The sequence below is a fragment of the Odontesthes bonariensis genome, chromosome 2 (assembly GCF_027942865.1).
Source record: "Odontesthes bonariensis isolate fOdoBon6 chromosome 2, fOdoBon6.hap1, whole genome shotgun sequence".
NCBI classification, from domain to species: Eukaryota; Metazoa; Chordata; class Actinopteri; order Atheriniformes; family Atherinopsidae; genus Odontesthes; species Odontesthes bonariensis.
In genome coordinates, this window is record NC_134507.1 from 5753839 (window position 1) to 5812421 (window position 58583).

At 43.0% G+C, this 58583-nt stretch overlaps 2 protein-coding genes across 2 annotated transcripts; both read right to left on the minus strand.

The window, feature by feature from the left end:
- Positions 1-3342: 3342 nt before the first annotated feature.
- Positions 3343-17267, minus strand: socs5b (suppressor of cytokine signaling 5b). The gene is made up of 2 exons (XM_075474645.1): positions 16943-17267; positions 3343-9740 (listed from the first exon to the last, which is right to left on the minus strand). Exon 2 carries the CDS (start codon positions 9719-9721, stop codon positions 8036-8038), a length of 1686 nt encoding a protein of 561 aa, XP_075330760.1. The 5' UTR covers positions 9722-9740; positions 16943-17267; the 3' UTR covers positions 3343-8035.
- Positions 17268-33862: 16595 nt separating this feature from the next.
- Positions 33863-57850, minus strand: rhoq (ras homolog family member Q). The gene is made up of 5 exons (XM_075474647.1): positions 57248-57850; positions 56852-56910; positions 41529-41693; positions 38904-38999; positions 33863-36467 (listed from the first exon to the last, which is right to left on the minus strand). Exons 1-5 carry the CDS (start codon positions 57387-57389, stop codon positions 36306-36308), a joined length of 624 nt encoding a protein of 207 aa, XP_075330762.1. The 5' UTR covers positions 57390-57850; the 3' UTR covers positions 33863-36305.
- Positions 57851-58583: the final 733 nt, after the last annotated feature.

Below are 58583 nucleotides of genomic sequence, written 5' to 3' on the forward strand. Positions count from 1 at the left end.
TCCACAGGTGCACTGCAGCCCGTAGGTTCTCCGGACATTCTTTGTTTGTCAGTTTTACGCAGCAAGAAGCGTTTGTGTGCTGATAACCGCTTCACATTTATGGGTTGCTTGTATATATGCTCTGCACTGTTTCAAAGCGTGTTGGTTTCAGCGCAAGAACATAATTGGCCTTCAGTTCACTCAATGCGGAATATTTCCAATGGTAGCGATCATCTCACACGGCCAGTTTCCTGGTTTGTAGTACATAAATGTATGGTCAGTCTCCCAACATTGTCTAGAGTTCACATTAGAAAATAGGAACACGCAAGCTTCTCAGTTTCATACGAGCTCTACACAAGTTTTTGTAGCTTTATTTTTTCTTTTTCAAAACAAAAATAAAGCGGGTTTAGAGGAAATCAATACAGCAACATATACGTATTGTATTTGTGAACTTCAGAGGTGCACATGGGCAGATTTTTTTTCATTTTACTTCTCAGCAAAGCAGAGCAGCTCTCTTTCTAGTCTTTGTGCTAAGCTAACAGACTGCTGGTTTTGGCTTTGCACAGATTTGAAGGCGGGCTCAGTCCTTCCCTCCGAAACCTTTTGACGTGAAAGCGAGCAAATGTATTTCCCTAAAATGTCAAGACTATTGCCACGCCGAAACATTTTCCAGTTTCTTGCAATAAATAGAGTGTAAATAAATGAAATAAATGTGGAGAGCACGGTACATGTGAAGCCAAGCCGTTTAAAGGAGAATTCCGGCCATTTTACAAACATATCCCATCTGTTGGAGACCCAGGGAAGTTGGCCAAAGGGAAAACCGCGAGAAATTTTCATGCCCGCTGCGCAAAGTTGTCCAATTGCGCTGATTTCCATGAAAGCGGGCTCTATCGGGCAAGCGTTTAACCTTTCCTGAGGCTCTTAACGTGTATCAAAATACTTTTGACCGAATTGGCCGTGGTGTCAGTAGCAATACAATTCAACCCAGGGGCTAACCATACCGTTATCTAGCACAGACATGATACATTTTGAGATTTCAAAAACAGCGTACCTAATTCTCTCAGCTTCTGTGTTCCACAGCCGTGCGCACAAATTGATCGCCGAAGTCATACACTATAGTATTCCAAAATTGTCTTTTATGGTTAGCCCCTGGGTTGAATTGTATTGCTACTGACACCACGGCCAATTCGGTCAAAAGTATTTTGATACACGTTAAGAGCCTCAGGAAAGGTCAAACGCTTGCCCGATAGAGCCCGCTTTCATGGAAATCAGCGCAATTGGACAACTTTGCGCAGCGGGCATGAAAATTTCTCGCGGTTTTCCCTTTGGCCAACTTCCCAGGGTCTCCAACAGATGGGATATGTTTGTAAAATGGCCGGAATTCTCCTTTAAGTGGGACTGCGTCTCACCGCAGAGGCACAGTTTTTAATGTGTGAACTGTTATTATTTTTGCAAATGACATCAAAACACTGAAGAATGTTCCGGGCAAAGAACAACAACAAAGAATTCTAGATCTTGATAGCGCGATGGTTCTCACCCTTGACGCGTCTCTTGATGTCACTGCCAGCCACAGCTGTGCACTGCAGCTCAATGTGCCAACCGCAGATAGAGCAACGAGTACAGCGGAGGCCGATAAGGAGGCGTCTGACTGGGCCACACCGAGATACAATCTGCGAGGTTGGGCCTCCTGATAAACTGGCTAGACCTTCATCATCAGCACTTTCATCCTTCATCTCATCAGTGACCCACATCCAACTCCAGATTCTGTAACTTATTGCTTGGTTTCTATTTTGGATGTGCCAGAGGGTTCAACGGGGGACTTGAGGGTGTGCTTTGAGAGCATGGCCTGCATGCACTTTAGTACATTCGCACGAGTTTGTTTCGTGTCCTCGCTTTGCCTTTGTAGAAAGTTTCCTGCCCTGTATGGTAGCTCGCCCTCACCATCTCTCTCCTCTTGGGTGAGCATCAATTATTCATAAGCCTTGGGTAGCTAACTTGAAACCGATAACCCACATGCTATTTATACTTCATTTCAAATGAACAAATACTTAACTGTGAAGTTCCAGGCAGCTCGGTCGCGTCTGTCTGGATAGCTGATGCTGGGAACAGCCAGGCAGGGAGTTAGGACCGTGGGCACGGCAGAGCGAGTGGTGGGAGGGGGGGCGCTGCGGGCGTCTATTCAGAAAACGCTTGAACAAAAAGCTAAATCATTTTGATCCCATTTAGCCCGACAGCCCGTCAGCTACTGCGGCAGACATTAAATCAAAATAAGATTTGGTGGCTTGACCAATTTGTAAAGGATTCTGATATCTAACCAATAGATAGAAAACTGTTCTTTCCACCGTGGGAGGGGATTCCATTCTTCAGTTTTTGCACACGCGTCCTTATTTCGCCAGCTTGCTTTAGGCAATCTCACGCCTTTTTGTCCTTTTGGGGTTTGCAACAAAAAGGGAGCAGGTCGTAGATTTTGAGATTCATAAGATAATGTCTAAATTAGTTCCATTACATTAGAACAATATTACATCCTTTTTATTTACAGATTCCTGCCATCCATGTCAGATGATATGCTGCTTTGTGGCAGCTTATTTAGTTTTGGATCCTTTAGCTAAATGTTTGAACTGTCCATTTTTTGGGAGACAACCTGACATAGGTGGAAATAGGCTACTTAAAGGGATAGTTCGCCTCTTTTGACATGAAGCTGTATGACATCCCATATCAGCAACATCATTTCTGAACATCTTCTTACCCCCTGCTGCGTCCTGTGAGCCGAGTTCCAGCCGAGTTTTGGCTTTGACCAAAGTAGTCCCGCTAGTTGGCTGAGGTTTAAAAAATAAAGCGTTTTGCTTCTCAAAACAATATGCTTTCAACAGAACATTTAACATTTAGAGAGAAATAGCGCCAAGCGATTCTGAGGTCTGACTTTTTCTGGACGGACGATTTTGTGATGCAAATGTATTACTCTTTTGAACGCATATTGTTTTGAGAAGCAAAATGCTTTATTTTTTAAACCCCAGCCAACTAGCCGGACTACCTTCATCAACGCCAAAACGAGGCTGGAACTCTGCTCACAGGACGCAGCAGGGGGTAAGAAGATGTTCAGAAATGATGTTGCTGATATGGGATGTCATACAGCTTCATGTCAAAAGAGACAAAAGTTATAACTTAGAGTTAAACATTTGAAAACGAGGGGCAGCAGTGAATCCAATTGTGATGATTATGATTTCCCTGTAAATATATCTGATATTATTATTTTCTTCTTGGTGTACATGGCAGCCTAAAATCCCACCCTGGTTTCATGACTGCATAATAAAGGGGAGAAAAAAAAAAAAACACACTCAATATCATCTCATGGACCAGTGTGGATTACACTTAACAGTTTTATTTGGAATATTAAGACAATGAAGCATAAGCCAAGCACCAAGAGTGACAGCTACAAGTGTCGCATCATACGGCTCTTAAAAATGAACAGGTTATACTGGAAAACTTCTTTTTTTTCTTCTCTTTGAATGGTTAAGCAGATACACAGAACAGACAGTGAAATGTGAACATGATAATGCCATTTACACGCTCAAAATCCTATCTGACGGCAGAAAAAAAAACAAAAGGAAAGGAAAAACAAAAAAAGAAGCGGAGCAAATAAAGGGAGGAAAAAGCAGAAGAAAACGGCGATATTCGTCTGACGACAGCTCGATCGGCCTGTGGCGGTGGCTGCGGCCCCGGGTTTAAAGGGCCTTTGTGATCGGCCAGAACGAATAAGGCGGTCTGCCTGGGAACACGGCGGCGCTGCAGAGTGACAGCCATTAGTTCCCATCATTGTCAAGTCCCGTTGCCTCGGCACCCACATCCACACAGCAACCAATGTGCACATACAGCATTAAAGTGACAGAGGATTGCAACCATTGTTAAACTACACTCCATTGCATATTCGGGAGAAGTAATAATGAAAATAATTCTTTCATAAATCTTTTTCTGTTTGCATATCGCACTTAACCCAGCTTTTCTTTTTTTTTGTTTTTCTTTTTTTACAATATATGTGGGAAGAGGAAGGAAAAAAAGTAACCTTTTCTCTTTTTGTTCTCCTCCACGATCTGAAACCACGAGTCGTACCGGGGGTGGGGGGGGTGAGTAGGATTCCAACATCCAGGGGTAATGCTGTTGCTTAAAATGGGACACAAGCAGCCCGTCTCTCATCCGGGCCGGACCCAGTGGTTTCTCGCCACAAGTGAGGCGCTAATAGTGCAGCTAAATAATGTCATCCTGATGACAATGTAAAAGGTAAAAATACTTAAATTTGTGGCGTTTGCTTTGTTTGGATTTAAGAACATAAAATATACACAAACACCCATCTTTGCCTTCCCTCTTTTTTTTTTAGGGCGAGTCGAACAGAAAGTTGGTGCTGGTCAAATGTGGTCCATGTTTGTCCCTGGCTTAGGGTTGCGAGAGGGTGTGGGTGTCAACACCTGGGGTAGTGCAGAAGAAGCGCCGACAGTAAAGAGTGTGCAAATGCATGTGTGTTCCAGACAATTTATGCACCACAGAAGAATAAAAGTCTTTTCATCAAGCTATTACATGAGCCCATCATTCATCATTCATACATTTATTCTTCTTTTTTACCCCCCCTCCTAAATCTACGAGCTATATGGCAAACATGTGCTACTGTTAATATCAGATACTTCCCATGGGGAAAACCGGGTTGAGAGGGTCCGGGGACTCTCCTTGCAATGGGCCTGCCTGAGAATGGGGGGGTGGGGGGGGCAGAGGCGTTGTTCATAGGAGTCACTGTCATCACCCCTCACACCGAACTCTGCTCCCCTTCCACAGGATCCCCGTGTGGCGCTTCCTGTACGCCAACATCACGACTCTGCAACCAAACCGAGAACACAGCTCCGTCCACGCAGCACGTGACATCCCGACAAGAGTTAAATACTGTCACCGCCACGTGCCGACACGCGCTCAAGTGCTGTGCACAAGTATTTGGACACCGTGGACATTTTCATTTGTTTCAGTTTGCTCTGTGGGGCAGCATTATTGATCAAACAATGACCGGCTCTTTGATGGCGTTTAAGGGCGTTCAATGCATGCGTGCGCAGGGAAAATCTTCCCGTTTAACATCCAAGCAAGGCCCAAAGTGAACTTTCCTGACTGGCCAAGTCATTCACCTGATCTCAGGTGTTGGATTCAGGGCACCGTAGCAGACGGCGTGTCAACTTCTGCGAGAATGAAGTGCAATAAAAGAAAAGTATGACAATGTGAATCGTTTCCAGAAGTGGGTGCCTTTGTACAAAAACCACGAGTCCTGCTATGCAAACCTTCCATTGTCGTTCTGAATCCAATATGCTGGAGTAAAGTGCAAACAAACAAAAAAGCACGTCACTGTCCTAATACTTCCAGACTGCACTATGGAACACAAGTACACGATTAAAGTGCCATTTACTTCTACAAACCTGGGAGCACGCCGCTGTCCCGACCGAAGCCAGAGCTCCCAGCTCCATCTCTCTGGAGGGCAGGACCAACGGGGGCCTCAAGTTTTCCTCCACACCACCGTCACCACAGGGGTGCCGCGCGAGGAGAGAGCCGTTTGATATCATAAAAAAGGGGGCCTCCCTCTATCACACAACAGTAGCTCTTCAGTACCAAATACATTTACATGCCAACGTGGCAAAATTAGCCCGTGAGCGGTGTTTCTACGTGGGACGGCGCACTGCAAGGAGCAGCCTGACAGATGGTAGAGAGAGACAGATGTGTGGGTTTTCAGATAATTACAGAGTGGATGCCAAAAAAAAGTCTGAAAACATAAAGAGTCACTGCCACTTTTAACACCAATAGGTGTGTAACATGCAGAATGCAAGGTTTCTCACAACAAAGTGCAGTGCAGTGCAGTGGGAGATCTTTCCGTCTCATGTGAGGAAATAACCACGTAGATCAATTCACTATGCCGTTTAAAAAAAAAAAAAAAGCAGGTATTTGTTGGCAGAATGAGATTTTAATCTCCTTACCAGCACCAAATATCCTTCATTAGCTGCATAAAAAATGTCTGCCTGATAAGTAGATGAAAACTGGACCACAGATGCAGATATTGTTGGGAAACGAGAGCGATTCCCTTCCCGATGTGAAGCAAAATATCCTCAAACTGGCGTGTGGGCTGACAAATAGTTTGTACGTTTGCACTGGCGGGGTTTCTCGTCTTCAAAGGAATTCCTTTTAATGTCGATTGCATTTTCTCGAAAAACGCTTAAGGGAACCGCTCTGCTTGTCCCCATCCATCTTATTATGCTACAGTCATGGGAAGAGATTTATTGTGATTTATTACAACTGCCACTTTAAAAAAAAAAAAAAAAAAAAAAAAAAAAAAAAAAAATCAATTCATCCGGGTTTGTCACAAACTAAAAGAACAAACGCCGTTACTATTGTCATTAAAAGTTGAGTTAACCTTCCTGCCTTCTCATTAGAGCACTGTGGCAAGTTGCAGACTAGCACCAACACACGGGAGAGCTGGACATTGCCAACAGCAACATGGCTACCCACTAATAAACTAATACTATGCAGCAGAGACAGATGCATGCATTCGTGGGTGAGAACGGACGACTAACGTACAGCCTATATCAGCAATGAGATCTTAATTTGACATAGCACCACTAAACTGCAACCTGCAACATAAGTTGGTGAGCTTAGAGCTCATGCACCTCTTGGTTATTTGTCTTTTCAGTCTCATCTGAGAGGACAGTGCTGCAGCACCTCCTGCCCCTGGTTTGGACTAAAAAAAAGCAAACCGACTATGGAACAAGAAAGAAAAAAAAAGGTTACTAAAAGGCACAAAGGTTACTCTTATTTTTGTTTTTTTTCCTCTCTTGAAGCTGAAAAGATGGTTTTGTCCCCAAGCCACAACTAAAATTATTCACATCTTAAGCTCTGACGGATATGCCGAGATCTCAGAGGTGATTAGTTCCCACACTCTATGCACCGGTCAGCCATAAAATTAAAACCAGCAACAGGTGGAGTGAAGAACACCGATCATCTCGTAGTAATTTATTGTTTTGGAGGAGACCTTGGATGGTGGCCTTCGTGTGGATCCATACCACCTCCATAAAACCTTACAGCAGACTGCGCACTCTGCAAAATGTGCCCCGAAATGGGTCCGAATATGCGTCACTGGCTTGTGAAGAACTGACTGGCTGCGTTTGTCAGCTTTAATAAATGGCAAAAATGACAGAATTCCCTTACAATCTGTCCCTCATGTTAAGAAAGCACTGCCTCACAGTAGGAAAAAAAGCTGACAAGCTTAGCTTGCTCACTATATAGGACACAGTGGACTGATTTATTATTCAAAACTCATCATTACTGCTTAAGGAGGAGCTGGTGTTAGACTAGTCTATAGTCCTTTATTTCCCTGATGTGTTGTCCTGAACCCTACAGACCTAAGAATCCATCTTTTTCTCAGGTTTAACTGATGCTCATACTTGTAACGAGATGGCAAAGAATGTGTTTCATGCTGCTCTATCCGTGGAATCAGCACCGACTGCATATGACAATAGCACCTCCAGATGCCCTCTCAACCCACGCCTTTGTCTCAGTAAGGTGCTTCACTAGCTGCTTTGACAATGGGGAAAACAAAAAGAAGAAGAAAAAGCACTAAGTGAGCTGTACAACGTAGCCTTGCTGGCTGTAATAGCCATTTGGTATGAATGGGGGAGGCATGCAGGCAGGTCTACGAGTAGGGTGCTGTTGTGGGATCAGGCAGACATTTAGCACAAAAGAGGAGAGAAGAGATGCAAAGCGTTGATACTTGTGCCTTCCTTCCCTGTCAAAACAACCTGTTCAACTCAAAAACATGTGCTTGCTAGACAGCGTTACACTGAATATAATCATATGTATTTTCTGTGATGTAAGTAATAACGAAAACAAAGATTAGAATGAACTCTGTATAGCTTTTTATATTTAATTCCATCTCTCACCAGAAAGAGAGCCATGTCAGTATAGCCTCCAGCTGGCAACAGAGGAACTTCTAAAGTTCTGTAATTCTCCTGCAGTGTGTGTACAGGCGATGGAGAAGCCCGCCTTATTTAACCTTGAGTGGCAGTTCCCTCTCTAGCCAGCGAACTCGTACTTTCTGTTTATAGTGATACTCCTTGAGAAAGTCCTGCAGGGCAGGGGGCAACGGCAGAGAGCCTATGCCATCATAAGTGGTCCAACGGCAGATAGCGGCCCGGGCCAGGTGCTGCAGGCCAAAGGGAAAGGTCCGATGGAGAGGCGCCGTGAGCAGCGGCTCGAAAAACATGCAAGCGCTGGGGTCTTTGTAGTGCTCCAGCAGTCCTGTGACAGTGGAAGAATGGAAAACACAAGGGTCATGAGCATCGAAGCTGAAGTTGTGGTTCCACTGCTCGATGCGTGCGTGCAGGGACCTATTGTAGCGGCGGAAGCTAACAGAAAAGAGGTAGTCCTCCTGGGCTGAGTCACGCAGCAGGAAGGTGCCTTCTGGCCGTCCATCCAATAGTGCCTCAGCCTCATAGCGGTCCATTACGCCCCAGTAACAGGGCAGAGCTGTAATCTCCAACAGGTCCGGGACCAGGCAGTGGATGTAGTCTATCTGGGTGTGAACCTTCCACGGCCCGGGCTGCTGCCGGCTCAGGTGGCCGTCCCCAGAGGCGTGCCTCTGCTTGGGCCTCCTGGCTTGCAGACATAGGGTGGTTGAATCCTCCTCAGAATCACAGTCTTGGGCTGATGCTGTAGCCCCCAGCACCGGCCCACAAGCTCCCGATGATCCGGCACCCCCAGAGCTGCCAGCCCCACAGGCCCGTCCTTCCCCAGAGGACTCTCCTATGCCAGGAGCCATCTTTGGTCCCAGTTTGTAAAGAGAGGTGCTCGGCACTGAGGCCTCCAGGGTGTGGATCTGTGCGTTGGGCGGTGGGTCTACGCCTTCCTCGATACTGAGTCTGCGGCGCTCGCGCAGACGTTCCTCCTCATCCTCTGGCGAGGGGTGGGCCGGGTCAAATGCATCCAGGAGGGCGGTGGAGGAATGCGGACTGACTGGTGCGGTGTGCTGTTTGATCAAGTGCCACTTGTGAGCGAGGTCCGAGCCCGGCGGGAAGGGGCAGGTCTCCAGCATGAGCTCTGTCAGGTGGATCTTCCGTTTGGAGGCGACGGGGTTCTTAGAGGTGCGGGAGCGTCTGCGTGCAGGCAGGGGTAAGCACAACCCAACTGTATCACTTAGCCGCTGGCGCAATGAGCGAGCATTTAGACTGCGCCCTCCAGATACAGAGTCATTGATCTCCTGGATGGAGCTGATTCCATAACGCCTGTCTCGACGATTCCCGCTCCCCCTTAAGCGCCCAGAACGCCTTTCTGCCTCCAATGAGCTCTGGGTTTTAGTGGAACACGAGTGCTTTTTCTTGCCCCCCCATGGAGCATGACGGGAATAGGAGTCCCTCCTTGCCAGGGGAACACCCCCCGAACCTCCCCGCACATCCTCAGTGTCTTTGTCAATAGTAATCTCTAGAATCTGTGGGATGTCTGACACACAGTTATGATGGCGGCGTCCTGTTGTTACCACTGGCACAGGTAGGAAGCTCCACGATGGGCTGGAGGCTCTTGTGCTTTGGGCCTCGCCTGAGCTGCCTCCTTCGCCGTGATCCACCACGCAGTGGACAGCATCTGCCTCAACTTTGCTTTCACTGGGTCCCGAGCTGTGAAAGAACGTCTGGCATCTGCTCTTCAGGTTGCTCCACATGTTGCCCACTTTCTTCATCAACTGGAGCCCCTTGGACCTGACGATGAGAGGAGACAAAACGGATTAACATTTCACAACTTCAAATGGCGCTTCGATCCAACACCGAGGAACAAAATCACATAAAGAATGTCTTACATTTTTAATTCCACAGACTATTGTGTATCTAGAAATTAGACATGGTGAGAGTGTAACAGGGCCAAAGTGTCTGAGACGTGGGTGAGCTTGAGTAGTTGGAACAGCAGAGATAGGAGTTGCCAGGCAGACGTGCAGGGACACAAGGCCACAGCTATAAATGAACCTGGGATCTGCTCACAGCTGATCTGCTGGTATGTACTGTATTACAGAGCCAGTCTAGACCTGACCAAAAACTTTCCCTGTACCAGCAGCAGACAGGGTACATGTGCACGCATGTGCACGCACACACACATTTGCTGTAGATTTATCACACTACTAGATTTTGACAGGGATTTGGAAGGAGCAGCACCAGACTGCATTTGAATGACACAAATTTATCAGCGAACAAAGTCACCGCAGATAGCTAACCGCCTGCCACAACAAAGCGTTTCCAATCCAGCTTCAAAACGAGTTTCTGATGGGACTCGACCAGGATTTTAGCTAATCAGTCAATCCAAATAACTGTAGAAAATGACTACTTGAAAAAAAACCTGCAAATATCTTCAACTAAACAGCTTTGCAAATCTTCACACACGTTTTAAGGCTATTTGTTCTTAAAAAAGTATATCCAACACTGTGGTAATTTTTCGGTTTTATCCCATTCTTAATGCAGAAAGATCCTTCTAATTGCTACAATATAAAACTAAGGTCAACCAAGGGCAAGATACAAGCAACCCAATATATCGTACTTATGAGACATGTCAATTATTGGAGTTATCATTGACCATCATGATTCTCAACCCTGCCAACACTGATTTCATGTGCCGCACTCTAACCACAGGAAGGAGTCCCTCTGTGGTTAGTTAACAAATCTCTTTGCCCCTCTTCTCTGAATAATAAACCGGTATTCACTGGCCGCTACTGCCCAACATTTTGGCATTACGTCGATCAGCACAAAGAATGACGTTTGCCAGTAAATGCAGATGATAGATTTCTGTAATTTCAATGTCTCTCTCTTTGTCAGTCATTACTTTTTGTGACAGATAATACCAGACACAGTAATATGTCACTGTTATTGATGCAACCGAGGTAGAGTTCATCACCAAATGTGACATGATGACCAATTTGCTGCAGCAAATGCTTCACGCATGTCCGGACATGTTTAGTTCAGGCATATTTCTTTAATTCTAAGAAATATTCCGCACTCCCTCATCTCGCCATCACTGGCTTTAGATGGCTCTCCAGAATTCCGACTGACACAAGTTGAAAGCGGTGTGTTTATGTTCATGTTAGCCTTTTAGTTCCTGTCAGGACTGCTGTTTCAAAATGTTACAGACAACCAGCTGAGGTGCTCATTCAGACCTGGCATTCAGTTGCCATCCGATTGATGGAATGCAGCGCAAAGCTGAAAGAGACTCGAGTTAACAGACATCCGAGAAACAACGGTTCGCGTTCGTGTGCACAGCAACATAAGACCAGGAGGACAAAATCTAATCATTATGGAAGTTCTTCAGCATTTGTTTCGATGTTCGGGAACAAACACAGACCGCTAGTACAACTCAGCAGCCCGTCTCCTAAAAGCCTGTTGTTCCCATTTCACAGATTCTCATAAATTAAACATGGCAAAGCCCAATGGACGCCCGTTTCCAACCTTAGAACAGTAGGAAGCCTCATCTTAATCAAAATATTTGTCCTCTAAGATGAACATGCTGTGTTGCCTGCCTTGAAACACCCATGCAGACAGTTTAAAGCTTAACCTGATTGGTTACCTTTTACCGGTCCGGTCTGCAATTTTGTAAACAAACCTGCTGGCTTTGGAGGGACCTAGCGGGACATATAGGGGACCTAGAGAACTCATTTTTTTTTGTATTGGGGTATTTAATGTAGTACTTTCAGAATCCCCGGACAGTTCCAGGCATTATGCTTGAAAAAGAGTTGCAGACTGCAGCTTTAATAACCGGCTTAAGAGCAGCAGCTTATCTTGTTGGATAAACTGCAACTTATTGCGATTCATTTTCAGGTTTTTTATTTGTACAAAAAGATCTTGACCTGTAACCTGGTGCTCTTTTGGAGGGTTATTTAAAAGTGAATGTTTTACAGTGAATAAGCAGTTAAATTTTCAGAGAAGTTCCAAAAATGGAACAATAGAAGAAAAAAAAAAAAAAGGAAAAAAAAAACGCAAGCTCTCCATTTACACTATTCAGAGGTGCTTATCTTTATATTGAACGGTTGTTAGCTAATCAATTCTGCACTTAAGGGACTTTAATAAGGATCTAAAGCAAAACACAATGCCCCCACCTCCCAGAGAATATCCAAAGCCTGTGATCTGTCATTTCTGCAAAGCAAAAATAAGCCGTGAATAAACAACCGCTAATGAGTTAGTGAGAACAAACTTAATTCTGACACTTAAAAATAGCATCACACCAATGAACATTCCCAATTTCACTAAGCTAACAAAGGAAATGCAGCTAAATGCAAAGCTAACGTGAACACGCAGCCAGCCACAGCAAAGTTCTGCTCCAACAATGAAAAATTAAAGCAATTACACTGACAATCATGGTATTTCTGCCATTGGATGAGCAGCCATTCTCCATACTCAGCTTTCAGAGTCAGTACTTTAATTAATATGGAGCAGCAAGAAATCCAGTCCAGCCACCGGGGAAGGCAAGGGTTGGAGCACACTTTGTATTCTATAAGGTTCTAGTGAAGGAGAAGCTGAATGTGGCTCATTTAACATTAAAAAAAAAAAAATCCACCAAGGCTCCAAAGCATCATTCCTATTATCAAACAAGTAAAAAAAAAATCCAGCTGCTCACAAATACACATTGCACCACTTTACCAAACTCCCAATACATTTTTGATAGGTAGAAAGACAAAAAAAAATAAAAATAGAAAAACATCCATCTCAGCTTTAATCTAAAAAGACCCTCCACCAGGTTTAGCAAAAAGTGAAAAAATGATTTTGTTTTGTTGTCAATTGCAGTTTTTGGGAAGAAAATCTGAGTCGGCTGGTCAGTCAATACAAATGTTAATCAGAATAGTCCAAGAAAACTGAAACTTGTTATCTGTAGGCACAGAACAGGCTCCGAAAATACTTCCTTATGTTACAACGAGTATCCACACTGTATGGATTCTCAGCTGTCCAAAGGATCCAAATAATGTGTCAATTGAATACATCCTGATGAAGATGTTTTTTAACAGGACCTGAACATTAAGCAGATCTGTCTCCCTCGATACCGAATATATTCATCTTATCCTGCAACTTCTAAGCTGTCATAAGTAAATTACAGAATATATATATATATACACAATGGCTTTTAATAGACCAAACTGTCAATAACTAGAAGATTAAAGCTATAATGTGTAATATTTCACGTTGTCTATTAACAAATTTGAGTCTTATCATTCACAAGTATTACCTCAATCGTTATTAATTACCTCCATCACAAAAGTGCAGTGTTCTTATATTCTTTATATTCAGCATGCGAATGTACATAACAGTGTTACACCCCAATGAATGTCTCCATGTCGCTCCGCCGTTTTTAAACTACGGGATTTGTAGAAGGACATGTCATCAGCTTCGCCCTTTCCGTATCGAAATGTGGAAACGGAAAGGGCGAAGCTGATGACATGTCCTAGTTTTAAAACGGCGGAGCGACATGGAGACATTCATTGGGGTGTAACACTGTTATGTACATTCGCATGCTGAATATAAAGAATATAAGAACACTGCACTTTTGTGATGGAGGTAATTAATAACGATTGAGGTAATACTTGTGAATGATAAGACTCAAATTTGTTAATAGACAACGTGAAATATTACACATTATAGCTTTAAGAGTTAGTGAAATCAACCGTTAGCATCCGCCGTAAACTCCATCAAGCTTGTAAATGATTGTAGTGGTTCAGGACAGACGTAAAAGCCATAAGACAATCAGAATTAATTACATTTATTAAAAAAATGACTCTTATATTTAGTAATGCCCCAATCCATTACACCCGACTGGCCTTCATAATGACACCAAGTTCGCCAATAAAATCTGGCATGAGAGAGTGAGAAAGTTCAGTCAATTTTTTATACAATAAATATGCAATGACAGATACATGCATACATAAATATATATTTGATTCATTTAAAAACTTATAATACATTCCGTGACTCATTTCTAGTTACTTAAGACATACAGTATTATATATTTACAGATTCACCAGTAAAAGGGTTACATTATAAATGCTAAGAGGGTCATTTTCAGATTTTTCCACTGACAGTGTAAGATTCCCAGCCCTCACTTGCAAGTGGAAATTTGGAGTTTGCAAGTTTTTTTCCCTCTAAATACAAAATCAGCATTTGCCATCATATCAGACGCATCTCGCGTCCAATTTTAAACCTGTGAAATTCTTATTCTTGTCAATGAGGGAGGAAGCAAATAAGTCATTCTAACCAAGGAGCTTTGCATATTTTTTTTTTCGATAGAAAATAATATCAAAAACAAAATAGCACTTTCAAACATGCCACAGATGTATCTTTTGAGTCACAAGAAAGCTTTTAGTTGTGACACTGAAAAGCATGCTAACAAGCTCTCCTGAGAAAGTGCACGAGTCTCAGACTGCCAGACTTAGAAAGGGACTCAAAAGTTTCATCAAAGGGGCAGCGTGGTTCAAAGTGAACCCACTTGTGTTGCCAAGTCTCATTCTGAGAAGGCAAAATATGCAAATAATCTCTCTTTTGTTAGTGTTTTTTTTGGGGCACAAAGTCCTGTCTGTCCCAAAGTAAGTTTTCTGTAATTGTGCGGTCGACTTGAAAGCACAAATCTACCAACTGAAGCAGCAGCTTTTTACTAACTAAAATTTTAAGGCTAACATTCTGTCAGTTACATCTCACAAAGCTTAGATTTTCCATCGTGGCTGGTGTGTTTTATCCCCTTAAAAAAAAAACAAATACTGAAAGTTTAAGCTATTGAAAACTTCATTATCTATTACAATTCAATATTATTCTACTATTCTGTCTCTCTTTGAAATATATTGCTTAAACTGTGCTACTACCAATTGTGCCAAAGTAATACTGTATCTGAACTCTCCTCTACAATCCACATTACCTCACTTTTGAGAAACACTTTTAAACATTTCCATGTCTTAAGAGTCAAATCATAACAAATTAAAATAACTCAAATTCTAAAAAGAGGCTGAATGCTGGGAACAGGACCTCTGAATTACTGTGCATGGGAGGAAACAGGGCCAGTTAGCAGGTTAGCCCTTTGGTCTGGTAAGATTGGACACGAGACAACCCCTGGATCTAACAAAAACCTCAATCGGATTAACTTAATTAACTATGTGCATTTAATTCATGCGATGATGGTGGTGCAAACCGTTTTATGCCCTAATATCCTGAAAATTAGGCGACACATTTTCTTGAAGGACTTTAAACAATGACCGCACACATCAACTACAGGGGACACACAACGCAGCATCACGCATTTCTGTCTTCAATTATCTTGGCTCAGCCAACTCAAGAGCGAGAAAGCCATCCTGAACAAGTCTGACTGAAGTCACGGACAACAGCAACCACACCAATCCAGTCCACATCCATTTTGAGCCACCCTGAAACTGAACTAGGCTACTTCTGTTCTCCGGCAGTCCAACACACCCATTCTCCTGGGATCACACTGATCTAAGAGAGGGCTGGAGAGAAGACGAGATTCAGGGGAGGACGCTTTCTCTACTCCACTCAGCCCAGACCAGAGTTAATGAGAGATTTGCAGGGACTCGTGTTCTTAAAGATAGGTGGGATGGCAGAGAGCCATACTGGGTCAGTGATCAACTTATAAACAGGCTGATTTTAATTCATATCACTTAAATCCTAACCGCCGTTAAATGTTTTGACATAAATGTTGATCTGGCAGACATGCATGACTGTAAATTGCACTGCAAGTAAGCCTTTGCAAACTGAGGCAAAACATTTAACCATGTCATAATTCAAGAGTACAATGTTCTTCAAAAGTGCATCAACATTGTGTTTGTAAGATAACTATTGTACTGTATCCTGCTACAGCTTTGCTGGTAATTAATGAAAAAAACCATTCAGACTTTATAGCCATTTCCAAATAAAACATATTTTACGTTATTCAAAATTAGATTGGTTAAGAAACAGTGCTAACAACACTCAATTATCCCTGAAACCCCCCAAACTGTCTTCGTTTCTGTGTGATCTTATCATACTTATTAACGTGGACACTACTGTTCCGTTATAGTGGAGATTAAACTTTCACCAAATGGAGACATTTTTAAATCCAGGTTAAAGACATTTCTGTTCTCATGTGTCTATGCATGAAATATCTTTTAACTTATCTAGACTGTTGCTTGTTTTTAAATTATTTTATTTGTTTCTCTTTATGTATTTTTAATGCTTCTTACACTCCCTGCTGCAATGCTTTTTTTTATGTAAAGCACTTTGAATTGTTTGTACATGAAATGTGCTATATAAATAAATTTGATTTGATTTTGATTATACCCACATTAGCTTAAATTTTTTAATTTTTTTTAAATAGAGAGAAATTACTGCTTTAATTACCTCGAAACTCAACAGAATAAACATCTATGGAGCTATTAAGCCATCATAGCGGCTCTATAGAAATGGTTGGAAGGCCTTTAGGTTTCTGGAGGCCCCATTTTTCCCTGGTCCCTGCCAAAGTTAGCGGACTTGCTAACCCGTTAACGATCCACAGTCAGTCCCACTACACCACTAAATTTATCTACACACCAAAAGATAACGTTATACAGGCTCACATTTGCAAAAACTAGCTCGGTGACCTCAGTCAAATGCATGCACAGAAACACGTCAGACAAAAAAAAAGAAAAAACCTTAAGTAGGGATAGATGTGAAGTCACCGTTCAGGCTTTACAAAGCTGTCAAAAAAAGCTAACTGTTAGCATGTTAGCAACCCCCACAGAATAGGAATTTCTAACATTTCGGCTAGCAGGGCTAGCATGTTAGCCTGGGGAAAAAAAATCGGCACAAAATTACAAAAATAAACCCAGTCGGTGCCGTGTTGTTGTAAAGGTTGCCGAGTACACAAATATGACATGGTTGGCAAATAATGTTTTTGCTTGGGAGTATTCGTGTCTTACCCTTCTGAAAGCCCTACTCAACAGCTCTCTTTGTCTGCAAAAAATGGCTATTAAGAGAAGTCAGGCATATATCCCCCTTGCGGACCACGGTGTCGGGTGAAAGCGTTAAACGTACGCGAATACTTGACGGTATCATCCCTAATTCTTTAAAAAATATATATATATTTATGTATATATATATATATATTTAAGTCAAAATTGTTTAAAAGCTAAACTATCTTCCAAATGCCGCAACAGCCCCGTTTCTTCATCATGGTGGGGGTCTTCTTTTCAGCCGTGGTCGCCGCAGCTCGTAGCAACCAATATGACGGCTGCCTCGGCTAGACACAGAAGCCGGAGAGAGGCGGACAAGTGCTTCAACGTGAGGGGAACACCAACTGACAACGTCCGGGTCCAATGGAGCTCAAGGAAAGGACGACCACTTCCGGTCCGTTGTGACCAATGAACGGGGTGGGAGGATGACGCGCTCCGCTGGCAGCTACATGGAAACGTGGAGACGTGAAGTGATGCTGGTGGTATCCCGGCCAGGCCGGACCACTGACTCATGGTGTCAGTAGTCATCTGCCCTGTGAAGTTAAATATAAGACAGGAAAACGAAGAGAGGTGAAGTTTTTACACATTTCTTTCTTTTCTTTTTTTTCAATGAGACTCACGAGTAAAGAATGTGTTAAAATGATTACAGCTGGGCAAGGAGGCAGTGGCTCCAGCAGAAATCAATCCTAAGCGACCAAAAAAAACAAAAAAAACCCACCTATTTATTGATTTACTGAATTTACAGTATATTCATATATTAAAACACTGATTTCTTATTATTGCTGTCACACTTTAATAATATTAACTCAATATATTTAGGTTATTCAACATGACAGAATACAAAATGACTGACACAAATTTGACAAGACTGTAATTGCTCTAATATTGCTTGTAATTTGCCCTCATATTCAAAGCCCTGTAGGCCTACTATGGATTCTATTTACATGTCTGTTTGAAGTATCACAAATAAAACAATCAATGACCTCCTTGAAGGAGGCCAACTCAATCCCAAACCTCCAAACTTCTGGGCCGTGGAAAATTCAAGCCTTAAATATGGAGAATTAGACTGAAATCAAACTATTTTTGAGATTAAGTATCACCAAAACTCAATATTAACTGTCAGGGGCGATTTTAGGATCTGGTCTTTAGGGGTGCCCAGCCCCCAGTGCTCACAGAGGCACATTATTTCTCACTAATTGAGGTGAACTAATACATTTATAAATTTTGGCGCCGTATTAGTTTTGCTTTGAGTAGTGTTTTCCCCTACAACATTCAATTTTGACCTCTTCATTTCCAAAGACTGTGGCTTGGACAGGGATAACAGAGAGCCTGAGACAAATATTGAAGAGAACTCAACATTTATTTTGGGAGTAAAGAGTTAAAACAAAAACAAATGCTAGAAAATAAATAAAATGGTCACTAAAATAATGCATCCTTGAGCAAAAAAAACGTGTTTTTGCATAATATAATATTTTAAAATTGTGCTGCGCCAGGGGGTGCTGAGCTATCTCACGGCGGGGCCTTGGCATCACTAAAAATACCCTAGCCTCGCCCCTGTTAACTGTACTGTTAAAAGGTCTTAAGATGTACTCCATTGTTTTCTGACGTTCGTGGCCTGTTCTGAGAAAAATCCTCGCTTTACAATCTGGTTTAAAAAATCTTTATCTTTTCAGTTCTGTACTTCCCTGTTATAAACCCAAGAGGCGATTCGTCCCAGGGTTTCAGTACAATGATAATCTGATCACGACTGAAGCTGCACACATTCTTGGCCATGTTGACTGGACTTAAAAACATGGAGTAACGTCATTTGTCACTGCATATAGAAAATAAAGGCGTTCATTTGTGGTATTTGTGTGGGCTAAATGAAGTCAAACCCACCATAGACAACCTTTCAAGACCTAAAGTGCTTCAGACCAGTAAATATGTGTCATATCCTGCTGCAACGAACAATTAGAATTTCTCACACAATCCCTCATAGTCACTTGCACCCACACATGAAGTCATCTTGTGGACTCAGATCCTTCATGAACACATGACACTGGGCGGAAGGAGAGGTGGAAGTGGGATGAGTAATGTAGTAGTTAGTTGGATCTGAGATGGAGTTCAGGGGGAAACCACCAGAGGAACACATTAGCTTTTACATCTCTGTGATGCTGATCTAATTTGTGCTTATGAAAGGAAATGAAAGGAAATTGCATTAGCACTGATTCTTCTATCAGGAGTGATTCACACTATTTTAGTCAACACTGACCTCTCCTACCAGGTCGCTGCTGCATCATCTCCAAACAATCCACAAGAAGGATGCGATAACTCACCCAGAACGATTCAGCTGGCTCTGAAGAAGAAAGCTCTGACAGTATTACAGGCTCGCACGAGCTCTTGGATAAAGAAGAGATGCGTCTTAAACAGTGCTAGCTTAAAGCAGTTTCCTCCACTTGGCCGCCCAGTTTGACTGATACTGTTGGAGGTAGAGTCTAACAGGATCAGTCTAATATTCTTTAATCAATTGCAGCAAGCACCAAATCCAACTTCTAAATGAAAAAATAAATATTTTAAGTGCTGAGAGTTAGCATTTTGGCGTGGACAGTCACTCAAGATAGAAATAGATCTGGATATAGATCAGACACAGCATCGAAAAGTGGTCTAATAGGGTGTTTAATGGTTCATGTGTGACAGGACAGAGAAAACCACACAGGGTTTTTGTGTGTGACATACAGAGCATATTCAAAACATCTATAATCACTGCTAAAAAGTGTCTTTAGACTAGAAGGGATCAGCTTCTAAAACCAACAGGTAATGGAAATGTATTTTGAACCCCTTGCGATTCCTGAGGTTTTTGCATTTCTTAATCATAAAATGTCTGATCTTCATTTAAGTCCCATTATTTTAGTCAAACACCATTTCAATAAACCAGAGCACAAGGCTGAAGAAAGGAAGAGTAATTTTGTAGAGGAGCCTCACTCCACAATGAAAGTTTGTACAAGGTCTGATCTTGTCCAGAAAGATTCGCTGCTTGCACGAAGGTGGAAAAGACCACTAAAAGGACAAAAATGGAGGAGATTCAGGACTGTTGTTACTCCCCCTTAAAGGCTCTAGCATGGTTGCCGCGTCTGCTCGCGCGAGCGGTGTTGATGACGTCACGAGTTCGTGCCCGCCATGTATAGTGGCGCAAGTCGTTGCGCGCCAGTAGTTGCAATTTTCTCCGTCACAGAGGTGGCGCTGCTACGTTAAGGTTACCTCTACAACCACGAAAGTGGAGAAGAAAACAATGCCGCTGTCAAGAACAAGAATACTGTAATTAATCATGCTGCTGCAGTTTTCGGATCATTTTAATTTTTTAATTCAGTTAATAGAGGTGAAGGTTTGAAGCCCCCGGCATCAACAGAGTCTCTGCCCTCTTCTTTGCCTTCACGTATCTGTCCCGTAGCTTCTTCCACACATTCTTACAGAACTCTCCCTCTTTCCCCAAAGTTCTGCCCATCTCTGTGCACCAGTTTTGGGAGTTTACGTGGTCCCTGTGGTGTTTCACTGCAGTTTCGTACAGCTGTCTGGACAAACGCACCTCCTCACTGAGCCTGGTCTCACATCGGTCCATCCGGTTCATTGTGCTCGGCGCCGCCAAGTTACAAAAATCGACTGGTGCACGACAACGCGCAGCGCCGTCTTTTCAAGGCAAGCGCCAGGCCTGAAACGTCATTTTGACGTCACGGTCCACCACCGCCGTGACAGACGCGGCAACCATGCTACCGCCTTAAGGCGGTGGTGGACCGTGACGTCAAAATGACGTTTCAGGCCTGGCGCTTCCCTTGAAAAGACGGCGCAGCGCGTTGTCGTGCACCAGTTGATTTTTGTAACTTGGCGGCACCGAGCACAATGAACCGGATGGACCGATGTGAGACCAGGCTCAGTGAGGAGGTGCGTTTGTACAGGCAGCTGTACGAAACTGCAGTGAAACAGCACAGGGAGCACGTAAACTCCCAAAACTGGTGGACAGAGATGGGCAGAACTTTGGGGAAAGAGGGAGAGTTCTGTAAGAATGTGTGGAAGAAGCTACGGGACAGATACGTGAAGGCAAAGAAGAGGGCAGAGACTCTGTTGATGCCGGGGGCTTCAAACCTTCACCTCTTTTAACTGAATTAAAAAATTAAAATGATCCGAAAACTGCAGCAGGATCATTAATTACAGTATTCTTGCTTTTGACAGCGGCATTGTTCTCTTCTCCACTTTCGTGGTTGTAGAGTAGCGGTTACCTTCACGTAGCAGCGCCACCTCTGTGACGGAGAAAATTGCAACTACTGGCGCGCAACGACTTCACGAACTCGTGACGTCATCAACACCGCTCGCGCGAGCAGACGCGGCAACCATGCTAGAGCCTTTAGAGTGGGCGTCCTGCAAGGATCCCTTAAAGAGCACAACATTGAACACTGTGAGAGGTGAAAACAAGCCAAACCGTAACAGTGAAACATCTGAAGAAAAGTCCACAACGTGCCGAAACCTTGACTCTCCGCAGAAAAAAACAGAAAAGTATTAGTGTTAGAAAGAAAGAAGCAAATACTTGTGCAAGATCTACTCTTGCAAAAGGCACACTTTCAGGAAAACGTTCTTAGGACAGAAGACAAAAGATATTTTTCTTTTTTTGTCTGAAATGCACAACACAACAAATAGGTGCTGCATTCAAATTTCAAAACCTCATTTACAATGTGAAGCACAGTGGAGGGAGCATCACAATGTGGGGCAGCAACCATTAAGGAAACCATGAACTCAAAGATTGTAACAAATAAGTCTGCATGAAATTTATGGGAGGTTGGGTGATGCAACATGATCATGATCTACGGCGTAGAAGTGAAATCAATAAAAGAACATAGAAGAAGAAGAAGAAAACTCCTGTTAAGCAGTGGAAAAGTAAGACTCCTGACCTGCACTTATTTTTGATGCCATGGCATGATCTTGCTGTTCAACCAAGACCCTAATATTTTCATGCCTTGAAACAGTAGTGTTATGAGAAATAGTCCAAATATCCTCCTGACTGTAAGGAAATGTTTGAAGGAGGTTGTTGCAGCTGTTTCTCTGGAATGACTTTGATCAGATTGTCAGATAAGTCAGATTATACATGTGTCTCGGATGAAGAGCAGATGCAAACTGATTAACAATCAATTAGAAAATCTCGGTAGTTCCACAGGGTTCACAAAGTTATTCTTGTCATTGAATATTTAACTACCTTCTAATGCAGATATCGTTTGGTCCAGCATCTCAGTCCACGTGAATCGAAGGTATAAAATCCAAACAACTGGAGTCTTTTACTATGTTGGATATTTTGCACAAGTACATGTAGTGAAATCTGTTTAAAACAAATAAAAAGAAACACAAACTAGTGAAATATAAGCAAGAGTATTTTCATCTTTTCTGGTTTACTCCAATAATGTTGATGTAGAGCACTGGTGGGGATGTTCATGTGGTCACAATAGCAGGGTTGCCATCTTGTGGCTGCAGGATAGAAACTATCTACATCATCATTTCTGGCAACAGCATGTGCTGCTAAATCCCCACGTCTGCTGAATGTATAGCTAAAAAAACAAAGGCTTTCATTGTTGTATTTGCCAGTCAGGTATCCGTTTATCTCGGTCACAGAGGCATACGTACTTTACTTCAACATTTCATTTCAAACACTACTCTCAGGTTACGTTAAAGGCAAATATAAGACAAGCAAGGAGGGAAATCAAGAGCACCCTAATATGAGTAAAACAGTACGGCAGAGTTCTGTGACTCTGGCATCACAGTCAGAACAGCACCTCGTGAATTTGGGCTAACGGTTGGAGGCAGGTCTGTGGAGAAAAAGCACATGAAAAACAACACGGAGCCTTGAATAAGGCCACACAGGAAAATACCAAAGTAGAGATACTGGTTTCAGCTTTCCGTTCTTTCATGTAGAGCAAAATTACGTCCATACATTAAAACGTGTTTTCTGAGTCTTTGTCTTGTCAGTTTACTTTTTATCACTTCATACCTCATGTATACACGGGTTAGATCATATTCCCATGATGTACTTTCCAATTTTTTTATTTTTTTATTGTTTTAGATCAATATCATTCCTTTTATTCGAGGTACCTTTAAACACAGATTCTGTTTTCAAAGCTGGTTGTCGGCTGAGGAGTTTCTTTTCGGAGTTTCTTCTTGTGCCTGTGTGGTCTTGCTCCAGGCCTTTTGGCTCCTGTGCAATCTGAATACATATTTAATTGGTGCTTCAAAAGTGTGTGAGCTTGAACTGTTGTCATTCGCTGTTCGTGTGCCCTATACACTGATCAGCCACTTAGGAAGGGCTAAAAGAACGCTTAAAAGTCTGAGGTGTTGAAAAGGCCTCCAAACTCCCCAGATACCAATCTGAAGAGATCTGATGGCATCTGTGGGAAGCAAGCTCAATCCACCAAGACCACACTCCACAATTCACAGGGTCAAAAAAATCTATTGCTATTTCAATTCAATTCATTTTTATTTATAAAGTACCAAATACAACAAATGTCATCTTAAGGCACTTAAATAATAAAGTCCAATTCAAGCCAATTGGAATTCAATTCATTGTAATCATAATTATTTACAAAATAATCCAATTCATTCATATAGAACCAATTCAAAAACAATTTCCTAGCTAAGGAAACCAACAGATTGCACCGAAACGACTCCCTTTGAACAGGAAGAAACCTCTGGCAGAACCAGACTCAGGAAGGGCGGCCATCCGCCTCCACCAGCTGGGGTTTGAGAAGACAGAAAAGATGGAAAAAAACACCGTAACACCATTCAAAGGATACCTGTTGGAACAGGGAAACACGAGTTAATGACCACAATAATGTCACATGTACATAATATCATTTGAGAAATTAAACAGGGGAAAAAGAGAGTAAAGTGAGGAAAGGTGTGACAGATGAGGCCCCCCAGCAGGGCCTATAGCAGCTTAACTATGGGATGTTTCAGGGTCACCTGAGCCATCCCTAACTATAAGGGAAAGTTTTTAGCCTATAGTGTTACGGTCCCTGACCTCCAGGGGGGGGAGCTCTCTTCATGAGACACCCTTCTTACCTTTTCCTGTGTTTCAGGCCTACCTTGCTGCCACAGGTGATTGGTATTACAGCTCGTCAGCTGCTCCATAAAGAGCTTCACTCAACATGTGCCAAGCCGCCCTTCCTTTTTCCTCTGGGCCTTGATCTGGTGCTCGTGCTCGTGCTCGTGCTCGTGCTCGTGCTCGTGCTCGTGCTCGTGCTCGTGCTCGTGCTCGTGCTCGTGCTCGTGCTCGTGCTCTGAAAAGGTGTACAGTTTTGGTATTTGCTTTAGGTCACTGATGAGTAATTTTGTGTTTTGTGGAAGCTGGTAGGGGTTCTCTGCCTTTCTTTTGTTCTCACTCTTTTCTCCTGTTTTTTGGTCAGGCAGGGAGTTTAGCCCTTGTAATTTTAAGTTGACTCTTAGCCAGAGATATTTTCCTTTCATAATTAGAGGGGGTGTTTTGGCCTCGGAGACCCTGAAGAGTAAAAGCTTCACTGTGATTTTGGATAATCTTTTTGTTATGTTACCTTTCCACAATTATAAATAAATTATACTTTTTCCTATGGACATCAACTGACTGAGGTATTACTTACTTTGTTTGTGTTACACCCCAGTGCCATGACTAATCGTAATTAAGAGGGTTGTAACACCTAGCCTTAAAAGTGGGAAGGGTGTCTGTTTCCCGGACATTTACTGGCAGCTTATTCAACAAGACAGGGGCCTGATAACTGAAGGCTCTGCCTCCCATTCCACTACTATTTCTGGACTATTGCTAATGTCCAGAAACTAGACACTTCAGGACAACCTCGAATTTCAACTTTGCTTTCAGTCGCCGTTAGTTAGGGTTTGACTTAAATGATTACAGGGTTAGTTTTTGACATTGATAAAAGCATGGTTTTGGTTGGCCCTGTGTTGAACTGGCAACCTACACATGAAAAATGGCGGAAAATGGCTGGATGGATGGTTTTGATTGGAGGCAAAAGAACACAGTTATAGATATTAATAAGTGTAAGATTATAGTATGTCTGAACGCTTCCTTATACGAAACCAATGGGAAAACATTACCGTCTCACAATTTCTGCACCTTTATTGTAACAATACTACATTTTTGACTTACTGTACGTTTTGTTGTGAGACTGGACGACAGATGTTTTTGTCCGTACTCTGATTGGTCAGACCTCTAAATGGTCAGAGCTCTTTTGCATGAGGAGGACTTCCTCTATATTACACTGGTAGTCATAATGTTATGGCTGAACGTTGTCGAATTTAAAGAGGAAGAGTTCTCAGAAAGAGACGAGAGTCAGGTTGGGCAGTCATCTGCCTTTACTGGTTAGTTATAGAGAAGCATGTCTAAGCAGGGGTGTGGACATGTGGTATCACTTCAGTAGGAACATGGATTGCACAGTCCATGAAAATAACTGTTTGCCATTAATGCGAAATTATTCTATTTTTGACAATTGTTGCTTGGGAGTTTATTTTTGTTGACAGTTGTGTGAGCTTAAGTGTTGAATAATAAATACAATTTAAAAGATTTTCCAGATGTTGAGAAACCAGACTGTTGATCCATTTGCGGATCATGTGAATACTGCTCAGTCCAGACTGCTGTGATAGATATACGGGTGCCGAGCAGAGGTGTGACCAGAATGGCCATGACCATCTGGGGGGGCAGAAAACAATACATGAAAAAAATCGGTGGAAAACCACTACTACAACTTCAAGCATAATAATAATAATTCCAGCTTTTTATGACCTTCATTAAGTCTACATTTCAGATCATTATATACAATAAAAACATCCAAAAATGTGAAGATCGCCTTTTTTTTCAGGAGCAAGGGGGGGCACAATAACAAAAAAATAAAATAAAGCTATAAACTTTGGAGATATATGTTTTTTTTTTAAATCACCACCTATATTTATTCTATCAATACAAGACACAAACAGAGATAATAAATCGTGGCCTTTTTCTGGCCAGTTTTCTTTGGATGGACAGGGCATTTCTCAGGGGGGCAGGACTTGTTCCTGCCCCCCCCCCCCCCCAGCCACCCCGTAGCCACGCCCCTGGTGCCAAGACATTGTTTGCACAGATACCAGAATCCCTCTACATACCTACAACCTACAAACAGTCAGCAGAGATAGTTTTTGGTCTCATTTTGAACATGATGCACACTTTCAGTCTTGATTCACTGGTTGTCACTACACAAGGATGACAACCGGAAGAATCAGACCATGGTGGCTACAAGCTGTTGAAAAGCGTGGAGAATTGGTAAGGAAAGGGACGGATATCAAACCGCTCAACTCATACTCACACTAACTTATCTTTTCTCTATTACTGCCCACTGAGGTGCCTCTTAACAAAGCCTATTTTGCATAAGCAGTTCTTCTTCTGAACAATAAATGATTTAGAGCAAATCCAATCGAGCTACACTCGACACAGAGAGCAGGAGATACTGTTACGATCTATCGTAATAAGAAACTAGAACATGAGAAGCTAAGGTAGTGTGTAGATCTTGATCAGTGCATCAGCAGCAGTGTATGGAAGGTCAAAGCAGAGGAATGATGGGTAGGAACATCTCCTGACTGTCCTCACTGTTCACAATTGCTGATTTGTTTCAGTGTAATTGGTCTGTGGAACAGTCAGCTGACATTCATCAGATCTAACTCGGTGTGGGCATTTTATCACTCTTCTGTGTGTGCGTTATAAGACTGACACTTGTTATTAATACGAATGCAGAATCAATTTTCAGAGCAGCCTGTTAAAAGCAAACATCTCTATTTAAAGTATATACGGCTCGGTCATATGGTATGTGGGCAGACTCATTTTGAGTCACATGTGTAGTCATTCTGTTTAGCTGGCGCACGCACAGCCAATACTCACAATGCCTGCAAAGACCGTACCATAATAGCATTTCATGGTCTCTGTGTCTTCTGTTTACTGCGTATTTCTCATTTAAAGGACTCATTTAGAAAGAAATAAGGACAACATACTTTACAGTCTCAAACTTTAACTACGGAAATCAGGTTAAAACTGGTAGATGAATCAGCGGATGGTTGTGTTACATGTGAATAACTCACATTAGGGAATTAACTGTGGAGAAAATAGAAGATGTTGTATATAATATGATCATTTATTGGAATGTCCGCTTATGGAAGACTTTGGGATGACTGCAGTGCTACATGTTAACAAAACTGGTAATTGTGAAGTGTACGTATACCTGTACATACTGTATCGTGACTGCTGTTTTGTTCCAAAAGAAAGGAATTGATTTTGTCTCTATGCAAAACTAAACATTGCTGTGAGCTGAAAAAAATCACCAAAAGGATTCTTGAAAAGTGTTCCCAATAGATGCCGGCAAAGAAAAGTATCCTCTCCACCACAGAATTATAGAAGATATGCTGAAGGGCCAAAGCCTTTCCTCAAATATTCAGTTTGCTCTATCCCTTCTTGTAGACAGCATCGGAGTTGCATTTCCAGTCCAGTCCAGTCTGTTGTATCTGTCATGCCATGGGACTCTTGTTTTTAGTTTTATGTTTAGGTTATGTTTTTGTGTTCAGTTCATGTCCAGGTTTTGAGTTTTAGGTTTTGCCATTAGTTCATTCCCCTCACCTGTTCATTCCCCACCAGCTGCACCCACTCACTTAATCACTCAATCCCTATTTAGTTTCCTGCCTCCCCTTTCAGTTTGCCGGATCTTTGTTGTTGCATGTTGTTGCTGTTAGTTTCATGCCACGTTTCCACGCCACGTTTTCAACTCAGTTAAGTATTTATTATCCATGCCATGTTAAGTGTTTTGTTTTGTTTTTCCAAGTATTTATTAAGTCAAGTATTTTGAATCCGGCTCTGCCGCGCTTTTTGTTTTTTTTGTGAATAAACCCTTTACCTTTTTTTGAAAGTCCGCATCCGTGTCCTCCCTTAAAAACACCACCCCTGACAGAAAGATCCGGCCAAAAATGGACGCGGCGGACGAAAACACCTTTTGGAAGCTGGTCGGGAGGTTCTGGGGCTGCTTGGCACGGGACGACACCGCCTGGCAGCAGCTGAACGTGGCTGATGACCTGGTGGACTTCTTTTTGAGGAAGCAGGTCCTCCAGCACTTGCCGGCTGTGGCAGACATCTGGGCGGAGGTCATGAGCGTGCAGCGCTCAGCTACCCAGGACATTTTTGGCTTGGAGCCACACGAGGTAACCATGCTGTACAGCTTCTCCTCAGCCACAGTCACCAGAGACTCAGCCGTTCCAGAGCTGGCCCCGGCCCCAGCCGTTCCCGAGCTGGCCCCGGCCCCAGCCGTTCCCGAGCTGGCCCCGGCCCCAGCCGTTCCCGAGCTGGCCCCGGCCCCAGCCGTTCCCGAGCTGGCCCCGGCCCCAGCCGTTCCCGAGCTGGCCCCGGCCCCAGCCGTTCCAGAGCTGGCCCCGGCCCCAGCCGTTCCCGAGCTGGCCCCGGCCCCAGCGGTTCCCGAGCTGGCCCCGGCCCCAGCGGTTCCCGAGCTGGCCCCGGCCCCAGCGGTTCCCGAGCTGGCCCCGGCCCCAGCGGTTCCAGAGCTGGCCCCGGCCCCAGCGGTTCCAGAGCTGGCCCCGGCCCCAGCGGTTCCAGAGCTGGCCCCGGCCCCAGCGGTTCCAGAGCTGGCCCCGGCCCCAGCGGTTCCAGAGGCTTTAGAGCCTGACCACGACCAAGAGGCCACAGGGCCTGACCACGAGGCCTTAGAGCCTGACCAAGAGGCTTTAGAGCCTGACCACGAGGCTTTAGAGCCTGACCACGAGGCTTTAGAGCCTGACCATGACCAAGAGGCCACAGGGCCTGACCATGAGGCTTTAGGGCCTGACCACGAGGCCACAGGGCCTGACCAAGAGGCCACAGGGCCTGACCAAGAGGCCACAGGGCCTGACCAAGAGGCCACAGGGCCTGACCAAGAGGCCACAGGGCCTGACCACGACCAAGAGGTCTCCGGGCCTGACCACGAGGCGGCAACCCCCCACAAAGCCTCAGAGCACATGGGGCCCATGGACTCACTGGTTCGAGCCCCTCCCTCCCACCCCCAGACTTTGGGGATGTCTGGGATCCATCCCTTGAAGGGGGGGCTCCCCCCCCGTCGGAGGTCCGTCCGACCGTGGGACGGTCCCCGGCTCCTGCCGCCACGCAGAGGGAAGTCTGGGTGCCAACCAGACCACCGCCTGCTGCCACGTCATTGGGGGTCCGGGTGTCCGCCGGATCACCGCCTGCTGCCACGTCATCGGGGGTCTGGGCGTCCGCCGGACCACCGCCGTCTCCTGCCGCCACGGCGACGGAAGTCTGGGCGTCCGTCAGACCACCGCCGTCTCCTGCCGCCACGGCGACGGAAGTCTGGGCGTCCGCCAGACCACCGCCGTCTCCTGCTGCCACGCCACGGGATGTCTGGCCGCCCGCCAGACCACCGCCTCCTGCTGCCACGCCACGGGATGTCTGGCCGCCCGCCAGACCACCGCCTCCTGCTGCCACGTCATGGGAAGTCTGGCCGCCCGCCAGACCACCGCCTCCTGCTGCCACGTCATGGGAAGTCTGGCCGCCCGCCAGACCACCGCCTCCTGCTGCCACGCCATGGGAAGTCTGGCCGCCCGCCAGACCACCGCCTCCTGCCTCCACGCCGACGGAAGTCCGGGCGTCCGCCGGACCACCGCCGTCACCTGCCGCCACGCCGACGGAAGTCCGGGCGTCCGCCGGATCACCGCCTGCTGCCACGTCATCGGGCGTCCGCCGGACCACCGTCTCCTACCGCCCGAGGCCGCGGCAGCCATGCCACCGGGGTTATGGTTCCCCGTATGACCGGCTTCGAGCCCCTCCCTCCCACCCTCAGACTTTTTAGGGGCGTCTGGGATCCGCCCCTTGAGGGGGGGGCTCTGTCATGCCATGGGACTCTTGTTTTTAGTTTTATGTTTAGGTTATGTTTTTGTGTTCAGTTCATGTCCAGGTTTTGAGTTTTAGGTTTTGCCATTAGTTCATTCCCCTCACCTGTTCATTCCCCACCAGCTGCACCCACTCACTTAATCACTCAATCCCTATTTAGTTTCCTGCCTCCCCTTTCAGTTTGCCGGATCTTTGTTGTTGCATGTTGTTGCTGTTAGTTTCATGCCACGTTTCCACGCCACGTTTTCAACTCAGTTAAGTATTTATTATCCATGCCATGTTAAGTGTTTTGTTTTGTTTTTCCAAGTATTTATTAAGTCAAGTATTTTGAATCCGGCTCTGCCGCGCTTTTTGTTTTTTTTGTGAATAAACCCTTTACCTTTTTTTGAAAGTCCGCATCCGTGTCCTCCCTTAAAAACACCACCCCTGACAGTATCATAGGTTATCAGGTATCAGTACAAGTACCATTCAAACTTCTATCCAGAATTTATGCAGCAGTGATAAATCAGCTAATTTAATCTTAAAGAGAGCATAACATCTTCCAAAGCCAACATTTTATTTGGCAGTTTAAAAACAGAGGGCTTTCATTTTTTTTTTTTTTTATTAGATCATTGACGGTTTATTCTGAAGGATTATATCTTTGTGCACATTCCTCATATCTATTCCTATTTTGAAATGTTCATTTCCTCCGTGCATTTCGGTCACTTTTGCTTCCTGTGCTTGTTCTGTTTGTGTTTAGTTATTATTGCCTCTAGGTCTATAGATTCAGTTTTTATGGTCCTTACCAAACTGTCACGACAGCAAAGTAAAGGTATCCATATCCGCATTAGCCTGGTAAAAAATGACAAAGTGCTAAATTGTCTGTAGAAATGCAGTCAGTTCTACCTCGTTCACCTGTCTCTGGAGTGCACTAAGCGGTCATTCATGGGACTGCTTCTTTCAACTCTGTTCATAAAGTACCGTATGGTCAACCAAACAAAATGTGAGTTTGCCAGAGAAACCGTGACCTACCTAAACTGAGTGCTTGGAAAAGATCCCGATGCGTCCAGTTAGGGAAAAAATCCAGGCAGTCGAAACACACTCAGTTCTGACAACCAAGAAAGAGCTAATGTGCTTTCTCTGCCTCATTGGTTACTGCAGGAGTTTCACAGGAACTTTGTAGAAGCACCAGTAACTGAACTGTTTGAACTGATCGTTTGAACCCCAGAATGTCAAAAAGCTTTTGAACATGTGCAACTCTCCTGTGCGCTGCACCTGCTCTGGCTGCTTCACGTTTTGAACAACAGCACAAACTCTATGTGGATTCCAGCCATGTGGGTGCAGGAGCAGTCCTTATCAGAGGTGGGGACTTGGACTCGAGACTTGAGACTTGACTTGGACTCGAGTCCCGATTTTGATGACTTGAGACTTGCTTGACCAAATCAAAAAAAGACTTGGACTTGAGAGCAAAGACTTGAGACTCTACTTGGACTTAAAGTGATACTCCGGAGTAGATTCAACCTGGGGTCATTTGAACCGTGATATCCAGCCAAGTAGCTCACCCGCAGTTTTTTATCGATATTGGCTGAACATCAGCTGAGTTACTGAGTTATCCCGAATAGCTTCGTACAAGGGTTAATGGATCCTGGTCCGTATCTCCAAAATTACCACACTAAAATCACATGCCATGACACCAAACTTCTACAGTAGTACAAATATGGTCTGTACTCACAAAGCGATGCATTTGGAAGTTTGAAAATAGTCCAGGAGTTTATTATTATCAACACAAGCCTGATAGCTTTTCTGCTGCTAAAGCTGCATCGACGTCACTTCAGGGAGCTGGGAGCTTCAAAGTAAGATGAGGGTTGATCTACTACTGTAGACAACCGCCTGAACTTCACGCCGCCCGCCACGTCACGTCACTACGTCACGTTACCTTACGCACAGCTAACAGACCAGTGGTTCAACCTGGTCACATCTGGGTGCAGCTGGTTTTGAATGGTGTTTTTTTTTTAAGTTTCAGCAAGTTTGTGTAGAAATCAAAGGAGAAATACCTCCCAAAGTCTATTGATTTACAAATGCACTCCTGTTATCAGTCTTGGCTGGATAATTAATGCCAATATACACAAAAAAAAGATACTAAAGATATCGCCCAATTTTTTTAATTTCAAATAGCTTTATTGGCAGAAGAAGGCAGTGCTTACATTGACGAAGCATCTAAACACAATATTAATAAAAATAAACAAATGAATAAGTGGCAGAACATTAACAATAAAATATAAACAACTTAATTGAGGCGTGGTCATGATCCGTATCATTAATTATAATCGATTTGTTAGGACTTGGTTGGGACTCGAAAACAAAAATCCTAGGACTTGGACTTGACTTGGACTTGAGAGCAAAGACTTGAGACTCTACTTGGACTTGCAACATAGGGACTTTCTCCCACCTCCGGTCCTTATACAGGATGATGATCTGTGAATAGAAAGATCTGTAAGCTTTCTCATGGAAAAGTTACACCCTTACCAGTTCAGCCACTCTGTTATCAAAAGACAAGTCGTGGCTCTAATTACGGCTTCAAAACATTGTGACATTCATGTAGTAGGTAGCACAGTGATTGTATATACTGACCACAATCCATTAACCTTAAACTTGTTGCGGTGTCAGAACCACAGGCTAATTCGGTTATCTCTGCTCCTGCAGTCCTTCTTCTTAGACATCCATAACGTAAAGAGAACTGACCACATTGTGGTGGGTGGGTTTTCTCTGAGTCACTACGAACGGTCACGTCCAAATTCTGTGCCTGTCTTTTGTTCTCCTTTTTTTCTAATTATTTAAAAGCCTCCTAGGTGCACCGGTTCCTGAGATGGAAAGTATTAGAAGGAATGCCTGTCAGTGGGACTATAACACGATTATTTCACACTTTGGTCACGGTTTTGGTAGGTTAATTATTTCCATTTTACCATTATGTATGCAGAACTGTCATTTTTTTTGCTGGGAATGCCTTCTGGGCTTCAGTTCTTGAGGAGAAGGATGTAATAGTCATTTGATAGTTTGATGCTCTTCTATCAATATCAACTTATTCCATTTCTATATTGCGGCAGCTGGAGGCAGATCTAGGTGTTGCCTAAATGAGACACTATAAAACCCTGTCTGACCACTCTTTATTTTTTATGCCTAACTGTTAATGCATTGATTATCTGATTGCCATATCTCGTAGTTTTTCCTGTTCATGTTGCATAATTATATTGTTTTAAAATGAATATATTTATTCATTGCTTTCTATCTGCATCTCTCCTTTTGTCTTGGCTTCTGAGCTAAACTGTTACAAGACCGTGAGAAGAATCCATGTCTTGGAAATGGTAGAAACGTTCGCAGCACTGCTAACAGTCATGGCCTAAATCAGCTTTAAAGATACAGAATATGCATTTGAATGGTTTCTTTTAAAATCTTTGTTACATAAAATGAGGCAGATTCTGAGGCAGGCTGATCTGTCAGAACATAAAGCAGAACTGTAGCAAACAAATATGTTTTAGTTCTACTATCTTTAACCTTCTAACACTAGCTGTCCCCAAAACTAGTGCAGAAAGTGTCCTTTGGTTGAAGCAGACTAAATATTTATGAAGCAAAGCAGAACTTTGGATTGTGCTTGAAAAATTGGCTGTAGCAGAGATATTCAAAAAGTTCTATACAAAACTGCACCCAGCAAGGGGCGCTCATGTTCCAGATATCAACACAACTCTTAAAAACCAACTCTTCCGAAGCCTAAAAAGAAGAATGGAAGCAGCATATAAAGTGCAATGAACAAAGCATGCATCTGTGGACATTTAAAATGTGTTTTCATTCATATGCCTCACAATCTAATCAATGTCAACCTAGTGATGTCCGACCCATGATGAACACCAATGTCGTGTTTCCAGAAATAAACTGAGCAAAAGTTATTTACACAAATTCACTCTGCAGCACATCTGACATTTGCCAAGTTAAACCCCCCAAGCCAGTTTATTGACACAGTAAACACATTTATTGAGAAGAGAGGAGCATCACTGGCAGAATGCATTGGTGGCTGTGGCACTTAGGTCCTGGATCCTGAGGGTGGACCTTCACACAACATAAGCAAGCAAAACTGTCGGAGAGACGAAGGCTGTTCACCCTGCAGTCGTCTCTGCTGCTCAAACAACAGTTATACAACACAGGCTGGGACGGAGAGCAGGAGCACCTTTTACATTAAAGCTTTAATTAATCATATCTAACAAATTCATAGTAAGAGTTGGCACCTTTGATTAACATATTTTTCAAAAAGTTTGAAAAAGCAAATAGAAATGCATAAAAATCAAGAGGAACTGATGTAATTAATGTTTGGTTTGCAAGGAAAGTTAAGTCACAACCTTAAGTTTTCACCTATTGCACCTACGATAAACATGTAAGCTTGGAACCGTTGCATACGCTTTGGGGGATCATAGATATTTAAGCTACTCTCTAAATCCTAGTAAACTACTTATCTTTTCAGCATCTCTTTAAACTGTTGTAGAATGGGACTGTACTACAAAAATGAATGATTACTTATAGAATAACAGAAAATAAAATGTAAACAAACGTAAATTTGTTTGTGTTTCAACGTCTTGATAACCACCCGCCCATTTTTCAAGTACGAATTAATAGCTGTTCCAATAAAAATGTTTATTTTTTTTGTAGAATATGATAGAGGGGACATCTGTAGAATGAAGGTTCAAAGGCTGTAACATAACAGCCAAAAAGTAAAGTTTAGAGGGGGGGGGTATATAATGCTTTATATGCCATAGTATTCTGTTTGTTTTCGGAAAACAGAATTTAGAATATTATCAATAAATGAATTATTCAACAGCATATTAATCAGTGTAAGGTCAGTTATGAAGAATCCACAAGCTAGCGTTAGCTTTGACACTTCTTTTAGCAAGCTAATGCTGCGTAACAGCTAAAGGCCACTAATGGGTGTAAGTAGGGATAAACCAATGTGTCCTTATGAACTGGTGTCTGTAATGAAACCTACTATAATGTTGTGTATATATTGTCTGGGAAAGACTCAAGACTGTAACCTATTAGTGGCTGGTGGAAGCAATAGTGTCCCTTCTTTTTTTCCTAAAATGATGACATCTTAGACATACCAGGGAGTCTTGTACAAGGATTTTGGTGAAATGAGGAACTCCACTCGGATAATGTGCTGTGCTTGTTGTGCCTGATGGAAGAGTGTGCATCTTCTGTGCTTCAATGAGCCATTTCTGGGACAGGGAGAGTGTTTTGACAGCATGGGAATGTGCGTTGTTGTGCTCGGAAATGAAGTGGCACCGACTGTGCTTCATGTTGTGCATTAGAAATACAGTATTGGGTCATCTCAGCCACCTGATTCTGATGAAAGTGTGCATTTGCGTCTTTGGACATTTATAAATCAAAATATGAATCAGAGTTTAACTTCTCTTCCGAAACCTTTTTAAAGGTGATAAAAGGATAATATTGCAGCATAACAAAATTCAAACCAAAAAAAGGAAGTAATAAGCTGATAAAATATTATTTGCACTGACTGCATAAGCTGCATTCTAAAGATACAGAATCGTAAACTCTAGATAATATAGATTTTAAAAATGAATAATAATCTTCTTCTGTTTGTTATGAAGACCTCCGCTCCATCTTAACTTACAGTATATTTTGGCATGCCACACTATAAAACAATTAACTTTTTGTTAGGCAAAAAAAAAAAAAAAAAAAAAGACTCAAACTTGAAGTACAGTTGTAGGTCCTTAATCTGTCATTTAAATGGCAATTCACTTTTGTTGAATTGTATTGTGGAACCACACAGGGTGAGGTTTGGTGGTTTAATCTCCAGGTCCTCAGGTGACAAATTACAAAAGACAGACTTAGAGGGCCTTAAAATCAAAGGTTAAGCTTGGCCCTTATGTCCAAAAATGTAAGTATACTGAGAGACAGAGTCACTCAAGACAGACTTTCATTCATGTTCATGTTTGCTTAGCTGTTGTCTCTTTTGTTCTGATATCATAAATCAACAAATCGACAATCTTTCTGAGGCCGTAGAAATAATCCCTAATATTTAGAATTTCTCTTAAACCTGAAATGTCATTTTGTGGTCTTTTTTTTTCATATGACTGCTGTCATATAGCGACATAGTAAAGAAAAAAGAAGAAAAAAGATTAAAAATGGTTATAAAATAAGGTACATTTGAGGCAAAAGTTTTTAGAAGAAGAGAATGGCCGGGCTTTGTGCTCCTTTGGTAGAAAACTGGATCCTCAACCCCGGCGTTGGACAGCAGGAGAGTTGTAGCCTTTCAAGAGCCCTGCAGCTTAAAATTAGCTCTTGTTTTGTCCTCTTTAGTCCTCTGTCTGGCTGCCTGTGCATTTTTCTTTTGTCTTCAGTCCAGGTTTGGTTTGTGGTTGGTTGCTCTGGGTTTATGGATCACGTGATCAGACAGCAGTTGATACAGCGGGGTCCCAGCCTTCTCTTCAGAGATCCTTTCTTTCTCTTGGGGGCCAGGATGGCAATGATGGCCTCATCGAACACCGTCTTCAGGCCCTTTTGGGTCAGTGCTGAACACTCCACATAGCAACATGCACCAATCTGATGGGAAAGACAGAAGATCAGTCACAATCCCAATTTTTGTCTTGTTCAAAGTATATTCAGAGACCACATTGGGTAGGAAGACAAAGTGTCTCTCTGTAACTCAATGCTTTGATTGGACAGGGATAGAAGTGTAATGATATAAACTTTATAGGGCGGACCCAAATCACACTTTTTGCACTATTTATCGTATGCTTTATACAGTATGCTGAACCATATCTGAAATTACCTTATGTATGCCTATGTCTGACTTAAACTGGTTAGTTTAGAATTGAACTAAAATGACTGCCTCAGTGTATGACGTTGCAGTTTTCCTCTATTTGGGAGTTATCGGGTCAAAGAATGGAAAGAAAGGTGCTTTTAGCGAAGTGTAGAGGGAATACATTTGATGCCGTCAGACTTTCATGTGACTATACTCGGGTTACGCCCACCGGGTGTCAAAAGCTGACAGCTGACTCCACGACTGTTTGACCGAGTGGAAAAGAAAAAGAAAGAAAAACACATCTGAAATGGAAAAGAGCTGTCATGCGATCAACTGTAGCAAGAGGACGGTTTTATCTTTTCACTGACTTCTAAAAAGCAAAGAGAAGACAGCCAAATGGATTGCTGCTATTCATGAAGACAAGTCCAGGCTTGGAAATGAAGATTTGCAGTGAACACTGTGTCCCTATGTTAGGTTAGTAAAAAAAATCATCAGTTAAAATCAGGGGTGGAAAGTAACAAATTACATTTACTCACGTTACTGTAATTGAGTACTTTTTATGAGTGATTTGTAATTTTCTGAGTAGTTTTTGAAATTTTTACTTTTACTCGAGTACATTTTGACCCAAGTACTTTTACATGACTCATCCTTTTTTGCATTAAGAAACTGAAAGTAATTAAGTAACTTTTACTCAAATTACATTTTATATTAAGTAATTTTGTACTTTTACTCAAGTAAATTTTGAGATGGGTAATTTTACTTTTACTCTGAGTAGAATTTAGGCAAAGTAAAGGTACTTTTACTTAATTACAATTTTTCAGTACTCTTTCCACCTCTGGTTAAAATCATGATTGTTCAAATATTTATCTAGCATTTGCCATTTCTAGTTGATGTAAATGAAATGTTTTTGATGGAAAGATAACGAGGTAATATAAACTTTCATTTAAAAACATATTGAAACTATGCCTGCCTTGTATGAAAACTATGAGTACAAACTTGTCCGTATACAATGAGAACGTCTCTTAGGGTCTTTATTGCTATTATTTATATAATTTCCCCTTTTCGGATAAATGAAGTATTTTTTCATCTAATTTAACTGACTATTTAACATTTCATTCATTTTCATCAGCTTAATTGCGCTGACAAATCCCTCTTTGAAGTATGACCAGATATCTAGACTTTTTCAAGCCTTCAGGCTTTGTTTGTGAATGCATAAATGAAACACATATTTACATCTGGAAACCCAATTTCTTTTCCAGATGTTAATGTTTCTGGGATCTTTCAGTCGGTCCCTGTCAATACCGAAAGCCTTCTTTAGATTCCAATCACTCGTTAAACTCTGGATCCCACAACTAGCGGATGCAGTCATTTTGAAGGCTTTTTGTCTGGACAGAACAGTGACTTCACTGGATTCCCTCTATACTGCTGTGGCTGTAATATAAAGCTTTAGTACATTGTCGTGAGCATCAATTGTTGAGTTGTGGAAAAAAATATGCATTTAATAGGACTGTGAGTTTGAGCCAAATGTGAAAAGTTTCCTTAAGGCACTTTGCATTCATGATAATGTACAACAAAGAGCGCCAAGAGCAGTTTCCATAGGGGTAAACTTCTCACATCTGTCTGCAGAAACGTCTACATGTGCCATTAAAACTTGCTCTATCATTTCTCTGGATGTGTTATAGTGGTGTAGGCTTCTGCGAAAGCGAAAGCAGAACTCAGCTTTATTAGATGACCATGACTATTTTGTAAGACAAGTCGTCTATGGCAACAGTTGCTCATGATGGCCAACATAAAATATTAAGAGAAACAGCACGTATTTCAGCTGATTTTCCTCTCCTGAGGCTCCTTCTTGCTTCAGAATAGTTGGTCACTCCACGAGACAAGAATTAAATTTGGTCTTACTTTGCTAAAACTTTTAAATGAATGCGCTTTGTGGGTCTTGAAAGGTTGATTTTTATACCTGCTCTTTGCCTGACAGAAGTGATAAATCCCAGACCACATTTGGTGTCTGTGTCCTACAGACCCAAACTGAGCTGGACGTCCACGTTGACCTAGAATGCATTTCTGGACTCATTTCAAGGCACTGATTCCAAGCAATTCACTGAAGACATTACATTCATACAGAGTTATTCCTGACACAGGAATCTAACGGGGCCCAACAGCTCAATTTGACTGAAAGTGAAAATCCAGGCTTCGCACACGGCAGCCGTAAATGATTATTTCAACAAACGAACCTCCTTCGCTAGTTTCTGCCCTTGCTCAGTGGTGATGGTCTTCTCCTTCATGTCATTCAGTTTGGCAATGGTCTTGGGGTCATCACGAAGATCAATCTGAAAAAAGAAAAGGGACACTTTTAACTTGATTTGTCAACACCAGATCAGACACTTTTTGGATTACTCGCTGTGTCACATAGTTGAACGGCACAACCGACAGTGCGGTTGGTTCTTGTCCTGTTGACCCACACTTCCTGCTCTTGTGCAAAGCAATTTCACAGCCAGCCACAAGGTTCCTCACTCTTCTTTCATTCACTGCAGTGCCCAGCAAACTCGCACACCCCATTTACCAATAATAATAATAAGCAGGCAAAGTGAACGCATCCGTCTGCTGCAACCTTCATTAGCCCTTTTTCCTTACTGGTGACTCGCTGTCTTAAAGCTTGTGTGCACATATCTGCATCCAGCCGCTGAGCAGCGGCTGAGTTATGACGGGAACTGATAAAAGAGCAGAAAACATCAGCTGACACGAGATATAAATCAGACACCCACTATATCCTCCTCATCACCGCTGGGCCTTGGCTGCACTGGCATTTGGTTGCCAGGGAACACAGGCCGAAAAAATAAATAAATCGCCCACAAGTCTGTGAGGAGTTTTTAAAGGGCATTTGGTATTAGGAGAGGGTTTTAGGGTTCGAGATATAACCTAATCCTAGAAAGTAATGTCAGCTCTTAAAACCTTCATGCATTTAGTAATGCATCAGTAAAACAAATAACATTGGTCCAGATGTTCTGCAGCTTCAATGAAAAGTGAATTTGGAAGTTCTGATTTTACCTTTAAAGCTGGGAGGACTTTAACATCAGACCACAGACCTTCTACAGCGATATGAGCCGGATCAGCCTGAGCTTCCCACGAGGTTTGCACTGTTTTATTCTTATTCTGACAAAAATGTGAAAGTGAAAACTGGCCCCCTTGTTGTTATGAATCCATAGAGAATGATCACAACATTATTGAACAGAGGTCAGCTTTTTGTTTTTGTTTTTTCAGCAAAGTCTAATACTTTACTAGTTTGACTCTGTGTCATAGAGTTCGTCAACATGTAGAACCACAAAATAACGGACATACTGTAGTTATCAGCCAGCTGGTGAACCATGCAGAGCCACAGGGGAAGGTATGTCCCTCGGGAGGGTACAAACCATTAACCGTGAGGGTCTTAAAAGTGAAGTCAGTGCAGATGTAGCATGAACATTGGGATGCAGCGACTGCTAGTCTGGTCGATCAGCTCTGACCAGTGACCGGCATTAATCCTGTAATATAACAATTTTTTTTGTTCAGTTCAATCAAATTAATGAAAAATCAAAAATGAATGTATGCTGTCCATTATACTTCTACGAGAGAGAATTAAAAACGTCAGATCAGACCTTAAAAAAGAAAAAAAAGTCAAATCAGAAAGCGGAATCGACCAAGAAAATTAACATTAAATTGAAACCTGTATTCTTTCCAACTGCCAGCAGGTGGTGACCCCTGTGATTACACTTGAAAGAAGTCTGATCGCATGGAGGTCTGGGAGAAAATGACCTCATTCGATTAGCCAAACCCATAAACATTTGATTAAAATCCTTAATTCAGCCAAATTCAAAGCTCCACAAACTATTGCTTAAGATCACAATGTGACGCCCATTTAACCAAGACCGAATATTGGACATGGGGCAGCACGATGCATAATTCCAGGTGAAAAATTATGTGAACAACAAATGTTAGCAAGCAAATTCCCCCTTCCGCTTTGTGAGATGATACTATTTCACAGGTACAGTCGAAATAAACAGCCTTAATAAACAGCCTGGAATTCTTAAACATATTAAATTACCAAGCCAAAGAAAGATTTATAGAAAATGCAGTTTTACTTTTGCCAAATTCTAATAACTCTAAACTGGATATCTGCCAAATTTGTTGCAACTACAATTAGTATTGTTAAAGTGGTGCCAGAAGCAGTGGGTGGTAACGCAGTATGTTTTCACAAGTACTGAAGTATTACTACTTAACGGTAGGGTGGGAGATCCTGGAGTTTGAGTCCAGCGAAGCTGCATTTTGAAAATACACAGGTCAAAAGTCCCAACCCTTTTCTTCACTTTCCCCCCGAAGCCACACCTTTAGAGTACATGAACGCGCAATGCTTGTTCACGGGCACGAAGGTGCACGAGCGCCGTTCTGACAGCAAGCATCGATCGTTGCTGTATTTAGTATTTAGTATATGCTAACTATACGTTTAATAATGCTAGGTGCTAGCTAAGCTGGCTCTAGTTTAGCTTCCTGCCAAGCTTCTGGGCGCGTAATTCGTTCACGGAGCAGGGTACGCACACAGGGGGGGGGGAGGAGGGGGAGGGAGGAGCAGATCGCAGTTTGATAGACGCATCAGAATCCAATCATCGTTAACGGTCCGTTCAGTATGATTGGATAGTGTTTTTCCTAGATTGTACGTTCTAGAGGCCACTAAAACTTTTCATATTTGTGTCAAAACTTTTAATTAATTGGTTGCAATGGGGGTGTGAAGAGTATTTCAAGCAATATGTAAAAAAATGCTCCAGAAAAAGAACCCCTACCCCACCTTTAAGAGAGCAAAATTATTTTGCATGTCAAGAGCTAACCTGGGTCCCAATGAGCAGGTAGGGGACGCTGGGCGCATACTCCTGCAACTCAGGCACCCATTCCTCACGCACATTCTGGAAACTGGCCGGGTTGACCACCGAGAAGCAGATTAGGAAGACATCGGTCATCGGATAGGACAAAGGCCTCAGGCGGTCGTAGTCCTCCTGGGAGAAGAGAGAACAAGTTATGTTAACATCCGAGATCAGAAACCAGACATCTGCTTCTTGACATGTCAGAAACTATCGTACATCAATTATTAAAGCGTGAAAACAGATCAGTTCAGAACGGAGAGGCTTCTGCTCCTCACTGGTGAGCTTAGCTCGCCGTTCCATACGAATGAAGAGGGGTGTTATGGCTGGAGTTATACGCATTAAAAAGCTGCAGGAGAAGAACTCTGCGTGAGAGTTGTGCTTTGCCCTTTCTAGCGAAGGCGCTTCAGGATTATTTAAGGTTTTCAGTCCTTTAATACGGGCTGAGCACATGACAGTGCCACGAGACGCCGACAGCCAAACACGCTGTCGCCTCCGATATTTAGGGGTTTGAAATGGGTAACTCACAGATGCCAGACTGCCCCTTTGTGCATGGGATCAGGCTCTTCCTTGTTCTCACCAAAGATAAACCCTTTTCAACACTGTCTGACTTGCACGCATATTAATATTCATGACCCATCTCATTTCTTCTGCTGACGGTACATGGCCTTTAAGCCTCTGGCATGCAGACACATAGAATCAATGGATCTCTAGTAATTACATATGACTCAACCAGACCAAGTAGATCATCCTCACTTTCTTGCCTTGGAAATGTTCTATTAGCAACCCAAAAATCAAAGCAAATTGGATACAATGACTGACTGTGCTGGAGTGGGCTGCACGGGGCCAACCTCACACTTACATGACACTTTTTCGGTCTAAAGCGAGTCCAATTCCAATTCGCTCCCCACAAAAAGAAGGCTTTCTTCCACAATATTTGAAAGATAAATGATGTCAGTAAAAAAAGAAACAGGTCGTAGTGTCCTGTTTTTTTTCCCCGTGCAAAGGATTTAATACAAACTGACTTCATACAGCTTTGGGGTAGATGATGAACGCAAATATTTACACCTGAGCTCACTCATCAGTAGGGATGGGAATCGAAAACCGGTTCTTGTTGAGAACCGGTTCCCAGTGTTTCAATTCCTTGGAATCGTTTGCCGATTTTGCAAACGATTCCCTTATCGATTCCAGTGGGCGCGAATGACGTCCGGTGCAAACGCTCCAAAGTTTGGTTACACTTCCCTAAAAAAGACGACAACAGGGCAACTTGCAAAGTGAATATTTCATCAAAGGGAGGAAATACTACCAACATGCAGAAACTATGAATGAATGTCGCGTTTTCGATCTGCTCCGGACTAACGTTCGTGAATCTGAACCCAGCAACGTTAGCAATGTTAGCATGTCCTCGGCTAACACTGCAGGTAACTAACTAACAAACACTGCCTATCATGTTAGCACCATTTGCCTCATTGTAAAACCTGCTGTTAGTAACGGTTAAGGTTAAATGAATGCCTTCTCATGCATTACATTTAGATGACCATCACTTGAGACAGAGCCTGACTGGCTCAGAGCCAGAGGCTGGTGGTACTACCCCCAGTTCACCTCTACCTCCAGCTTCTCCTTTCACCAGAGCAGGAAGAGTTAAATTACCCAGGCCATGATAGACCAATGTGGACCTCACCGTTGTTGGGTTTGTAAGGACATGACTCGTGTTACTTCTAAACTAAACAAAGTGGATGCTAATCGACCGGTTTGTTTCCAAATGAGAATCGATAAAGAACCGAATCGCTAAGCAGAATCGAAAATGGAATTGGAATGGTAAAAAGCTTATCAATTCCCATCCCTACTCATCAGAGTCAGCTACGCATCACTGGAGTGGATCAAGAAGATGTGTTGAAAACAAATGCAACCCCAATTCCAAAAAAGGTTGGGATGTTGTATCAAATTAGACTTCTCAGATTGTCAGGTGTCACGATTGAGCATTTTGACAGCACGCATGAGGTAAGATGAGGTTCCACCTCCCGAACTCCTCGTTCTGATACGGGTGCTCTAAGCGAGCTGAAACAATCAATAAGGATGTTTTTTTTAGTTTCATAAACTTCAGACATCGAGCTTGAAGAACTCACCGTGTAACAGAGATATAGTTTGTCAGCTGTAACATTCTGCAGTGGTTTTTGTGTAATTTCAGCTATTGCTTTTTACATGTAAAACTCAGTTGGATAACATCCAAAAAGGTTGTAAAGAATAACTCCAATGATGCCGTTTGGTTTATCACACATTCGACTTTCAGATCTAAGTTTGCTTTACAAAATGGAGGATTTAAAGAAATGGCCATTTGGGACACAGGGTACATCTTAAGAAAGATATTAAGGAGCTGCATTGTAAGACATGTAAGAACCAGCGTGTCTGAGCCTCACCCATAAGAGGGGATGAAGCCAGCTCGCTGCTTTCACTGTGAGCATTCTGTTCTGTTCAAATCGCTGTCTTGTGAGAACATCGGCCTTCTGAAAGTGGAACGCTTGAGTCACATTGGAAACGCTTACATCTCAGGGCGAAGAGTTCACTCCGGGCAATGCTGCAAATCAGCGCACAAGACTGACTTGGAGCAATATTGGATTTTGGCATTTTTATGCTTTACATCAATATGACGAAGGGCCGCGACTTGTCGGTACTTAATTCAGAGGGTTAGCCAAAGCATAAACATTCCTGTCTGGTCATGTTCATCCATTAATAAAGACTCATTGGATTTTGGAGAAGGAGATTTTATTCATAAAGGTGCTAAAAACCAATCAATTTTCTTTTTAATGCGAGCAGCTTTTTCCTTCAAAAACATCATCAGTCCTGTGAGGTTCACTTGAAGGAAGTGGTCATCTTTAAAAACTTCCAACAGTTTTGTGTCATTTAATCCATGATGATGGTGTTAAAGGCAATGTTATGTAGGCTGAACAGACATCCATAAGAAATGCCGGACAGCAGGTTAGTCTTCCTACTGTTTCTTCCTCTCACACATTGTACAGCCTTTGACGAACCAGTTGAACGATACTGCACACGTACAAACAGCTCACTCGTGGGTGCTACAGCTCACTGGCTGCACAATGATACGTGCAGATAGTCTCTAAATCTACCCCCAAAGCTGCTGGTGGAGGTGAACAAATGTGTAATAATCAACGGCTGCGAGTAACAGGTTGTCAACTGAAAATAAGCATCCCAATGCAAAGGTTTGGAGAAAAAAAGAAAAGCATATACAAACCTAGCAAACATATTTCCAATACAAGAGAAGAGTTTTAGAAAAACAGCACGTGTTTAATATTTTAGACTTTTAATAATCTGCTTTATTTAATCCCACAGGGAAGTTATACTGTCGCTGTACTTTCTTTTAAGCTTAAGCTGTCAATGTGTATGTGTCTGATGAATCGAAATTTTAATTTTTGGTTCAGGTTAAAAACATTTCTTTTCTCATGTGTCTATGCATGAAATCTGCACGGTATCTTTGAACTTATCTGGACTGTTGCTTGTTTTTAAGTTCATTTAAATTATTTTATTTGTTTCTCTTTATATTCTTTTATGTATCTTTAATGCTTCTTCCACTCCCTGCTGCAATGCTTTTATTTTATGTAAATCACTTTGAATTGTTTGTACATGAAATGTGCTATATAAATAAATTTGATTTGATTTGATTTTGATTTGATTCTATTTCCCATGCGTTTTCAAGACGCATGCACAGGGAATGGGTGGTATCTTGCATGTGTGGATCCCACAGTGAAGCGTGTTGGAGGAGATGTGATGGTGCGTGAGTACTTAGTAAACTAGACACGGTGAAGCAGCTTTTAGCTGTTATGCTGCACACAACTGGAACAAACTACCAGCAGAACTGAAGTCAGCCCCAACTGTAAGCACTTTTAAATCCAGGTTAAAAACATTTCTCTTTCGGTGTGCTTATGGTTGAGTTCCTTTAAATAATTTTAAAGCATAATGCTATAAATCCTCTTAATTGTTTTAAATTTTTCTTTTTCCCCTCTTCTGTGATTGCTTTTAACTGCATGTTTTAATTTTTATTCTATTTTTTTATTCTCTTTAAATTGGTTGTTTTTATGCTGATTTATGCTGTTCTTTTAAATGTTTCTTTATGTAAAGCACATTGAGTTGCCCGTGGTATGAAATGCGCTATATAAATAAAGATGCCTTGCCTTACTTTGCCGGTGATGTCGCTCCCCATTTTTATCTAAATTGAAGGCATTTAACTAGCACGTAAGGACAATCCACCTGAGAAGAAGAGTAAAGGAGCGCTGCATCACAGGCCTCCACGATCACCGTACTAAAACCCACCTGAGATGGTTTGGGATGAGCTGGACTGCAGATTGAAAGAAGATAAGCAGCAAACAGGTGCTCAGTGTATCTGGGAACGCCTGCGAGACATTTAAAAAGAAGCTTTCAAGGAGATGACGTCGTGAAGCTGAGAAAGAGAACAGAAGTGTGGAGAGCTGCCATCAAAGTAAATGCCGGTTACTTTGAAGAAACTAAAATATGAAACACATTTGAAACCACATGATGTGAGATACCAGATGTGTTATTTCATGGTTTAAACCTCTTCTGTATTGTTCCACAATGAAGATAACAATTGAAAGAAAAGAAAATCTATGCATGAGAAGATGGAAAAGGTGTCCACCCTCCTAACTGGTGCTGTGTGTTATGGCTCCAAGCCACGTGTTAGAGTTAAGGGCTCATGCCTTGTCCCAAACATCAAGCACCACCTTTGATGTTAGAAACATAATTTGTGGACATATAATATTTCGCTTATCAAGCTGTTATAGTCCATATCGTGATATAAATCAGCCTTGATACAACATGAAATACCGTGCATTTAGTGAGCGAGGTGTCTGTTAAAGCTGAAATCTACCAACATCTTACCAACATCTTCATGGACAAATATCACTGGCTGACACTGGCTTATCTTATAGAACATAAATCAGAAAAATTCCCTTCAGGTGATTTAGAAACAGTGCCATCAGAGAGTTCCCTAAGCAGAGAGCCTCTGGTTCCATAGTTTTTTTATCCTCATCAATGTCTGCAGCACATGTAGCACAGTGCTCAGTGATTTGTCTTCAAAGTAAACGGCTCAGTGGTTTGTGTGAAATACGTCGGTTTACAGTTACCACTCATCAGCTTCTCTTTTTAAATCTAACTCAAGGAGAATTTAACTGAACTAAACCATACTCTATTCATCCCCAAAAAGAAAACATATCTTTGGCAGTAAAAATGAATAAGAATAAATATGCGAATGAATAAATAAATGAAAACATGAATAAATAAGTCTATTCAAAACTGATGGAAATTTGGAAGTGTGGCAGAGAGAGAGAGAGAGAGATGTGTGGTGAAATCTTAAGAGTTTGACAAGAATGGGGTGTTGCGTTTGCAGCTTGGCAACAACTGAGCTGATGATGTCACATGCAGCCTGGGCAGGTAAAACGGGCGAGTTCTCCCAGTTCACCTGTTGTCCAGCGTCTCCATTGAAAACACGGGCAGAAGCTCACAGCCAACAGTACAATATTACAGAGACATGCCTTCTCAGTAACATGTCCAGGATTACACTGATTAACAAGAGTTGCAATCCCTCCACCTTTACTCTTAACTCTCTTTCAGGAGTCTCTGTCTGCCCGTCGTGTTAAAGCCCGGTAGAGAGGCGTTGGGAGTAGGAAAAATGTTTCCACAGTCTCAGTGACACACTCAATACTGCATTCCAGATGTTCTAGTAGTTAAAAACTTCCTCCTGCTTGCTGTCTGTTGTGCACCTGCCCTACATCCTAGACGTCATCCTAGACTCATTTGATTTAGGGAACTTTCCAGGCGTAACTTTGCCTTTGGAAAACTCAATTAGTTTCCTCCATGGTTGGCATGGTTGCTCATCATAAGATGTTTAAAAAGAGCCAAAATTCTCTAAATTAATTGTCAAAGCAAACCAACATGAAAACTGTTTTAGAAACCAGTGTGTTCACCAAAAAAAAAAAAAAAAAAAGCTCACTGTAAAATCGAAAGAAGATCAAAAGAAAAGTGCATGGCCAGAGCTTCTGCAACAGCCTGCTCCTCATGCGATGCCAGTCTAGTGCAAGAAAAGCCTCATGTATGTATGTATGTATGTATACATTACAACATTACAACGCTGGCCACTAATATAATAAAATCTGTAAAATAAAACCTTTTACTCCCTGAAAATTTGTATTGGCTTTGACTCCAAAAATCCATTATCCAACAGGCTCCAGTTTATTTCCAGGACACACCTTAGTAGGTGTTACTTGACCTGCTTAAAAAACATACAAAAGTTTGGTTTTAGCCAATTAAATTCTGTTAAACACCGAACAGCTCAAAGTGCAACACTCTTAAGGAGCCATTTAAGTTAGTTTGGGACACACAATCCACTCTGCTTTGTGATTTACAACATTGCTCACGCTAATTTACATTACTATTTTGCAAAATACATCAGTATGACCTCATGTTTCCCTCCTCTGTTAGATGCTAACCTTGGCTCTATGGCTCTATGTGCTTTCCACAGTCCCCATACACAATATCTGTCACGCAGGATCCAGTGCACGGTGTCTTTATGAGCCAGTGTGCGTTCATGACCTTCACTCGCACATGTCTGAGCTGCAGACGCAGTATAAGGCGCTCAGCAGTTTACTGTAAACAGGTTTGTTTATAACTCGTCTGAGACCGTATTCTGACACATTACCAAAGACAGTAAAGCAGCCGCTCAGAGTTTCTTCCAGCATGGCTCCGCCCCTCAGTCTCGATTTTAATCAGCATCTCGTCCAGATATGTTTACACTCCTGCCGCTTCGGATGAAGATTTCCAACAGAAACAAGTCCCTCAGTTTTATTAGTGTAGTTCAATAGTTCATGAGTATATCACCGACACGTTGCATGACACTCTCTCCAAGGTTGTCAGCGCACAGTAAATATTATGATCAGTGGAAAAGAAAGACAGAAATAACGCAGCATGCATGGTAAACCATAAACTCTAACTTCTCTCCATACATGTCCATACATTTCCACCAGGGCAAGGCTGCAGTGTGAGCTCAACTGTGTGGCTGTGCTCTGTTGACTCAGTGACATATGAGTGCTATGATATCAGTGAGTCATTCCCTCCTCCCCTTCCTCACCTCCCCCACCCCTCCCCGTCTCTAACACTCTCCCTTCTCTATCTTTCTCCCTTTCTACTCCTATCGCCTCCTCGGGGGCTCTTGTAAGCCGTCTATATCAACAGAGTCAGAGACGCCTGCACTAACATGGCCGCCGGGTGAGAACACAAGCCCAGACACAGACGCTTCTGTTGAAAAAAAACGTGGCCTCTGATCTGCGAATCTGCACGTTTCAGTGAAATGGATTCAACCACAAGAATAGGAAAACTATACCCCACTCTGCTCTGTTGGTCTCTTTATGGTGATTAATGATGATTACTTCTAGCCGGGGCTGTAATGAACTCTGTCTGATCATGGTGAGAACATCCAGTCAAAAGTCAAGCATTTCAGTGTTGCCACGAATGGTTTTTAATGGTAGTGGGCATCAGACAACTTACTTTTTATGAAGGATTAGGAGCTGATACTCTACAACGCTTTTAGCTAAAATGTTTCCCCAATAAAACAAAAGTAGCTGCTCTGCTTAGTAGGGATGGGGAATAAGATTTATCAGCAAATATCGATTGATCAGCAGGAAATACATCAACGATTGCATCCATGAATTTCAGTTCATTCTTCATGGAAAGTATTACACAGCCATTGGAGCTCTGGGGGAGCTTTGTTAAATCCCCGATGATATCATTAGAGGTTGTGTCAGATTCAGTGTGTAGACTACAAACTGCCAAAGCTGGAAATTCGCTATTTCTCTCAAGCTGACAGGAAAAACAAAACAATACACTTTCTTGTCAACTGGTTCTTTCTGCGTAGCTAACACCTGATACGCATTATTTTGTTTGGCTTTGCTCTCTACAGCTCATCTGCTGTCCAAAAAAAATGTTAAAGACACACAAACAAGGCAGCAGGCACCGCGCTGCTGCCAGACGCTCGCAATAAATACGGGCCCAAATGTGTGCAAATCTGCAGCTGCAGACAATCCCCAACAAGTGTTTCGCTAACATTTGCTGAGAGAAAAAGGAGTCAATGTCCAGCTGTATGAATGCAATTCTGTTAGCTTAGATTTTAGCTTCCACTCGGAGCAAATAGGCTCAAAGCGAAGTGCCTGAGTCAGAAGTTTTAGTTTACAGGAAGGAAAGTACAGCGTAAATGTCAGCTCCATCTTTTGACAGAGAGTTTTGATCACACACTCGGGAGTAGAATCGGAAAAATGTGAATTCGCCATGAATAACACACCTGTGACTGCACTGTGTAAGATGGGATCCAGCATCTTTGGAGCTTGACCCGCTCTACGCCTATAAAATCCAGTCAGGTCTTTGTCTCTGCTGCTCAAAGTTCAGCTGACGTAAAATAAATTCTGGTTCCTCTCAACTTTTTAGCGGTGACACATTAGAGTGTAATTTATCAAATTAACATGAGAAACTTCCATTAGTTGCCTCATCTCAGATAACTGGATATCAGCCCTTTCCTCTCACTGATCCCTTCAGTGTTTCACTAATTCATATCACAGTCGTTATAATAAGCAGAAACTGGTTGGCAGTCTGCTACATTTTTTTTACAGATTTATATCCCTAATAAATAACACCTAGTCCCAGGCTTGAATTTGTCCCTTTGTTGTAATCTAAAGTCCCAATTTGATGTTTTATGCTGGGATTAGGTGACATTTTGTGGACAGGACCCTACCGGGTCTGAGCCGGTTTGCTATTACACTTGGTTTTCTTTTTTCTTTTTGGAAAACAAAAATTGAGCTTTAAAGGGACAGGAAGTAAGATTTTCTGCAAGACGGAGCCACAGTTTCCTCTTTATTTTCCATCCCAGTCTGACCAGAAATGGTCAAATATGAACATTTGTCCAACATGTCCAACATACTAGTTTCACAAAACAGTGAGATGACAATGTTTTGTGTCTGGTAGCGTCATGTCACACAACAGAAACTGTGACCACTGAGAATGTATATTTTCCTAACCCTAACCATAGGTTTTTAACATGTAGACATAACCATGCACCTAAATTCCCAATGTATTGCTTTAATTCATTATGTGCTTGTCAGGACAATATCAACTGAAATATTAGAGGTATCCTTGCAAAAAGGTTCTGATTCTTCTTTCTGCAGTATAAAAACATGCACATCAGGTTGATTAATTCTACTAAAGTGGCTGTAGAAGTGCTAGTGTGCATGGTTGTCTGTCTCTGTGTTGGCCCTGGTGGACTGGTGACCTGTCCAGGGGTGTACTTTGCCTTTTACCCAATGGTTGCTGGAATGGGCTCCAGAGGCCCCCCACTACACTGAACAGGAGAAAGCAGGCATGGGAAATGGATGGATGGATTCTCTGAAAGCCCGACGGGCAGTTTTCACAACTGTGACGTCCAGTTAGACAAAAGGTGGATCGAATTATTTGTATCCCCCTTGACGGATCAGTCAGTTCTAATCTTTGGCTGGAGTTCTCTCTGTACAAGAGAAGACTTGGTGCTACATTCCCTCATGCTGAAAGTGTCAGGTGATGCACGTCTACAGTGTTCTTGTAATTGGCTGTGTTCGAAACCGCCTACTACATACTCATCGATCAGACAGTATGCAGAGCGTTTACCCACAATGCATTTCGCTCCTGCATTTCGGCTCGGGCTATAAACTCTGTAAATATTTAACTTTAGCAACATTTGAAACATTTTCAGGTGAGAAAGTAGTCGTTTAGATCCCCAACGTGTTGAAAACCTGACAAAATACCGGCTATTTACCATTTTGTTCCCACGAATTCGGCGCTACTAAAGCTAGCCGCAGTGAGCAACGCACTTCCGGTTATTTTCACAAAATAAAATACCTGTTGCCTTTTATCGTAGGGAAAGCCATTACGATACAATTGGTGCTTTTGTTTTGAAAACAGGAAGTGAACCTACCCTCATTGTAGCCAGAGCTATAGAGTTATAGCTAGCTTGAAACTGCCGTTTTGACAGGAAATGACGATCGGCGATGTCAAGTTACGTTGCATCTTGGGTAGTTTGAGTATGAGTAGTAACCTCATGATGAATACTCAACATTTCGGCGAATCTAGTATGCATCCGGGAACTTAAAAAAGTTAAAGTTAGTATGAGTAGTAGGAGTAGTATGAGTAGTAGGAGAAGTATGCGGTTTCGAACACAGCCAATAGCCGCTTTCGGACTGTAGGAACCATTGGCAGTTCTAATAACCTTTTAATCCGCGGGGCCGTTTTCTCCCGTGTTCGGACATACAGGAACTCGGGACCATCTCCCTCAGTTCCTATAACTATTTAGCTCCTTCTCCTCAGCTGGGTCTTTTCAGGGTTCTATAGAACACATCTGACGGAGGTGTGTGGTGGTCGGTAGCTACGGCCCATGTCATGCTATCACGGCTGAAATGTTTCCTCATAGACACAGACACAACCGGCGGGTGTTTAATAAATTAAACTTACACTTGTCTCCTTTGTCTGCAGTGCTCTGCTCTCCTTTCTTACTTCATGAAATGAAAAAGTATGGCCTGCGCTCGATCCTTCATCTCCTGACTCTCTCTGTGAGCTCTTCCAGCATCGATATTAGACGCCTGATGTGATCGTCCACGATTAATATCACCATCATGCAGACCATGAACACGGTGGCCTCCCCGCTCTCCATATTAGCTTCTTGGTGGTGTTTTTTCTTCTCTCCTTACTTTTACCGGGTTTTGTTTTGTTTTGTTGTTGAATGTGGCGCTAAACGGCTAACGTAACACGTCACTGACGCAGACGGCTGCGTGCAGCGCAAAGTCCCGACTCATGTGCGAATGCAGACTGAAACAGTTCCGCTGGGGAAGGTCAGTTATCAGAACGAAATTCGAGTAGGACAGTTCTGATAACTGCGTTCTTATAACTACTCTGTCCGAAAGCGGCTATTGTGTGTCTGAGCAGCTGAGTGGTGACAGGCTCCCAGCTGGGTGAAACCATCTCCTGCCCCGCCCCACCCCTCTGCTGGGACATCTGAGGGTCACTAGGCCACTTTGGGCTGCTGAGTCAAAAGAAGAAAAAAAAAAAAAAAAAAAAACAGACTGCAGACTGCAGACCGGAGGGGGAGAGTTGAGTAAATGGGTGAAGTGAAGTGGTAAAAGTGATTACAGGATGTGCAGTTGAGTGTGAGAGCATCTGAGGTGCTGAGCAACGGAACAGTCCAAAAATCAAAGTGGAGGTTAATAGGGCAGCAGGACAAGAGTGGCAGCACCTGGGTTCCTGTCCCCAAAGCGTTCCAGAACCACGGCACTTAGCATCCACTTCCTGTTCCCTCCTACTCCTCCTTGGGCAGTGATGCTAGACTTTGTTGAGTGCAGCTACAGCAGGAAGGGGGGCGAATGAATAAGTAAAGGCTTTCCCCTCTGTTCCCACATCATATTCAGCTAAACAGACCTTCCATATGGAATAATTAAATAGGCGATAGTAGGCAGGAAAGCAGTTTCAAGAGCAGGCAAAGCACAGTCCCAGCGTGTCCCCGCCATGATTACGTGACCCTGACATGCGACACCGATGTGACGGCAGGGAGCCGCATCAGATGAGGGCGCGACCGCCGCCTGTGTACATTATGCTGCTGATACCTTTGTACAGAGCAGCAGAGCATTGTGGGAGATCTGGCTCTGCCAGGGGGTGTAGATATCAAAGAGAATCATGAGCAGCACAAGCCAGTTGCAGAGATGATGAAAGGAGAGTTTTAAAATTCACAAGAATGAGGGAAAGAAAAGTGAAACCAAGAGGACCAAATGTATCCACTTCAGAATAATTCCACCCCCTCCTCCACTCTTTCCTCCCCCCATCTGTCTCTCTCTCTTCCTCTTTCTGCCTCCGTCTCGCTCTCTCCTTCTCTCTTTGGGGCACCAGCTCTTTGATCAGAAGCTGAAGCTATAAACATTACCAGCTGGCCTTACGCTCCACATGAAGAGGTCAGCCGAGTCAGGGGCGGAGGGGGCCGCATTTTTAAGGAGCGGTAACTCTACTCTTGGCGACTGGCGGCATCCACAGCAGACATCTGGGAGGACTTCTCCATTTCAGAGACACTCTGATTCAGCTAAAAACAAACCTTCCTCTTACAGACACACATTCAAACACGCTAGAATAGACAATTAGGTTGTGTTCCTCTTTTTTTTACAAGTGAGCGGTAACACTTCTGCCATCTGTTTTCATGGGGGAAAAATGACACAGCCACAGGTAGCAGGCTGGGTGGGTGGAATAAGAGAGGGTGGATGTGATTTACCACTCACCGAATTCATCATTCGTGAATGAAAACTACAACACATTCTTCAGGTGACCTTTAGGAGCATACCGTTTGTCTTTTAGGCGATATCACATTTCAGTTTCGGTCTGAAATGTGACTTCACACAGTTAAAAAAGTCTCAGAAGAAAGTGTTAACTATTCAACATTCGACATATGAAGCTTAAGATTGCAGGACGGGCAGGAGGTTAAAGGTCTCGGGGCAGAGAGTGCGTGCACCACTCTTGGCGAGTACTGCGGCACATCTGAAATGACTGCAGATTTAATAATGCTTGTACATCTTTGGTATTTCCCACCAAAGCACACGGATCCTTTAGGTTGAAAAAAAAAATGCTGAATCAAGTTCCTTCCTCATGCTCAGTTGGAAAGCTTATTTTTCAAAATCTTTTTAAAGTTGCACAATGTTCACTTATGATATTTTTCATCTACTGCTGCGCTGTTGGTTCCCTGCTCAGTGCCTTTGTATTTTTTATTTTTTTTTAGCTGACAGCTGTCGATCACCCAGATAGAGTCTCAACCAACTGCAGGAGCGAGTATCTGGTTACCTTCGTGCTCAAAGTCCTCTTGTGCTTGTGCACAAAACAAACCAGTGAAGGAACGCCGCTCTGCCACCGGTGGTTGAAAACTTCACACGATGCCTTTAACAGCCTGACTTCCAATAGATGTCTTTCTGTGCAACGTCATCACAGGCGTCTGTGCGCAGCTAGAGAGCAGAAAGTAGCACTCATCTTGGTTTGTTTGGCAGAGCCAAGCTCCTAAACAGAGATGACAACTGAACCAATCCCAAGAAAAAAGAAATATTTCAAAGGGAATAGCTTTTTGCCATGAGTCAAAGCTTGTGGATCCAGGCCAGAAAAAGGGTATATTGGTGCACCGCGAGTCCCAAATTGTCGGCAGTGGCCTCTTCGTATCTCAAAATGCAAAAAAAACTCTGATCCTGTTTGACCAGACTTTATGTCCTGTAACTACACAATGAAGAACTCCAGATTTATTTGTCTGCAGATTTTCCTTTGTAGAAAACTCTGGGCTTCTGTGCAATCACTCACTTTGAAATGTCCAAGCAGTCACGAATAATGACGGTGATTTGTCTGCCCATTTGAAAACAAATGTATTTATAACACTGGCATGTCCTAAGCTGATAATGTGATCCCTTCCAGCGGTCCAAGATAGCTGTTAGTGTCTACAGTACGCCTGAAATCGCTGTTACATTCAGCAAGTAAAGGAAAACGTATTGTGAACATTTTTACAGATCGAGCCCATTCAAACTACCGTTACTACCATGCTTCTGATTTGATCAAAGAAGGAGAGCAGAAACTTCAAACCAACAAAACAGGTGAGATCGTTCAGAAATATTGCCAGTTTACATTTTATGCAAATAAAATGCTGTGCAAGAGTATTGACCCACCCCTTGTTTTTCATGTCTTTCTGAGAAAACGATTTATTGAAACATTGACAAACACGATTGGAAATAAGGCAAAAACTGGCTTTGAACAATTCTAGCCCGCTTGATAGTCAACACTTGGCATGAGCACCTTTATTCTCCAACACAGCCTGAACCCCCTTAGGCAAGCTTTCTTGGCATCTATTTAAATAGTCTTCAGGAATAGTTCTCCAGCTTCCAGGCTCTCGTTGCCACTGTTTTTCAGTCCACTTTTTGTGTCATTTGGCATACCTCTGCCTTTTCTCCCTATTGTCCTTCCTTAAGAACGGCTTCTGGACAACCACCCTTCCATGGAGACCATTATCTAATGGATCATCTGAAAGACCAGGTGCATCTTTCAGGTCCTGTGTCAGGTCTTTACTGGATTTTTTCTTATTTCTTAAGGACATCACTCTCAGAGACTGCTCTGCTGTAGATAGTTTATTAGGTCTGCCACCTCTTATTTTGTTCTCCACGTGTCAGTTGTCCTCATATGGTGAAGGACGCACTGCACACCAAGCTACGATACACCAAGTTTTCAGCCGATAGATCTTTGGAAATCCATTTGGTGGCACAAAAATACAATTTCACGTCTGTCAAACTGAGTTATCTTTGGCATTTATCAGCCGCAGCACTGCTCCCTGGATGTGTGAGCATCCTGCAATGTTTTGTCAGCAAGAAACCTATTTATCTCAAAAATTAGAAAATCACTATCAGGGCTGTGTGCTCTCTAAAAGACGAGTATTAGCACAAGTCTAATAGAGGTCTGTTTTGGCCAGTCAACCTCCTGATGATTTTCTCTATTTCTCATATTTGAAAAGCATGAAGCAGCCAGTGTGTTGTTGGCACTTTTGCAGACACTTTCTCATTAAGTTTGTATCAACTCACCAACTAACTCCGGCTCTAAATGATCCCGCAGACCAAACTCAATATAAATAATTAAAAAATTAAAAAATAAAATCTCACTATGATGCCCTCAATGGTCTAGTGTCTGTCTTGTGTTTCCTCCATCTGTGTGTGTACACTGGCTCTTCTGCTGAGAGGAAACATTACCACGCGTGGAGTGTGCGTGGGTGTATGTGTGAGCGTTTGTGTGCAGGCGAGTGCATTTTGAGAAAAAAAGTTTTAACTCTTGCCCACTGAATGACACATTGTCACGAAAAAGTCCAGGCATTAAGCAGCAAAATCTGTGACATCACTACTGGACATAGGAGCCCTGTTCTCCACATAATAGAACTATTGAAGCCCCCTCACTGCCATCACTGTCCATGGTACACCAGACTCTGGCAGTAAACCCATGTGCGAAAACCATCACCTGTTGCAGCTTAGTGTCTGGCCTCAGTATGAAGCCCGTGGGCGTTTCAGAGGCGCTGCCGGATAGTTACAGGTCCCAGGAGCGCATGTGGAGACCCGAGACGCAGACGAGTGCAAGACACACAGAGAGTATACGTGACTGTGTGTCCTTGGCGTGTTTGGCATGGAGCCAGAGTAAAAAATAAACTGTACCTGACCAGCTGTGTCATACAGTCCCAACAAGTACTGCTTCCCTCCGACGTTGACACTCACTGCAAGGAAATGACAAAGAGCAGTTAAGAGGAGGAAACGAACGAGGGGGGGCAGGCAGAGAGTTGTGGTAAGGAGGGGAGGGGGTCTCAGGGACCCCAACCCCTCTGTGCTATGAAGAAGGCAAACAAGTGGTTTTGATTATAGCAACAGATGCAATGCAGTTTGAGCAAGAGTGTTGGAGGAGCCGGGGATTTCACATTATCTGACCCCCTTTTTCAGATTTCAGTCTGGGAAATCATCACCAAACACAGAAAAACAGCAGTTCAGCACGTCACCATGTCATTATTACATGCTTATTGTAAAGTGGTAAGACTTATAGAGCCATTATACCCCTACCTGCATAATGATCAAAGACTGTGGGCACATACTCCTCGGGAAAGGCGTCATTGGCATAGCTCATCAGAAGACACGTTTTGCCCACTGCACCGTCTCCAACCACGACGCATTTTAACATGATGGTACCGGTTCCGTTGGCCATGATCCCGACCTTACCACCATCATCATCGGCTCCCCGACGCCCTGTTGTTCCGACCTCCTCCTCCTCCTCCTGCTGCGGCTGCGGCTGCTGCTGCTGGGTGGGGATCCCCACGCGGCGGGCATCACCAGCCTTGGAGGCGGACTGAGCGGCGCACCGAGACGGACTTGAGCAGCATCTCTCTCCCCCTCCTCCTCCTCCTCTCCAACACTCCTAGATTTCTTCCTTCTTCTGTTCAATTTTCACCGCAGACAAGATGACTCACTCCAAAGAAGTCTCAACGCAGTTTCCCGTTAAACAAAAGAAAAAGGGAGGAAAAAAAGAAAAAAAAAGAAGAAAGAAACCGTGTTTTGCTCCGCCGCTGCAACTCCGGCTGCCCGCTCCTCCGTGCCCGCTCCCCGGTGTGTCCTGCGCCTGAGCTCCCTCTCGCTCCCTGGCGCACTCTGCTCTACTGGTGGACAAGGTGGGTGCGCTTGCTGGAGAGGCGGAGCTTGGACTTTAAAAACCAAGGGGCTCTGGATAAAGTAGCCTGCACTCCGCCTGCTGGGGATGCGTAAATTAAGGACCGCGAAAAATTACATCATTAGAAAGACATTGTAAAAGCAGGAGAATTCTCTGAAACTGGCTGTCCTATTAGAGAGGTACAAGAAGTGGTGCGGAAATAAAGGAAAACAGGGATTTGTGAGATCATAAATTCTCCAATACTGCTTGTAATGATACCGGTACAATGTTCAATAGTCTCATGTGGAATATCAATGAGACTCAAGCCTGTCGGCATTACTTTACAAAGTCTTTATATTCATCAGTCAACTGTAATGTAAAGATAAATAGATCTGACTTCCTTAATGTGTCTCTATCTCACTGTACAGTGTAGAATCTAATGCAAAAACACACCCCATCTGCTTGTTTAGGTCCTGAACTGGAGTAACTTATTCACATGACTTTGTGTTTCAGATAAGTGGATGATTCACCCTCATGGAGCAAGTGTGTGTGTGTGTGTGTGTGTGTGTGTGTGTGTGTGTGTGTGTGTGTGTGTGTGTGTGTGTGTGTGTGTGTGTAGGATTGATGGGATATGTGCGATGGGACCACGGAGCTGCAGATGGAGACGCCACAGGAGGAGGTGTGTGTTTGTGGAAGGAAGGAGTAGGTGGAACGGAGATTTGACCTCTGCGGTGCAGTCGGCCAGGTGTGGGCTGA

Bases quoted from the DNA above. Each gene is read 5' to 3' on its own strand.
- rhoq (XM_075474647.1), bottom strand. From the start codon at position 57,389: ATGGCCAACGGAACCGGTACCATCATGTTAAAATGCGTCGTGGTTGGA. The intron at 41,694-56,851 runs GTACAGTTTATT...CTCTTCTCCCAG, and splicing joins TGTATGACACAGCTGGTCAG to GAGGACTACGACCGCCTGAG. The intron at 36,468-38,903 runs GTTCGTTTGTTG...CTTTCCCATCAG, and splicing joins GGCAGAAACTAGCGAAGGAG to ATTGGTGCATGTTGCTATGT.
- socs5b (XM_075474645.1), bottom strand. From the start codon at position 9,721: ATGAAGAAAGTGGGCAACATGTGGAGCAACCTGAAGAGCAGATGCCAG.